This window comes from Lygodium microphyllum, chromosome 17 (genome assembly GCF_053477565.2).
Source record: "Lygodium microphyllum isolate KBCC chromosome 17, Lygodium_microphyllum_v1.1.10, whole genome shotgun sequence".
NCBI lineage: Eukaryota > Viridiplantae > Streptophyta > Polypodiopsida > Schizaeales > Lygodiaceae > Lygodium > Lygodium microphyllum.
In genome coordinates, this window is record NC_141151.1 from 138,749,445 (window position 1) to 138,821,533 (window position 72,089).

The 72,089-nt window shown below is 39.2% G+C and overlaps 1 long non-coding RNA gene and 2 pseudogenes across 1 annotated transcript; 1 reads left to right on the forward strand and 2 right to left on the reverse strand.

The window, feature by feature from the left end:
- Positions 1-7,809: 7,809 nt before the first annotated feature.
- Positions 7,810-15,445, reverse strand: LOC148022408 (uncharacterized). The gene is made up of 3 exons (XR_015694326.1): positions 15,360-15,445; positions 8,506-8,564; positions 7,810-8,115 (listed from the first exon to the last, which is right to left on the reverse strand). It is a non-coding gene; the product is annotated as an uncharacterized LOC148022408 (long non-coding RNA).
- LOC148022409 (glutamate receptor 3.5-like) lies at positions 11,085-12,843 on the reverse strand (annotated as a pseudogene).
- On the forward strand, positions 12,871-14,822 carry LOC148022410 (U-box domain-containing protein 1-like; annotated as a pseudogene).
- Positions 15,446-72,089: the final 56,644 nt, after the last annotated feature.

The window sequence follows — 72,089 nt, forward strand, 5'->3', positions numbered from 1 at the left end:
AAGCATATCCATCAGTAACAAGTGGATTAATCGAGCCTGCTCTGGTCATCATACATATACAATCAATCATGGAGTGATGGAGGTATTATGGCGCTTCTCACAGAATTCTGTAGCCATTTATACCTCCTCTAATCGTCATCTTGTACATTTACACATAGCATGGCAACAGATTGTGCTTCAATAACTGTCCTCGTTACAGGCGCAGGGAAATTATTTCCACATGAACTACTTGCTCTTTCTGATAGCTGAAGTTGCATTCAGCCTGGTCACATACCCTTTTTCTCTGCTTATACTGCTATGATTGGGCTGCTGCTGGTTGCAGTACATGGGCTTTCAAAGTTCTAAATGATCTTTTCCTTGATGATTAGGATTCAAGTGGTGGATTTTTGACATTCCTCGAAGGTGCTGATCTTTTAACCTAATGAAATGTCCTGAATCCGCTTTGTTAAAAGATACGACACAGCTACTCCAGTGCTGGCACAAACTTACCTCCCTCGTTATTTGGACTGAACAGAATACAGTTGTAATTGGAATTAGAAGAAGATTGATGTCTGCCAGGCTTTGAGGAAATGATACGATCTAGATACAAACTGCTTCCTAATACAGACTGCAAAGCTTTCTTCAGACACTGAAAAATAACAGACATATAAGGAAGAATGCTTTGTATCTTTTCTCATCACATCTTCTCCCTTCAAAGTTCTGAACTTAGCACTGATGAAGGTGCTTAAGACATAGTAATAACTATGAATGGGAAGAGATCAAAGACTACAGTAAAAGCACTATAGAGTTTGACAATTTGACTTGTAGTAAACAGAGAGATAGAGCTTTCATTGCATGCCTAGGCCAGAGCAATCTTGCTGTGAGAAAAGACGGATCTTCAACAACTGTGGATTTGAACTTAGACAATAATTAACTGCCTGAATTAAAAGTTCATGTTGTCACAACAGAGCTTTACTAATATTGACCTTCTATCCTGAAATTATTCAAAGTCCTTTGTGGTTGCGACATTGCTTTCACAAACCCTTCGACAACGATATCATCTTTAGTTTTCTAAATTACCTACATTACATTTAATGAGAATATACAACCAGCTTCCTTAATTAATCCGTTAAATCATAAGTTCCTTCACGTAATTTATCTCACAAACACACATAAAAATCAAACAGACCTTGAGTAAAAACAAATTCCTTTATTATGTTGGAAGTTTATTAGAATTTCCATATTTTCGATCCTGTGAAAGATATACAAAATTCCACGAGGGTATTCTGCCCACCAAGATTCCTCCTTTGTAACTAGTATTAGGGTTCTAGGATCCCATCCTCGGTCATAAAGAGGCTCGTCACATTCTAGGAGTAATGCAAAATTTACGATCAGAGTCCCCCCTTGGCATTCACATTTCCTATTACTTGAGACTATCCCTATTGACACAACTTTCTACTATGAAGGCGATCTAAGCGTCTCGAAGCAATAACCATGACCCCCTTGGAGTAGGGTCTCGCTACTAGCTTGGGGGTAGCTTAGTGCGATCTTTCCTTTTATCTTGTTTGTCAATGTTTTTAACTCAGAGATCTAGATTCTAGCAGACATAAACAATCCTTTCAAACATGTAATGAGGCAATGACAATCACACCATCGTGCAATTGACAACTTCACATAGCCAAGGTAGATCTTAGCCTAAAGTAACCTTACCATTTTATGAGTATCGTCTTCCATAAAGAAGTGATGAGTACAATTCTTTCATCTTTGTTAAGCAAGACATGAATTTCCTATTTTAGGACTAACTTACACAACATAAGCGAATTTCTTTACTTGGCACTTAGAAAAATATTACGACAATAACTTAACAAGATGATCTACAAGACTTTTAAATAGACTTTTACTTTTTAAGTGTTAATAAACTCTTTACCATTGTCGCGTTGGACAATAAATATATCGAGTTATTTACTAATCTCAAGTGCACATAAAGTCCTTTACTCATTTTGTGCAATAACCTTCTCTAACTATTTCCATCATGATTCTACGAATTATAATCTCGATTAATCTAACTACAAATCATAGGTAGCAATTAACCATTTATGCGTGTATTAATATGCTCTCTAGATGAAACTGCCATTTCTTATACATGTAAATATGGAAGCTAATAGTTGATGTACTTGATTTTTATATGGATTCTATCCATGTACTCTAGCAAGTAGTTCTTGTACCATTTAATGCAAAAGCTAAGAATTTATGTAAAATTTCGATAAAAATCTGATTATTTTATGTGGCTATATGAAAATAATAGCCTATTTCTGAATTGTGAATAACTTGGTTTTGCATGATGATATTGGAAATTTTTGTCTTTTCTTGCACTTGCATTTTCCATGCTCGTGTTGCATTGGTAGTGGCAACTTTGGCAACCTTGCGTACTCTCGTATCTATGGCAATATCCGTTCTTTGACCGGTTGCGATGGTTCTCATGGTCTTTATACCTCATTTCTTTGGAGCCATCCTTTGCAAGTGTGTTCGAGAGATAGAGAAGGTGGAATGAATTCGGGATGGGAGAGCGTGAGAGAAGATTGCGGAGTTGAAGATCGAGACAGGGAGAGGCTAAGATAATTCTTTTCCTCTCTAACCCTCTCTCTAATTCCCTCTCTCGCAGCCTCTTCGGATCTTCTTTCCTCTCTCTCTCTCTCTAGCTCTCTCCCTCTCTAGCTCCCTCTTGCAACCACTTAGGGGGAGTGGTATCCCTCTACCTCTCTCTCTCTACCTCCCTCTCACAGCCTCTTCGGATTTCTTGTGTCTCCTCCCAAAGTGAGTAGAAGGCAAGCATTTATATAGGCAGAAGGGAGTGCATGTTGTCTCTCCCTTCCCCTCTCTTTCTTCTCTCTTTGTGTAAAGATAACTCCTCCACTTAGAGTGGGGAGCTTCTTTCTCTTTTATTTTATTATTTTTTAATTTTCCTGAAGAAAAAAGGGGTGTCTTGAGGCTATCGACGCCTATTTTTTGTGGTAAAGAAGATATTGATGATCATGATAAAGGAGTTGATGATGCTAAGATGATGATGATAATCACGACGATGAAGATGACGATGATGATGATGACGACGATGATTAGGGGACGTCCAGCCTTGTTTTCGTTGTTTTCGACGGTCAACAACCCCCCTTTTTTTTCTTTTGTAAATGTTAATTTTTAACATTACTTGGTTATTATTATTATTATTTCAAACGTTGGTTTTTAATTAGTAACCTTAATAAATTTTAACTTACTAACTATTAACCTTATTAATGTATAAGCTAACTAACTAACTAACTCATAACTTACCTTACTAACTTATAGACTAACCAACTTTACTAACTTATAGATTGACTAACTAACTTTACTGCTAACTTTTATTTGTATGGAAATATTACTTGTAAGATGGATGTTTTCAGTTAATGGGTGATCTCCATAAAGGGCATGCCAATGAGTTGATAAGCTCATGTGAGTCGAGAGTTCTTTCTTCTATGTAGTCCTTATTTGAAGTGCAGGCTGTGGACTATCATTTAACGTTATATTTGTGGCTAGTTGGTTGCTAGTCAACATTATTCCTCAAGTTTATTAAGATGAGCGCTTATCGATTTGCATGCTGATCTCATTTCCGAGAGACACAATAGACGTATAGAGGCATGATGGATGTCGATTAGATTGTAGCTAATTTGTCACGGTTTCAATTGATGTTCGATCGAAAGGATTTTAGCTTAGCTTAATCTCTACACTAAGGGTAGAGGTGGGATTGTCACACCACCATGTCATGCTAACAAAATTGAAAGGAAATCGAGAGCAATCAACAAATTCCCTTCTCTTGATTAACATAAATTCTAGCTTGAATTAGGTTATACGTTTGAAACAACAGGGCCAACATGCAGTCGAGATAAAAGCGTTAAAGGGCACATGATAGCCTACTCAGCACTAATTTGTGAGCATGCTATAATTTCTGGTGTTTTTTGGCCGTTGCATCAGGAGTGCACCCAGAATTATAGCTTGCTCTCTCGAGCTTCTAGTCATACCAACCAAAGACTACGATAGGCGCAGAGCTGGTCCCATCGTAATAGAAAAAGGTGAGCATGAAGCTATCGAATCCAACCTCTCAATAGAATTGGATGATAGGATTGTCTGCAAATTTTTTGCCAAGCTAAACGTTAGAAAGACTAGTAACATATTGAGTGCAAAGATAATCATGAGTTGCACGCAACAATTCACAAGGCAATACTGCATGTAATCGAGCGTTTCGAGAAGAGATTGAAGAGAGAAGAAGCAAGATGCGATATATCCATTCTCATGAAGGATTGCACCATCTATCGGATCGTGCTGCAAAAGCTAGACCTCATAATCTAGAACCACAGCACATCGAAACATTAAATGCATGAACAAATTATTATGGAATGGAATACTGAGACCTGGGTCGGTGGCAAGGTCAGTTCCTGCCGTAAGATCGAAGTCTTGGATTGGGCTTTGTGGATCGGAGTAGTCTCATTGCATTGTAGCTCTCCAGTTATGGCTCTGAAACACCTCCTGTGGGGTGTCTCCCAACACAGGTTATGGAGTCTCCGTCAGTCCCCAAGACTTGGTGGGCCATCCTGACTCCCCTATCGAAAATGGACACATCACTCTCATAGGTCACCATGGTATTGACAATCATCGCAATCACCTATTGGGCGGACGTGCAATGGATCGTCGCCAGCAGGCCGCATAATAATGTGTCTATGATGTATATATGATCTATCTATGACTTTTACCAGCTCCAGCTTGGTTTGTTGAGCATGAGCACTTCTTTGTATTCAAGGTTTTTTTTTCTGAAGTAATATAATTAGCCACACTTTATTTGCAAAAAAAAAGACATGTAGATAGTAGAAAGTCCACCTCTCGCTATGTGCTCACTTTTGCTGAAGGTGTTGTTTTATTCGTATGTCGAGGTGCAGAAATGCACTGTCCTAATTTCTACTACAGAGGCCAAGTATGTTGCAATCACTGAGGCTTGCAAGGAGGCCAATTGGTTGGATCGTTTGGTTGCTGACCTTGGTATTGCAGATACTATCCCTACACTGCATTCGGATTCTATGAGTGCTATCTAGTTATGGTCTTCTATGCGAAGACAAAACACATTAAGGTGAGGTATCACTTCATTCATGGGGTCGTTGAGAACAAGTCAGTTGATCTTGTCAAGATCTCAACTGACCAGAATCCTATAGTCTTGCTCACGGAAAGCCTCTCTACAGAGCGCTTCGCCTTCCTTAGGAAATTAATGGGCATTGGATAAGATGGCGTCTTTCCTCATCCTCTTGTATCTATGTACATGTTATACTGTCCTTTTTTCTTCTCACTCCTTATTGAGGCAGATTCGCCTTTAAATAGGAGGTTGTTGGGGATAAAGGTGCCTCCCCTAGTGACCCGTGTATTACTACACTGACAATACCTGCACCTGCACACTACAAGTGGTAGACGCCCATCACTGTCACTTCATTCTTTATTCTTTCAATGACATTTGAATAAAGGGAAGGCTGATCACACATTGTGACTGTTAGATCTCCCACATTTGGAGTCTCTCTTTCTTATTCTTGCTCCATCCGTCATATCTCTCACCTTCGTGCTCTCTTTCTCGATCCTTCTAAACTTTCACAAAGTTGCTGAAAAATGCTACACATGGTGACCTTCATAAGAAAAAAGGTCAAATTTCAACATGAACAACCAGCCATTCAACAACCATTAGCCGAAGATTCTATCCCTTTTGATGCTGAAAATGATCAGCAACCTATGATGGTTCTCATCTTTCTAACCCCGAACGTTATCAGCTTGGCAGTACAGTTGCAGCTTCTCACTCGACGATGTGCTCATACATATAGGTACCCTGTTGCTCCTTCTTGGACTAGTAACTGCTGGCGGACGACATGCTATGATACTTTATTTCGCCTTGAACATTGATTCGCTCACAAGATTCCATGATAATTTCGCCTTAATCACGTCATTTATTGCCGGCAAGATCCCATGATAATCTCGCCTGCCGCTCTAGAAACGTCTAGAACTCACCCAGCCGTCCCAGCTTCACATACATACATCCAATGTCATGACGCGGAGCTTGAAACGATGTCGGGGATCCAGAGGCTTTGTAAATATCTTTCTTCTGTCCGTAACGATGTAATATCCTTCCATGATGTCCATCCACGTTTCATAATTTGTCCATTGGTTTTTCCCCTAATTCAACCGTAGTGCGTGCTGATGGGAGATCAGGATCGGTTGTGCTGCGCTTTGTCGTTCTTGCCACGCTTGGGGCCTCCTCACATAGCTTGTCAATGGGTATGTCAACAAATTCCATGGAGAAAGCATTAGCGACTAAAGAGGTATCGGTAGTCTCAAAGTAAAGGGGAAACGGTAATCTCAACTATGTACGTATGCAAGAGGTGGGAGTCTAATTATTGCATAATTGCATCCGTTATTAATTGCATCCATTACGGCATGTATCGGAAAGCCATGCATCCAATAATCCCTTGGGGGTATACCGTCCATAACCATTGCGTTCCATTCGGAAGATCTCACAAATCCTCAGCTGCACACCTCGTTTGTTTCTAGCAGAAACTATTAATTACAATATCAATCACTCTTATTAGCAGCCCTAAGCCATAACATTTACAAAGCCTCTGGATCCCCGACATCGTTTCAAGCTCCGCGTCATGACATTGGATGTATGTATATGAAGCTGGGACGGCTGGGTTAGTTCTAGACGTTTCTAGAGCGGCAGGCGAGATTATACACAAGGAACTTTAAACACTTTTCCATATAGTAAAAAAAGAGAAATTTTCTAGATACTTATCAAAGTATCTAGAAAAAGTCTCAACTAGTAAAAGTGGAACACTTTACAAGTTAGTGATCTAGTAAAATATTTCTATATAGAAAATTTTTAAAATTCCTAGTTGATCTAGTAAAATATTCCTAGATAAGAAAACTAGTTGAAACCATACATATAGTAAAATTTTCCTATAGAAAAAAACTGGTCGGAACCATTAATACAAGCCATTATCACACTAATATATCATGTTAAGAAAACTAATCACAATTTGTTCACAATGTTGTATTGTTAGCAATAGAATTATGATTGAATCCACTAAAAAAGTTGTCTTGAACACTACATTCTCTTTGCTTCACCATGTTCTAGAGCACCTAAGGTAGGTCTAGAGTTGTCATCCTCTTCCGATCTGCTCCACCGTTAAAAAAATTAAGTCTTATTAGCTCTTCCTAAGCCTCCCTTCCTTTTTTTTTGAAATGCAGATCCTTGCTGCTTCACCCACAATGTTGTCCCTAGATGCATTTTGTGTTTACAATTACCAAGGATATCAAAAGGCTTAAACATGCACATAGCAAAAAAAGCTCAAAGCAACAAGAGAAGACCTACCATTTTTAGTAAACTTCCTTCCCTTGATCCTAAAAGCACTGCAATCTCCCATAGCTCCACAACATAGATCTACTCTACTGGTTGTATACTTCAAACCCTATAGTCCTATCCACAACAAGACAAATAATGAAATGATATTTAAATTATTTGCTCATGGAACCATATTGTATCATACTTACTAATGGGGATAAATGTAATGCCCATCCAAATCAATGCATACTCTTGTGAGAATATGCATTGTGGGAATATGCAAAGCTATCTACACTCTCAAACAATAAGATTGACCAAATACATATGCTAGTGTTGAGTTTGCCCACAAGATAGAAATCCAATATATTAAAGTATCATACGAAGTCAAATTTATTTAGCTTACCACTACATGCAAATAGGATATCAAAACCCTCAAGTTACATTCTTCATTTTCAACGTTTTAGCAAGTTGTTAGATAGTGGATGAAACGTACAGATCCATCAAGCTCAAATTCAACCAATCTAACCTTTTATTGGGCTTGCTACAACCAAAGTAGCAAGAGGTGCATCTAATGTAAGAGCACCAAAGTAGCAATAGATGTATCTTCTATGGATTTCCTTCATAAACCTTGTGGTGGTAGTCCAGGGTTTGATATGCTTCCCCTCCTCCAAGCACCTTGTTGGCATTGCCCGTGTCTAGAAGAGATGCTACCATGACCACTCTAACTCCATAGGCAAAAGCTGCTAGATAGAACAAGCCTCTCAATAGTGAGGTTTCAAGTGCGCATAGGCTTCATCTAAAATATTAGACAAATATTCACAAGAAATAAGCCTTGATTTGCTCAAATGCTAGCTAAACATTGATACTATTATTACAAATGATGATGTCAATGAAAAATGTCCTATAAGCAAGCCAAATTCCACAAGAAGTTAGATTGGTCTTAGCAATTGAATATCCAAGGTAAACTAAAGTACCAATCCATAGATAGTCTCAAGAGAACTCAAGTACCAATCCATAGGGGGTGCTTCAAAGGAGAAAGGCATGCACTGTGTTGTTAATTGTTGTCCTAAAAAAAGTTTTGATAGTGATTGTGCATCAAAATTAAGATTTTTGTTGGTGAAAATTGGTACCTGAGCAATGTAGGGATCAATAACTTCAAATGATGTGTTGCTGCTCCCTCAGCCATAACCTGTTTGAAGAGTTAAAATTAGCACCATGTAAAGTTGTAGCTTGCGATCCTTCACATGATGACTGCAAATTTTGGAGTTAGTATACTAATAGCATTATAAAGAAACCAAATTCATTGTTTATACACTCATACAGACAAAGCTTTTAGTTGGTTACACCTTGACACCACCTAATACTACAAAATCATAGAAAAACCTATCAATACTGTTTTACAAAATCATAAGGCAGCCCCTCCCAGCTTGATGTGCCTGTCCTTACTTATCCTTGGCCTTATCCACCCCTCTCCTTCCTAGTGTATAGCTTTCTGTACATGATACATCAGCTCCCTGCCCTGTTATTCCTTCCCGAGCTTTGTCTTAGACTTTCCTACCCATCACTTCAGCCTTTTCTGGAAAAATAAAGTGTGGCTAATTGTATTATTAACAACCATTGAAGAACTACCAAGGGCTCAACAACATAGCTGGAGCTGAAAGCTAGCATCACACATCATGAATACAAGGCCTCCCAAGGCCATTTGGGGGGGTTGGGAAAGAGAAGCCAAGGAGCTAGGCAAACCAGGTATGAAGGAGCAACTGCCTAAGCTCTGTTGATGTCAAGCGTCTCCTTGAAGCTGCTCGCAACCCACAAGCTCTTCTCAAGCTCATATGCTTCCACAAGCTCCAAAATAGTGGGAAAAGACCCTACCAACATGTAGCCAACAAACCATACTCTACACAACATAAAAGATTTCTCAAACCACTTTAGAAGTTTACCACCTAGTATTGAGAGAGGAAAGATATGCTCTAAATTTTCAAACACAATTCAATGCATGATTGGAGCAAACATACTCACTAAAAAAATTCATTAGACCACCCCTAAGCAGGAAAGTACCTGGCAATCCCAACCTAGTTACAAATTGTCTTCATTTGCAATTGCAAGCTAAATGTCTTCTCTCTTCCTTCAAGTAGTTGTGATTTGCCTTCATAAATGGAGCCAATGACCTCTTTCTTTACCTCTTTCAAGTAGACCAACAAAACCACCACTTTTGATGCATGTCTACATTTGACTATAAAACTTGTCCTTGTAAAAATCAACTCAATTTTGCATCTTTTTAAATTTGATCCACTACTAAAAAAACCATGTTGAAGAAAAGGACAAGAAAATTTCTTAAAACTCTCACCTGAGCATTAGCGGTTACTTTCTTTGTGTCATGATCCTTTGGCATTTCATATTTGATCATCTTAAGGTAGCATCCCATAGACATCTTGCAAGCTAGAAACCAAAATTGACCAATAATTAGTGCGCGTGCTTAAACGTTACTGATGATGCCTCTAATGAAAGCCATGCCATAGTGCTTGATGTTGCTTGATGTAGCATTGTACCTTGAACTCATACTATCAAAAGCCTACCTAGATACATTTAATGCATGTGCTGAAGTCATCATAGGTCATCTCTGGTTTTGACCCTTCATGTTGATAGTCAATAGAAGAGTATGATCTAGTCTCCACCAAACGGTCTTGTTCTTGGGCATGATAGCACCATTGTTCTGTGCATCAATGATGCTATCACATAATTTGAGGTTGTGTTTATCTCATCTGATGAAGACCAAGAATATTTTGACAACTACTTCAATAGCATGCCATGGCTTGCTGTGCCATACAGTGATTCGAAAACGAAAAAAGTATTAGCTATATAGACAAACTATATATAGCTAAGAGGCCCTGCCGTCACTGTGGGGCAAGCGACGGTTCCCAAGGAAAGAGAGCTTCCAGATCATGAGTCCACCATGAGCTTAGACAAAGATGCAGATGATTCTGACCAACCACCACCAGATCGCTATCGCAACCGGTCTCTGGATGACCATGATACTTCTTACACATCTCTCCACAAGAAACGCAGCCGCAGTATAGACTACGAGGCTGCGAAGGCTTTCAAGATGGACAGATTCCTCAATGCCACTTGCATCGGTCTGAGTCAAACACTCACTGCTACCATTATCTTCACCGTCCTAGCAACGTTTAAGATAATTCAAGAGCATGTGAGGATGATTCCAGAGGTCTTGGCAGCTTACATTCAAGTCACAGTCTCCATGAACAGGCTTGGTAATTTTCTTAGGGATGATGAGCTGCCTGAAGATGCAGTTCAGAGGTTAAATCTCAGTGTTGCTGAGTTCGCCATCAAAATCACTGATTGTACCATGTCATGGAATCCTGAATCTCCAAAACCTACATTGAGCAACATTAACATTGCATTCAAAGCTGGTGAGAAGATAGCAGTATGTGGGGCTGTTGGCTCAGGAAAGTCTTCTCTACTTTGTGCAATCCTTGGAGAGATTCCGAAGTTGTCTGGAGATGTTCAAGTAGTGGGCACCACTGCTTATGTTGCCCATAATGCCTGGATTCAATGTGGAACAATTCGTGATAACATTCTGTTTGGGAAGCCATATGATAAAGTGCGATATCAGAAAACACTGAAAGCTTGTGCTCTTGAAAAGGACATTCAGAGTTTCTCTTTTGGTGATCTTACAGAGATTGGAGAAAGGGGTCTTAATATGGGTGGGGGTCAAAAGCAGAGAATTCAACTCGCAAGGGCTGTCTACAATGATGCAGATATTTATCTGCTGGATGACTCCTTTAGTGCTGTAGATGCACATATGACAGCTGCTCTATTCAATGATTGTGTAATGGGAGAAATGGTGTTAAATGTCCCATTTTGAAAAGCTATGGATACAAGGACGTCCAAACTTGCATTTCTACTATGACCAGAAGAGGAGACAGACAGCTGTGTTGCATTGTTCCAATGGCCAATCACATTTAATTTCCATCCTACCACATTAACAATCTCAAATTCAGACTGTACAAGGTCACCTTTCACACCTACTTCTATAAGACCTGCAGTTCCAGGAAACTTTGTTTGCAGGATTTTTGTGCATAGCAGTGGTCCTTCACTTAGGATTTTCAGCCTTCCAAGCTCTGAAGTACCCCCTGACTCTGTCCTTAGGATGGTAAAATCTTTGAAAGTGAAATTGAAACCATCATTAAGAAAGCTATTTAAGGCATGAGCAATCATCCAAGTTGCATCATAAGCATACAGACCATATATATGGGGTCCATTAGAATTGTTGCTCCAATTCTTCCACTTGGAAATAAACGATAGGAATTCAGGTGACTCAGAATAATAGGCCCTTGTCCCAATAACACCCTCTAAAGTGTTGAGAGCATCAGTATCAAGCTCTGTAGAACCCAAGGCGCCAGCTATTGAGTCCGTTATAATCCACACATAGCCAGCAGTCATCATACCAAGATATTTGGCCTCAGAAAAGAGCATGAATCCAAGATACTGTGGCATATGAACGACAAAAATCCGTGTCTGCATTGCAGCCAACTCTATGAGAATGCTACCAATACCTGTCCTGTTGATATCTGGAGGAAAATCTTCCTTTTGCACTAGCCTAGCTCCTACAGACCCAAGTGCATCACTCAAAGCTGCAGCTCCATTTGTTCCTAAGTCATCATCTATGTACAAAGCAACCACCTCCCTCCAGCCATAATTTCCCATGAATGCTGCTATTGCTTCCATTTGTACAGAATCTGTATGAGCTATTCGGGAAAAGTATGGATACTGAAACTCTGAAAGAGCTGGATCTGTTGCAGCAAATGACAGCAGAGGGGTTTGTGTGGAACCACCTAAATGTGCAACAAAATGTGAAACTGATGTGGATTATGGGCCAACAACTGCCACCACCTCTTGTTGCAGAAGTTCCATTGCGGCGGCGGCGCCTAAAAAGGCACTGCAATTGGAGTCCAGGATATGAAGGATGATCTTTGATCGGTTCAGCAATCTACTATCCTTGTTGATTTCAGAGACCGCTAGCTCTATTTTGAACTGATTCGTTGCCCTCCACCTGCTGATGACAGTCTACATGTGGTTCTATCTACTAGTTTTTCTCCTAATTCATCATCCTCACCTCAGCTATTACTATTTGAGATCTTTCAAGTCAGCTACAACCAACATGACCTATCGAGCTGCTGCATTTCCACTCCAGGCCTACTGACCACTTATTGCGGACTGCCATGTAGCATCTCAATTGCTGCATTTCAGATCTGCCCTGCTTCATCTGCAAATTGCGGACTGCCCTGCTTCATCTCAATTGCTGCATTTCAGATCTGCCCACTTATTGCGGACTACCCTGCTTCATCTCAATTGCTGCATTTCAGATCTGCCCTGCTTTATCTGACCTGTCGAGCTGCTGCATTTCCACTCCAGGCCTGCTGACCACTTATTGCGGACTTGAGCCTCATCCCAACTGGATGGCAACAGGTCATACCATGGCTAATTTGAACAATCCACAGGCCTTAATCAAGGGCTTGATCACCATGTCTCAGACTGTAGCATCCTTTGGACCATTTACTGTGCACCACCGGCGCAATACATCAATGATGGTGAGAAGGATTAAACTGCTCACCATGCTTTTTGAAGAATTAAGTATTTCCCAGGCTCCCCTGCCTCCATCATCTTTGATATGCCTTAAACAGCTCAGCTTCACCATTAGAACAGCTGAACTCTTACTCAAAGATTGCTTGGAGTGCAACAGCATGTGGCAGATAGTCTACAACGAAGCCATTGTTCATCAACTCAAGAGAATTGCTGAAGCTATGGATCAGGCCTTGGATGTCTTTCCCTTACAGCTCATGGACATACCCGAAGAGCTCCGCGAGCAAATAGAATTGGTTCATGTACAATTGAAGAGAACGAAAATTATCAAGAAGGCAGCTGACGAGAGAGTTTGTTTAGCGCTGCTATCTGCAATTCATGACATCTCGAGGCTATGGAGTTATATCACACCAGATCTTGCCATAAAGAGATCAGGTTATTGGAACAAGAGATACATAACCAAGCATACACAGGCAAACTTGCTACTTTATCAACCATCAGCAAGCTGATCACATTCTTGTGGTATGCCACATGTGTCATCTATGGCCAAGGCAGCCCTAAAAACTGCTACTTAGCTGCCCTTAATCCACACCTAGATAAAATTGCCAATCAAGCTTCTATAGCCAACATTAGTGATGATGACTTAAATTCAAGGGATTTAATTCTACCTGATGAATTTAGGTGCCCAGTCTCTCTTGGACTGATGATTGATCCTGTGGTGGTGGCAACTGGCCATACATATGACCGATGTTCAATAACAAGGTGGATCGAATCAAGCCACTCAACATGCCCCAAAAGTGGGCAAATACTCCTTCATGTCAGCTTGATTCCTAATTATGCATTAAGAAGTTTGATTAGCCAATGGTGTGCACAAAAGAGTCTCTCTCTTGGCAATGAATGTGGTGACAAAATAAATTTGAACTGCCAAGCAACAGATCGTAGCAATGTAACAATGACTCATTCAGCTCTAGAAGATGCTAGGACAACTGCTTCTTTTCTTGTGAGAAAATTAGCTACAGAATCACCTGAAATACAAAGGCAGGTAGCCTATGAAATAAGGTTGCTGGCAAAGAGTAGTGAGCACAACAGGATATGTATAGTAGAGGCGGGTGCTATACCCTTTCTTGTTTCTCTTCTATCCTCCAAAGACCCCCAAACCCAAGAGAATGTGATGACTGCATTGCTCAATGTATCCATCTATGATCACAACAAGGCCTTGATTATGGCTGCAGGTGCTGTGGATGCGATCGTGAGTGTCCTACCAACCGGCCAACACATGGAGTCCAGAGAGAATGCAGTTGCCACACTTTTCAGCCTTTCTCTGGTGAATGAATACAAGGTTGCAATAGGGAACCACCCACATGCTATCTCATCTTTGGTTGATCTACTAAGGCAAGGGAGTCCAAGAGGAAAGAAGGATGCAGCAACAGCCTTATTCAGTCTATCGATATTTGCAGGGAACAAGCCTAAGGTAGTGGTTGCTGGAGGTATCCCAATGCTTGTCAGTCTCTTGACTGATGGCAATGCAGGCTTAACTGATGATGCCCTGGCAGTGTTGGCCATATTAGCACCATGTGCAGAGGGCCTGATGGCTATAAGGAAGACTAGGTCCATACATTTGCTGGTAAAACTGTTAACATTTGGGTCCACCAAAGGGAAGGAGAACTCTACTGCAGTCCTCTTGGCTTTGTGAAAGAATGGAGGAGGAGAAGTTAAAAGATCTGTCTTGATCCTTCCTACTGCTCTCTCCTCTTTGCAAAGGCTAGCATTGGATGGTTCTCCTAGAGCCCAAAGAAAAGAATCCCTGCTTTTGAATATTCTTAGAGAATCTGATATTGAGCAATAAAACACGTAACTGGGAGATAGTACCTGCTCAGATAAGATCATACACAAAACCCAAGTCCTAAATGTAGATTAAAGAGTTCTCTGCCATAAGTAGGTTCCAACCTACTTGTGAAGATCAATGTCTCCTTGACACACTCCATCACTGTGAGTAGGCATTAATTTTGCCTGCATCTTTCATTCATCCTGAATAACAAGCCATTCCTCTAAGCCAACATCATGGATCCTAACCTCATATCTTACCATTTTAAGACATCGCTACTGTCACATGGGCTTTCTCCTGCATTCAATAGGCACATGCTTTCTTGATTTCACTACTTTTTCATTTAGTGTCAATTGCAAGGTCTCAGTGGCGGAATAAATATTCTTTGAGATCTTCAAAGGCTACTTCAGCATTGTGTTGCGCTTGTTAAATGATTCAACAGTTGGAAGCCCTGCGAGTTACCATTAAATTGATCCCTTTTTTGTATTGAAGCATTCAATCTTAAAAGTTACAAAACATAAAGACTATCAAAAGCCATCGTACATGCTCAAAATATACCTGTATATCTTCTGGCTAATAAGGTCTGATGGCTAATAAGAGATAGGGCATTCGATGTGCTGAATTAATTAAGCAAGATAAGCATCGGGTGGACAGTATATCTTCTAGCCCTCAATCTTCTCGTGTGTCTGCCATGATGAGCCCTCTTCATGCCAAGAAACTGCTCCACAGTATTCAAACGACAGTCAACGCTGGACCTATCACAAGGTCGATGGACGCGATAATGGTCTTCATCTACTTCATGTGCAATATTGTTGCATGTAGTGGCAGAGCCCCTGCCCCATTGTTAGCCCTCGATTATGCACAGTCTGAATGAGTGCCCGCACTGTTACGAAAATAAAAAGAGAACTCTATTCTCTCTTTCCTTCTTTTAATGTGAAGGTTAGTATTTTGAGGTTCATGGAAAAATATGCTATTGGGCTCCAAAGCCTAATTCCCACAGGCTTCAAAAATTTGTCTCTCTAAGGAGCTTGTACCCCCAGTCTGAAGACATGCTCTCTCCTCCTCATCTTTCTACATGTTGCAAGCACTTCTCTTACAATCTATCTAGATAGTAGATCATATTTGAGAATTCTTATTGGCCCAAATGGTGCTAATGTTAATGCCCTGATGACATTCCATAGGTTTAATATGTCTTTGTCCAATACACCTTTGTCCCCAAACAATGCCATCTTCATCATAACCTCTACATTAAGGCCTACAATTGTAATCCACCCTGTCACGTTCTTTTAGACAAAGCTTGCTTGCAAGGCAATGCCAGAGAACATGGAGAATTGACTCCCAAGATTGATGGCACATGACACACCATGCATGGATTTTTATAAACTTATTGAGCCTCTCCTTCATGTTTAGCTTCTGCATATACACCTTACATAGAGGGGTGTTCAATTTGTTTATGGAGTACTAGACCACACTTTTCTAGTGCATTTCTGCCATATCTTCCAATGTTCCCTAGGGAAGATGGATCTCCACTCCATCTATTGCTGCTTGAGGAACACATCATTCTTCCTGAATTCCAAATGTTTCTTATGCTTAGCTTGAATCACCTTTTTACCTCTAGCTATGACTTTCCCTTGAATTCCTCTTCGTATGAGTTTAAAATTTCTAACCATCTTCTTAGACTTTTCTTCTCCATGGCTTTGGAATTCTCTATTATCTTTTTTTGGGCCTACCCAATGCTCCTAATGATGATTTTTCCTTAGCATTTAAAATAAAGAAGATAGAGAATAAGGTATTTTGAATTTATTGTTTTGATCCTTTGTACCATTTGACTTCCTTTTCAAGTCGTATATTTCTTGAATATATATTCTTTGAGTCCTTAATATCAAGGTGCTCCTAATTTCCCATCAAGCAAAGTATGTTACAGATGCATGAGGGATGCATGAGGAATACACTCCCAAGTTGAGTCTAATATGCTTCTTGACATGAGAGTCTAGGGCATAGCTACTACTTAAGATGGATGCCTATTGAAACCCAAAACAACTTACTTGTACCAAGCTTCTCAAGAGGATTACCACACAACCTACTTGTACCAAGCTTCTCAAGAGGATAGGTTGAGGAGTGTACTAGATAGCCTACATGAACCAAGCTCAAAGGACTATGCCAGGGGACTATGTTCAGAGGACAATGTGGTGAACAATGCATTACATGAATTTATGCAATGAGGCTAAGTCTCCTCCTAGTGGTCTAGAATTGTACACATGCTTTAGTCATTTACTAGAATTTCTTCAAGCTATTTTGATAGAAAAAGATATAGATAATTGCATGTTAGGCTTTAGATTTGCAAGCATTAATCACTACATAAAGGACGTCATTAAATTTTTTTAGTTGTTATCTTTAAGATAACACACAAATTCAGGTGTATCCACCTATAAGTGGTCTGGATCAACTCAAGCTGGCATTGACCATCCCTCTCTAATTGTTGGCCATTGCCCTAGTTACAATGCAGGAAACAAGAGTCCTACTTCACTTCTAGTGTCTTATATGATAATCTAGGCTATGGATCTTCAATCTTTATTAATCTCATTGGATTCATGATGCCAAAATTAGGCCTTTCCTGTGCATGTATTTTTTATCATTGTTGCATGTCACTTGGCTCACAGCATACATAATGTACAAGATAATCAAATGAATTCCTCCATCATATGCTCAGTAATTAAGTCCCCAACCCAAACACATGCATGTTACTTGGCCTATGATAGATATGAACAATCGTAAAGGAGTGTTATAAACTTACTAGCATATATAGATCCCAACCCAAACACATGCATGCTCTCTTGATAAAGGGCATGCCTAAGCACAAGTTGTTGACACTGGTACCTTTAAATCTCAACAAGTAACCTAACGATCCATTGTTGGTATGTTATTATAAAAGTGTAGTTAACTCATCAATATTCAAGGACTCAAATAATATTCCTAATTATTATCTCGAACATATCTCTTTTAATTTTTTGCATAACATTGATGGCACTCCATCTTTTAATATTTCCCTATTATTCATTTCAAGCTTTAAGTTTTTCCAACCTCACTTATGATTTGAAAAGTTGTGTGAAAGTAATTCACTCAATTCTTATGCAAGAGTTAGAGGCTGTGGGGGAACCAATACAAGTCACAAACTCGGGCCTCCTTACTCCAATGGAGAGGACTAAAAGGGCACTTAGGTAACTTCCAAGTTAGCCCATAAAAACAACTTTACAAAGCAGATGCAAAAACATTCAACTTAATGACTATCACTAAAAGAATATTAAGCTAACTTCCAAGTTATGGAGTTTTTTATCTGTCGAGTGCTTTGCAATTTACCATCTTTTTTGACTGGGTAGATAAGAACTTAAGACCTTATCATATTATTCCAAGCATCCTTCAATTATGGGTTGAATCCTTTCCTTTCTAGAGAGGAGGCGTTGAACCTAAATAGAGACTGGCTTCCATTTCTTTCTCCAACTAAACCGATCCTTCTTAGATGGACTTCCTAGGAACCTCACATTCTGAGAGATCATAGAGAGCCAACTAATTAACATTGTATCTTTGTTTGAGCCTCCATAATCCTGAATAGAAAAATAGTATTGTCAACGAAACATTTGCAAGCAAGCTTTTAAAGGGAAAGCTTTTCTTTCTCCACGGTGAAACAAGAGTTCTACTTCACTTCTACTGTCTTATATGATAATCTAGGCTATGGATCTTCAACCTTCATTAATCTCACTGGATTCATGATGCCAAAATTAGGCCTTTCCTGTGCATGTATTTTTGGTCACTGTTGCATGTTACTTGACTCACAACATACATAATGTACAAGATAATCAAATAAATTCCTCCACCATATGCTCAGTAATTAAGGTATGATGCTAAAAATCTTGAAAACGCCCAAATTCTTTAGAATCAAGCAACTACAGCTCTAATTTTGCTACTTGGAAGCCTAGATCCCTTAGCAAATTTGCTAACTCATTCAATCTTAGGTAAATAAGCTTGCTTTTGCTCACATTAGTCACAACCCCAGATAGCTCTAGAAAACTTTCATACACTTTCATCAAATACATCTACTAGTTGCCTCTCTACTTGCACATTGGTAAGTTATTGTTGGCAAAGAATTGCGAGACCAAGTGTCTTCTTAATGGTATAGGAAGCCCCTTGCTTACTCCATGTTGCACCTTCAAATCCAAATTCCTAAGCAAAGGGTTGGTGATTATGGTAGCGAAGAGTAATGGGACAATGGGACACCCTTTGGCATCGACATCTTTACCTCAAATGAACCTAAGCATAGACCATTTACAAATACATTCCAAAGAGGATGAAACATCCCTACATAAATTCCACTATTCCTCCTCTATCATCTATCATAGTGATGAACTCTTGTTGCTTCTTTTGCTTCATCAATTCATAAAATTAATTGGTTGAAGAACCAATCCCATAAGATACCATTTCCCTTAGACTAAATTTTGGCAACTTCACCTTTATGTTTTTGCAAATCCTCCATGTAATGCTCCACTTCTTTGAGAATTTGATAAAACATCCCATTACTAGAACACTTAGAAAGAGTCATAATAATATACTCACTGCATTGCTAACTACTAACATGCAACCCTCTTTGAAGTCAATCTTGATCTTTGCCATACATATTGGTAATCTCAGTTATGATAGCAATGGATCTCATCTAGTTCTACGTTGGATTAGACATTGGATTGTTGGTTTGTTTCCAAGCATCCTTCAGCTATAAGTTGAATCCTTCCCTTTTTAGAAAGGAGATGTTGAAAGAGAGGGGATTCCATTTCTTTCTCCTACTAAACACATCCTTCTTGGATGGAATTCCTAAGCACCTCACATTCTAAGAGATCATAGTGAGCCAACTAATTAACATTATATCTTTGTTCGAACCTCCATAATCCAAAATAGCAAATTAGCCTCAACAAAACATTTGCAAGAAGCTTTTAAAGGGAAATTTTTTATTTCTTACCTCCATTAGAGTTCAAAGAATTTGGTGGTTGAAATTATTTGTTTCCATCCCGCTTTAACTTCAGCATCTCTAGACTGATAATTAGGTTTCTCCTTAGGTTTCTCCTTAGGTTCCTCCTTTTGAGGCTTGTTTGTTTCCTTGAATTTACCCTTCTCAACCTATGTTTTTTCCTTTTTGCTTCTTTTGAAGTTCTTCCTTATCTCCACTATTTTTTCCTTTGCTTCTTCTTATCTCAAGGCATTCCATTGCAAAGCACCCATCTTCTTTGCATTTAAAGCATGTATCCAAGAAGAGGGAGAATTTGACATTGACCAACAACTCAATCCCATTAGGATCAAAAATCTGGAGCATGTCAAGGATCTTCTTCCTCTTATCCCAAAGTACAAGAGGTCACTTGCTCCACTAGTTGATATTATTGTAAGAACATAGAGCACTTCTACTAGCACATTACTTCTCCATCTAGCAAAGTAGGAAGTCCATGAAAACTAGCCCATATTGGACATTCAATTTGCAAGACCTCCTCAGGAATAAAATCAGGATGCCATGGAAGCATGTAATTAAGGCTCACTTTAAGCCAAACAAGTGAACCCAAAACCCAATCTCTTTTTCATTTAGATGAAAGCAAGACCCAAAAGAAGTCTAATGGCAAGCAAAACAATGTGAGCACCACTTTGATCCATAGGTGAGCCAAAACAATCTAGCAAACTCATCCTCAAGGGGGACCTTCCCTTAAAATACATGTACATGTTGCATAGAGAATACTTAGCATTGCTTTGCCGAATGCATGGCAACAAGGATGCCACTCATGCACATAGCACTTGGTCCCCAAATTCTATTGTGACTCTCTTTTAATTCTCATTGAAACATTTTTTGTCACCCCACATCTTCTTCTCTAGCTCTTCCATGTTTATGCTAGCAACGACAATGTTAGCATAATCCATCTCCATCCCATTGTCTTGCTTCTATTGCTTTATGTTCGTGCTATGTGTTCCATCATCTCTTACTCCTTGTTCACCCCCTGAATATGCTACATGCATGAAAGTGAGAGTATATGCCACATGTTGGTAGGAAATGTTGCTTTTTTAATGAACTTAATACAACTACCCTAGTTAATAGACCATGTGCCATGACTATCTATTGAGAGCTCCCCTCTTCAATTTTCATCATACTCAAGAGGTTCTATGTCTTTCATTTAAGGAAAAGGCTATTACAATTTGAACTGTTTCTATTTTGCTAATGGATGGATATGCTCCTTGTTTGTAAGGGGCTCAAATAACTTTTGATAACTATTTGTGCTTGTATGGATGCTAGGTATATCCCACACTTCAGGGGGATTTGAGGGGAATTTCAAGATTTAGAGCCATGGCATTGAGTTGAATTGAATGATATTTTTCTTTGTTTTAATGTGACAAGGAAATATTTATATTGTTAAAAATGATATTTTATTTATGGATGTGTAAACTATTTGTGCTATGTGAGTAAGAATTAAAAGTTATCAAAATGCACAAATGTATCTTATAGCACATGTACATTTTGGATGCATACAGACATATCCATTACAAGTGTGTATCGACATTGTCTTATTTGAGATTGACTACATGGTTGATGGTTAGGCCTATCAATTGTGATGTATATTACTTAACATGACTATATAAGCATAACTATGTTAGATATTCTATACAAATTTGCTTTGATTTACTATGCATGCACATTATCCTATTATCCATAGCTTCATAATTTTATCCAATAAACATGGCTATATTAGGTGATATATAGAAATTTGCCTTACTTTACCATATAGACACTTATTTTACTAGTTATAGCTTCACATCTATCCAGTAAAATTAAAAACCTAGTTCCAATTTAAAAAACCCTAGTTACTAACTAGAAAAAAATGTGTATTTACTAGTTATAAGGCTATTTACCATCTAGTTTAGTGTCTAAAGTTCCTTGTGTATATATCATGGGACCTTGCCGGCGATAAATGACGTGATTAAGGGAAATTATCATGGGATCTTGCCGGCGATAAATGACGTGATTAAGGCGAAATTATCATGGAATCTTGTGAGCGAATCAATGTTCAAGGCGAAATAAAGTATCATAGCATGTCGTCCGCCAGCAGTTACTAGTCCAAGAAGGAGCAGCACGGTATCTATATGTATGAGCACATCGTCGAGTGAGAAGCTGCAACTGTACTGCCAAGCTGATAACGTTCGGGGTTAGAAAGATGAGGACCATCAAATGCGTTATTTTAAGCACCAGCACATTATTATGCGGCCTGCTGGCGATGATCCATTGCACGTCCGCCCAGCAGGTGATTGCGACTTTCGACAGGGGAGTCGGGACGGCCCACCAAGTCTTGGGGACTGACGGGGACTCCATAACCCAAGTGCTGGGAGACACCCCACAGGAGGTGTTTCAGAGCCATAACTGGAGAGCTACAATGCAACGAGACTACTCCGATCCACAAAGCCCAATCCAAGACTTCGACCTTACGGATTCCATTCCATAATAATTTGTTCACGTATTTAATGTTTCGACGTGCCGTGGTTCTGGATTATGAGGTCTATCTTTGGCAGCACGATCCGATAGATGGTGCAATCCTTCATGAGAATGGCTATATCGCGTCTTGCTTCTTCTCTCTTCAATCTCTTCTCGAAACGCTCGATTACATGCAGTATTGCCTTGTGAATTACTGCGTGCAACTCATGATTATCTTTGCACCTCGATCTGTTACTAGTCTTTCTAACGTTTAGCTTGGCAAAACAATTGCAGGCAATCCTATCATCCAATTCTATTGGGAGGTTGGATTCGATAGCATTCTCTATGCTAGCTTTATCATGCATTATATGAATTGAAGCAAGCCTCTCGTGCTTGGTATATTAAGATTGATCAATTCCTCACATCTAAAGGTTTTGTTACGTGTTTTGCTGACCCAAATCTTTATATCAAAAGGGAGGACAAATGTTTTATTATTTTTGCTCTATATGTTGATGATACTATTCTTGTGTCAAATAATATTACTTTCTTGGATGCTATGAAGAAGCTTTTACCGAGTGCATTTGAAATGGTGGATCTTGGTGAGATATATTCTTGACTGGGTATTCAAGTTCAACGACACCGACAACAAGGCATTCTTCTTCTTCGCCAGACAAAGTTTATTAATGATATTGTTGAAAAGTTTGGGTTGACAAATGTGCACTCTGCCAGCACTCCCATTTTTTCAAGCTCTACCAAGGGTACATCTACAACACGCAATGAAGAATCAGCCATTCATCAACCTTTTGCTAATCTTTTTGGTTGTCTTCAATTTATTGGTTTAAACACAAGAACACATATTTTATTTGCAGCTAACTTTTTGGGACAATATCTTTCTTCCCCTTCCACTATTCATTGGAGTGCTGCAAAACGTATTCTTAAGTACCTCAAGGGTACTAAGGAGTTTGGCCTTATTTATCATCGTCGAGAAGATTCTTCTTTATCTTCTCAACTTCTCTTGACCTTATTGGATATACATATGCTGATTGGGCAAGCTCACATTTATCCATGCGATCTACAAGTGGGAATTGTTTCTTTATAAATGGATGTTTGGTTTCTTGGTCCAGCAAGAAACAAGGATGTGTTGCGGTTTCTAAAACTAAGGCTGAAAATATTGCTGTATCATTAGCAGCTCGTGAGCTAGTTTGGCTTCGACAACTACTTGCAGATTTGGGACATCCTTCATCATCTAGTACACCTCTTCGATGCGACAACCAAAGTGCTATTAGTCTTACCAAAGACTATATACAACATAGTAAATCAAAGCATATTGCTATTCATTATCATTATGTTCGACATGAAGTCCAGAAAGGTTCCATTATGGTGGAGCATTGTCCTAGTGATTAAATGGTTGCAGACATCTTCACAAAAGCTCTTAGTGAAGCTCACTTTAGTTCATTAAGACATGCACTTGGTATTGTTCTAAGTTCTTGTCTCACTGATTGAGGCATGTATCATTGTATTCAAGAAAACTTTATAGTAAATCATTTTTGTATTGTAGGTATGTGTAGGGGCTCGGGTTTTTCCCTTGTTCTCCCCAAGGGTTTTTTCACTCACAGCCAGAGACCTTTGTTTGAGTGGGGATGTTACAACTATATATATCATCTCTCACTTGACTTGGGTCTCACCTATATATACTAACTCTACATCAATATAAATCATTCTTTGGGAGCATGTCTTGTGTATCTCTCTCGTACTCTCTCTCTCTCTTAACAGAAAGATCATCATTCTATGTGGCATGTTATCTTCTCTGCATGATCATGAGCAGTATATCCAACTATCAGAAAAAGCACCAAGGCTGCATGGGCAAAGAACTTAAAGGAGGCAAGTTAAACCTGAAGAAGGAAGCCGTGAAGTAGCAGATCGAAGAAGGAACATGAAGTATGATTGAACTCATGACCTGTAGTAGTGCTAGAGTGACTATCACCTGAATCTTCACAGACTAAAGGAATGATATCAGCCTTTGCTTAAGGATCAAGCATAAAACTGGTAGAGTTGTAGCACTATAACTTAAGTATAAAAGACAATTTTGACACGAGCATTCGAATGAAAAGCCTAGACAATTTCCAAAAATGCCATGATGGTTTCTTGCCCTTCTTCCTCCTCTCCAAGCTCCCCACATGTTTGAATGACAATTCCAAGTGATTACTGGTTTGGATTGGCATCGTTCTTAACAAGCTTCTCCACTTGTTTACAAAGCTTAGGAACCATTTCTGATTAAGCTTCCAAGGATCTTTACTCGGTATCTGAAATTTTAAAAGAACATGAAGACGACATGAGACCATATCAAGACCAAGGCTTTAGCAAGTTCATATCTTTCACCAAAGCATTAAAACAAGGATGCTTCATCATTATATTGATCGTCCAATCAACGCATGGCAATTTACTCCCACATACTCATCACAAGTCATCTTACAAATGTGTCATTCTTTATCCATACCTTCTTTATAATATCACTTTACTTCTACATTTTAGTGCTTATACTTTGAAGTGGTTCTCTTACCTTAGAAAACTGTTTCTTGTTCTCAAATACCAAGCAAGTTTGAATGATTACATGGCTTCTTCCAATTTACTTTGATCACTAATTTGCCTTAAGTTGAGTTTTCTTCATTATCCTTTCCTCCCATCTTGCTAAGCGTCCCTGTGGCAAGTGACTTCACGAACCCTACGCGAACTCCGTGTGACACCACTAGTACTCCTTGTCTTGTAAGCTCTACCAAAAACTCACTTTTTGCAGAATGATGGGCAATTAGCATTATATCAACCTTTTGCTAATCTTGTTGTATGTCTTGAATTTGCTGGCTTGAATTCTTGCCCTAACATTCTTTTTGCTATAAATTTTATTAGACAACATCTTAGTTCTACATGCCTTAAACATTGAACTACAGCTAAACAAGTTTTGAAATATTTAAAATGCAATAGGCCTTTGATATGAAACCCACACTAACAAAGGGTTAAGGAGGGAATAAAGGATGAAAATGTGTGTGTGTGTGTATGTGTGTGTCTGCACTTGCACCTGTGTGTGTATGTGTATATATGTATGTATATATTTCATAAGGATTATAAGATAATAAAGAAAAAGACAATGGATAGGGAGAAAATAGGTTGCACTACCATCATCAAGAAAAACAATGTAAGAGAGGGAGATCAACTACATTTCCTCTACACAATAGAGAGAGAGAGAGAGAGAGAGAGAGAGAGATAGAGAGAGAGAGAGAGAGAGAGAGAGAGAGAGAGAGAGAGAGAGAGAGAGAGAGATTTTGAATCTATTGCCATGCGATGGCTAAGAGAAATCAGTCCCTACCTGGTAAGATTAGGGTGATTTCTCTCTAAGACGTGCAAACACCATGATACCACAAATTGTGGCAAGATGGGGAGAAAGCGAGATTATAGGAAGGGGAAGAAGAAGCCATGGGGCTATTATTCTTTTGTAGATAATATCTATCTTGAGAGAAGTGAGGAAGGAGAAGATAATGAGAGAAAGAGAGGAGGAGGATAAGAAGGATACATAGAGAGAGAGAGAGAGAGAGAGGAGTGAAGAAAAGAGATAGAGAGATGGAGAGAGTACTAGAGAGAAAGAGAGAGATGAGGGCCAAGAACTTTGGTCTAGCACAAGTAGAAGGAAAAGAGGATTCTAATTCCTCCCTCACCATCACTATTCCGCAAGCTTCAACCTCCATGATCTCCTCCTTCTTTAAGCCATTCTGATTAACAAAAACTAAAATGATTCTACATTTCCCTTATTTATATATAGATATTATCTTTTTACTCTCCTAGGATCATCCTTGCTGATTTCATTCCTCTTCCAAGGCCATCTTTCAATGTCCTTTTGAGGCCATCCTAGTGCACATGTTTTTCCTACTCCCGTTGTCTTTTTCTCCATATCCATCGCTCATAATTTGTATCTATTCACTTGATAATTGAACCCTCATTAGGCTTTATAATACCTTTTGCTATTCTCTTAAAATTTGTATATTTTTAGACCTCAATATTCATCATGGAATCGAACATTTGATATTAGAATGGGCATCATTCTCTTACACAAATTCATCAACACCATTTACTAGATCTCATTATGTTGGGATAAGATTTGAGAAGTGTTTGCAGATTAACAAATACTAGGGAAAATCTGTAAAAGCTTAGCATCGCCAAAAAAAAAAGAAGTTTAGTTTGGCCTCTTTTTGCACTATTGTTAGTATTCCATGAGCTACTTTGTCCTTTTGTAAAACGAATTTGACATCAATCTATTGTGAAAATAATAGTTATTAGTCCTTCTATGTCAAATTTTTAAGATTAATCTATTCTGTGGATAAGAGTCCTCACAATCTCCTTTGTCCTATGCTATATAGTAAATGCTAGTTTTGTGCATAGTTTTATATACAGAGATAACTTTTGCATCAAGTACAATCAATGGTTATGGCTATCAACAATGATATATTCTACATGTTGGCTATTGAGGACAAGTTGGATGGACTATCCAATATAGGCTTATATGATACATCTTGTATTGATTACAAATGGTCCTTGGAAAATCTTACATGCAATTGAAAGATGTCCTAATGGTGTTTTTAAAGCTATAAGTGCATATAATAGAAACATATGCTATTGAGGATGCTGCAAGTTCTAGTTTTGCTCCATTTAATACTAGAGCACTACCACACCCATTCATGAGCAGATTTGTTAGAATGGAAAATATATAGAGGATCATAGTTTAATGATTTCATTATTGTTATTTATACCATGATCCCACATATTTAGTCATGTAAGATAGCTAATAATGCTTGGGATACACTTGCACGTTTGTATCAAGGAAAAAATGAGGCCCATATGGTTGCCTACATAAGTAGTTAGATAGCAAGCATATGGATGAAGGTAAGTCCATAAAACGTTTTTTAGAAAACATCAAAGGTCTTAGGGAGTAATTTATTGCTCCAAATGAGATTTTGCCAAATAGTTCACTTGTGCAAACCATTGTCAATGGTGTTCTTGGTCCTTAAATTTTTTTTCAATGGTGTTCTTGTCAAAGGTCTTAGGGAGTAATTTATTGCTACAAATGAGATTTTGCCAAATAGTTCACCTGTGCAAACCATTGTCAATGGTGTTCTTGGTCCTTAAATTTTTTTTCATCTAGTCATCATTTGATAATAAAAGGCCATTAGAAGGCTTTTTCATTTGATGACTTGGTTTCTAGTTTGCTTTGAAAATAATAGTCTTGGTAAAACAAGTCCATTATGTGTGTTGTAGACCAAGCTTTTCTAGCTACTTAGAAAGGTGAAGGAAAAACTTTCTTTTCTACTAGTAAGTGGAAATCAACAAATGTTGTTCGAACAAAGAAGCCTAATAAGGATGAGAAGAAAAAAGAGAGTTAGATGTTTTGCAGGTACTACAAGGCAAAATATCATTTCATTAAGGATTAATATCCTAAATGGGCTATAAAACAGGCCAAGAAGAAAGAACCTACTATAGCTACTATAGATACCTCTCCTTCCAAGTTTGAGTTTGCAAATATTGTGCAGATATAGATTTTATATTTAGCATACAACATACATTGTCATGCTGCTATGGGGCAGGGTGAGAAAAACCTTGGAGTGCATCATCATATGGCTTTCGTATTAACTTAGAGAGTGAATGTCATATTAGTCATTACTGTTAGTGTGCATAGTATGGATGGTTCAAAAATATGAGATTCTTGGATAACTTTAGCACGTTTTTTATATTTAGGTTCCTCCCACCAACATTCACCGAAGGTGGAACAACAACTCACCTCAACTCTTATGGGCTAGGATGTGGAGAATGAAAGCACAAAATTTCTAGTGGCTTCGTCAAGCCTCTTGAATAGTGTTTCATTTTAAAATTTCATGATCTATATATAGTAAGAGGGGTTGGTCAAAGGTAACATGAAAAGGTGGACTGTCCTTAAAATGACATAAAGACCTAACAAGAAATATATTATGGACTTACAAGTGAGAAGGTAGATCTAACATAAACATGTGGTCATTGTTGGAGCTATATATAGCTCACCCTATCTAGACTACGTCTCACCTATATATGTGTAGATTGTGATCAATATGAAATGGTCTTTGGGAGTGTACATGGTGTGTCTCTTCTCTCTCTACATCTCAACATGGTATGAGAGCTATCACTATGGACTACAACTAATTCCTTGAAGAAGACAATCAAGAAGTATACCTATATAGTATCTCTTCAATTCTTGATTCATGTTCTTTTCATGCATAAATTTGATGTATTGTGTATGTGATGAGCATCTTATGTTATGAATTTACTTGGACACCCTAAAAGTTTCTATTTGGAAAACTCTTAAGAAAACGCCTTTCTCAAGAAAACTAGATTTTTTAAATGTGCTAGGACTCACAAGCTTTCTTCCTAGAAAATCTTTCTCAATTTGGATTTCTATGTCAAAAGTTATGTCATTTCAGGTAAACTAGACTTGAAAGAGGAAAACAAACAGGACAATAGCTAGTTAGAAAGGTATAGGACAAACTTTCTTTTCTACTAGTAGGTAGCAATCTACAAATGTTGTTCAAACAAATAAGGCTAATAAGGTTGAGAAGAAAAAAGAGAGTCTGATATTTTGCAAGTACTACAAGGCAAAATATCATTTCATTAAGGACTATCCTAAACAAGTCATAAAAGAGGCCAAGAAGAAAGAGCCTACTATAGCTATCGTAGATACCTCTTCTTCTAAGTTAGAATTTGCAAATATTGTGCAGATATAGATTTTATATTTAGTGTACAATATATTTTGTCGTGCTGCTATGTAGACAGAGTGAGAAAAACCCTAGAGTGTATCATCATCTAGCTTTTGTATTAATCTAGAGAGTCAATGTCATATTAGTTATTAGTGTTAGTGCCCATAGTATGGATGGTTAAAAAATACGAGATTGTTGCATAATTTTAGCCCCCTTTTTTATATTTGGGATATTGTTTCTTGTAAATATCCTAAAAAGGCATAGAAAACTTCTAGAATAGGGTGACAGGCAGTAAGCAAGTTGCTTTTTAGCCTGTTTTGGAAAATGTCATTAAAAAAAGGACTCCCGAATTCGTGTTATGCACGATCGCAATTTTCTGGTAGAAAACAACACTCTAGACAAGAAGAGGGGAGAAAGAGCAATCCACAAGAATTTCGATCACGTGTCCTAGGGTTTTATCACCTTTTGGAACCAGGAGAAGCATCGAAGTTGTCGTCTGAGTAGCACAATAGAAGCAAGTATTCCATGCAAGTTTTTGGGTATAACAAGGTGGTCCAAGAGATCTAATGCTTGGACATTACTTCCAACTAGTGGTACACATTGTCTAGATAATCTAAGAACCATTTTTCTTGGAGTTTAGCCATCAAATGATAAGCTTATGACTGTTGAAATAATGAGGAATACACAGGATTGAAGTGTATTTGGAGTCACATACAAGGATTTTGTTTACATTCTCAAGTTCTATCAATACATAGTGCTGCCAAGAGAAGTACTTGGGCTTCTTCTACCAAGAAATCATCTAAATATATTGCCATTTGGATTGTTTGGACTCTTTTTCTTGAATGTATATTAGAATATACATGTAACACATGCAGAGTCTCAATCATTGAGCTTTTTCTTTATCTTTTGTAAAGTCTTTGGCAGACTTGGCAGAAGGTTTTATAATTGATTTATGCTATATGGACATGTCTTGAAGAGAATTTGATTTCTAGCATGCTTAGGATTCATTTGAATCTCATACCTATTCTTTTTCTTCTCTTCTATCTCCTATTCTGTAATTTCTTCTTTCTTTGATCCTCGGTGGATACAACCTTTTGACTAAAACCCCTATGACATTGGTTTATCTCATTAAAACAAAAAAGTTCCCAAGTTTGCGCCATGTGCAATTGCAGTTTTTAGGCAGCAACCCGAGGGAGTCCATTAGGGTTTACCGTATGGTACCATGTGAGTGTAAGGGAGGGGGGTTATTTAAGGGAAGGAAGGAACACTTTATAAGATAAGGTCCAATAAATAGGGGGTACATAAGGGGTATTTTCATATATTTCTTGCATGCAGGTGACGTCTCCTTATTACTACTAGTGAGTCCCCCATGGGCAGCAAACAACACTTTGGACCAGAAGAGGGGAGAAGGAGCGATCCACGAGAATTTTGAGCGGGTATCCTAAGGTTTTACCACCCTCATGAAGCCAACTGAATCATCAGATTTTTTGTCTGAGCAGTAGAGTTGAAGCTAGTATTTGTTGCAAGTTTTTGGATATAATAGGGTCCTGTAGGAGATCCAATGCTTGGAGATTACTTCCAAGTAGTAATATATATTGTTTAGATAATCCAGGAATCATTTCTCTTGGAGTTTAGCCATCAAAGAATCAGCTTATGACTACTGTAATAACCATGAATACACAGGGGTAAAGTGTATTTGGAATCCCATATAAGAGTTTTGTTTACCTTCTGAGATTTTATCAATACATAGTGCTCCCTGGAGAAGTTATTGGGCTTCTCCTAACAAGAAATCATCTAAAACTATTGACATTTGGATTGTTTGGACTCTTTCTCTTGGATGTATAATATAATTTATATGTTAGACATGTAGATTTTGAATCATTGAGCTTTGTCTTTATCTTATGTAAAGGCTTTGGTAGACTTGACTGAAGGTTTTATAATTGATTCATGATGTATGGACATGTCTTGAAGAGAAATTCATTTCCAACATTCTTGAGATGCATTTAAATCTTGTGCCTATTCTTTTTCTTTTCTTTTATCTCCAATTCTCTACTTCCTTCTCTCTGTGATCTCCAATGGATATGACCTTTCTTCTAAAACCCATTCGACAATGTGTATTTTTTCATTTCATGATTCTTGCATGTCTATTGTGGATTTGGATGTATGGTACTTTGATAGTAGTAGAGTGAATCATATTACTGCTCTACATAGTATGTTGACTTCCCTTGAGCCTATCGTAAGGCCCATACTATGGAATTTGTCGATAACTTCTTTTATCATATTAAAGAAGTTATAAATTTATCATTGATTATCATTAATAAAACTAAATTTACACCTCAACCAATTGATCACGCTCATGATAATACCCTTGTAACTGAAGGACCTATCTTCTTTAAAGAATGGCAATAATGACTGGGTAAGACGTGACAATGCAGCTTGTCGATATATTATTTCTAGTCTTTAAGAATCTCTTATGCTTGATGTATGTAATCTTTCAACCTCAGAAGCTATGTGGGAGTATTTGATAGAAAATTTTAAGAAAAAATCTATTACAAAAATACTTTATCTTTGTAGTCAACTCATTGAGTTACAATACAATATCAGAACTTCTATGACAACACATATCGAATAATTCAAGAACATTATCAATCAGCTTCCTTGTTGGTGCTGGTGATGCCGTTCCACAAAAGCAATTGGTAACATAGCTTCTTGACACTGTAAAGGATCCTACTTATAATAATATTGTTACCAAATTATCTAACAAAGATGGGATCAATTTTGATCAAGCTTGTATATCTTTGATTGAATATTCACAACGACATGGACAACAACACACAAACCAAGAAATAGTTATGATCTCACAAGAGGATACACAATCAGAACCAAGAGACCAAGCTTTACTTGCTCAAAGGTGTCCCTTTCCATGATTTACATGTAGGAGTTGTAGTGGTGGTAACTTCTCTTGTCTCAAGTTTCCTAATAGACATTATTCTTATTGTAATAGAAATGGTCATACTATAGATGATTGCTGGGCAAAATAATGTGATGAAGAACATGGTATTACAAACAAACAACCATGTTTATTTAGAAATTATTCTCCTATGACTACTGCAAAAAGAGTGATCATCCAACCCATCTATGTTTCAAGAGGCATTTTGATTCAGATCGTAATAGAGCATATGTTGCTATAGAATATGGCACCATCACTTTGTTCACTTTGATTTTTCTGAGCTCGTCGATATTTATTGGCATGACCTTATTTTTGAACTTTTGGATGTATTGCTTATATTTATGTACCCAAAGAGACTCACGAAAAACTTGATCCTCGTGATTTGAAAGTTATTTTCATTGGAGATTCAAAATTTTCTAAAGTGATACACGTTTTATGACCCATCCTCCAAGAAGGTAATCATAAATCGGGATGCTATTTTCAATGAACAACTTATGGATAGCACTTGGTCTCAAGAGGATGCTGGGAGAACTTGGTCACTAGAGGACATTGATGATACAAAGTCATTTCTCATTGCTTTTTCTTTTCTATACAATGATGAACCTCCTTCATAGGTTAATATTGACTCTTCAAATCAGGATTGACAACCTCAACCTATTTGCTGATGATGACCTGGCGTTGATCTTTATGTTAATCTTCTAATTGATAATAAGCATGGTACTTGCCATGTTTATGATGCTGATATTCTTGAGAATCCTCTCAATATTTGTAAAGACCCTATCTCTTATAGTGATGCCATGTCATCCCCACAAAAGGAGCAATGGAAGAAGGCCATGGAAGTTGAGTATGAATCTATTCTCTCTAAAGGTACATGGGTTCTAACTCACTTATCACCTCGACAAATTGCTATTAAATGCAAGTGGGTTTATAAGACTAAAACAAAAGCAGATGGAACACTTGAAAAATTCAAAAGCAAGGCTAGTTGCCAAAGGTTTCTCACAAATTACAGGAGTTGATTATCAAGAAAATTTCTCACCTATTGTTTGTATTACCAGTATTCGAGTCTTGTTAGTTTTTGCACTTAAGTTTAATTTGGAGGTTCCCCAAATGGATCCAAGAACTACTTTTCTTAATTGTGATTTAAAGAAAGAGATATACATGGAGCAACTACAGGGATTTGTAGTCAAATATAAGGAAAATATTTCTTACAGACTTCATTGGGCACTCGATGGTCTCAAAAAATCTTCATGAGCTTGGTATCAAAAGATTGATCTCTTCCTTACAAAAGAAGGTTTTATCATTTTTTTCATTAGATCCTTACTTATATTTTAAGCGTTGTAATGATAGTTTTGTTATTCTTGCTCTATATGTGGATGATACCATACTTGTTTCTAATAATCTAAACTTCCTTCAACAAGTAAAGAAGGTTTTATCTTTTGCATTTGACATGGTGGATCTTGGATACATTCATTCGTGTCTTGGTATTCAAATTCAACACTATCGAGAAAATGGTGTTTTATCACTGTGTCAAACAATGTTCGTTGAAGATATTATTTAGAAGTTTGGTCTGGGTTTCGCACATCCTACTAGTACTCCTTGTCTTATAAGCTCTATCAAAAACTCTCACTTTCTGCAGAATGATGGACAATTAGCATTACATCAACCTTATGCTAAAATCTCATTGGATGTTTTCAATTTGTTGCCTTACATTCTTGCCCTGGAATTCTTTTTATTGCAAATTTTCTTGGGAAACATCTTAGTTCTCTATGCCTTAAACATTGGATTGCAACTAAACAAGTTTTGAAGTATTTGAAAGGCAGTAAAGATTTTGGGTTGGTTTATTAGTGCCAACAAAACACTGATTCTCTACATTCACTTCACTTTTTAGGTTATATAAATGGGTTATACATATGAAAATTGGTAAAGCTCTCACTTATCTATGCGTTCTACAAGTGAAATTTGTTTCTTTACTGATGGATGTCTTGTTTCTTGGACTAGCAAGAAACATTGTCGTATTGCTGCGCATTCGAGGTGTGAAATCCACCCAAAAGTTGTGTGTGGGAGTTGATATTTTGTACATACCTAGTTCTTATGTTTGCATCTTTATTCTGCGTGGTAATATAGTAAGGAGGGGTTAGAATAAGATCTTTTTTGTTGGCAGTGCATTGGTTTGTATGTATGCCATGTGTGGTTTATTTGCAGAAGCAGAGGCTACTTTCAAAGAGTTGCATCACCATGATACAGTATCTTGGAACGCAATGCTTTTAGCCTGTGTAGATTATAACAAAGTAGAAAAGGTCTTGCAGTTTTACAAGCAAATGGAGGTTGAAGAGCAAATTCTCTGGATATTGGTCGTATATTATATTCTGATGCTATGGAAGCCTACCAGAAGCAAAACATGTGTTTGTAGAGTGAACTGGTCGTGATGAGGTGTCATGGACAGCATTGCTTTCAGCATATGTTAAGCAGGGTAAATGTAACAATGCTTTAAAATTGTACAAGCAAATGCAAGAGGAAAGGGTTTGGCCAGTTCAGCTGGAGTTAATGATTGTTCCTACTCTTCAAGCATGTGGCCTCCTTGTGGATTCAGATGAAGCCCCTATTTATGGAAAACAATCAAGCCAAATTATGGCTTTAGGAATTGGTGAAGGATTGCATGCTGATGCTTTAAGAAGGGGTCGGAAAAGAGGATAAAAGCAAACAGGTTGAAAAAGGCGGTATAGTGTGTTCAAATTATAAAATAAAATAAAATAAACGACATATCGGGAGAGGAGGCGCGAGATAATTGGAATCTACCAGGAGAGAGCAGAAAAGCAGGGGAAGGAAAAGAAATCAGGGGAGCTTCGGTGAGCTTTGGAAGACAAGACAGAGGAAAAGATGTTCTGAACTTAGATGAAATAATCAGAGATATTGAAGATGAGGAAGACAATAAGCATGAAAAGTGGGTGCGTCGAACTATTGCAAAGCAGGAGAAATGTCCCCAAGGGCCTCCCCGATTGGGAAAGCGCAGATTTCAACCAGATCTAGTGCAAGTCCTATTATTAGAGGAAGTAATAGGATCACTCCGAAAATTGAAGGGATGCTATGGATGTATACTTCTTGCAAGTCCATGAACAAGGTGATGAAACTGAGATTGAAGACAACCATAGTCGGGAGTCAAGGCCAATCAAGGTGAAGAAGCTAACCAGGGTAGACTTAAACAAGAAAAATCGGAGGAAGAGCGACAGAGGAGGAACACAAGGAGAACAAGGGGGGAAGGAAAGCTTTTGAGGAAGGATGCATGCAGGTGAATATATGCAGGATGGTTGTGGGTGTGCTTTTTGAAGAAGTGCTGATTGAGCGGGACAGCTAGCGTTGTTATCATCATCAAGGGGAGCACGTGTTTTCAGGTCGTTGATTGTCGGGCTGTGACTATAGAGCCATGATTTTCATGGAGTTGGTTTGCGTACTATAATTGGAGGGCTCTCTTTGACCTGCGGCAATTGACAAATGGAGTATTGAAGAACTCTTTGATATTGGAGAGAACGGGGGCAGAGCAATAGGGAGAACGGTACTGGACTGCGATGAGAAAAAGGTGCAGAAGGAGGAAGCAGTAGAATTTGGCTACTTGTTATGCCTTATTGGAAATTGTCATGGATGTGATTGTTGAAGAAACGGATAGATAGGCCTTTCTTCTGATTTGTGCAGATTGTGTAAGAATGAATTTAATGAGAGGGACAACTGTAAGAATCAAAGTTCACTTTTTGCTCTTGCGTTTTTGCATACAGATGAGACAAGATTTTTAAGGTTTCCAGAAAAAAGGAAAATAAAATAATTAGCAGCAATTGCATCAACAACAGTTGTCTCAGCAAAGGCAACTATATTCGGAGTAGGACAATGCAATCAGCGCGACTAAGGCGATTGAAGCAGTTGAGAATGAGAAGAAGCTATTTGATGGCCGTAATGTTTCCGCATATTTGAAGACATATGAGATCAAGATGGGGTTTTTTGGAGTTCCAGCTGGACTTATGAGTAAGTATTTCCTTCATCTTGTCACACCCGCCTTGAGGGCAAAAGTGACTGATCTTTTTATTCAAAATTCTCATTGGCAAGATTTTAAGAAAGCCCTGAAAGAAGATTATTTCCTTGAGGACGTTGGGATGGCTACACGGCGATCATTCCAAGAATGGGTCTATATGCCAAACAAAGGTCAAGCTGCTTCAGAGTTGATTCAAGAATTTGAAGAGAGGTATAGTCAGCTTGATGCCATTGAACAAAGAGCATTGGATGTTGAGAAAGTTGAGCTTTTCTTGCAAGCTGTAGATCCTGCTCTTTAGGAAGAATTGGGAAAGCTTCTTGAGGATCGCACGAAGCCTATGGGACTTAAAACGGATTGGCAAGATGCCCAGGAAGCAGTCTCGGCTTTGACCAAGAGAAGGATATGGAAGACCCGCCTACAGAATGGTTCTATGATGCCGACACCGTCTTCTGCTCCTATGCCTGCTTCTATCCCTATTATTTCTTCTCCTCCTCAGCTAGTTTCTTGGCCTTTGCCAGTGCCTACTGTTTCTACTCCTCCTATTCCTCCTGCTCCAAGACCGATGCCGGCTCCTTCTACTCCAAAACCATCCACTCCATTGGTTCCTACCTCTCTTGATGACATAATCAAAGGCATAACGGATTTGACACTGGAGTCAGTTAAAGCGGAGTTGGTGGGAAAATTGAAAGAGCAGTTTGCTTCCACTACGCCTACTATTTCTTCTGGTGCTCCTACTGCACCTAGGAGTGCTCCTAGTGCACCTAGGAGAGATCGAAGATGTATTTGGTGCGATAGTACGGACCATCAGCATTGCAGGGATTGCGAATCTTTTAAGGATGCAAGGAGGAAGAATTTGGTATTTTGGGGACAAGATGGTAAGATTTGGTTGACTAAAACAGGAGCTCCGCTTGCTACCAACTTTGGGAAAGGCGGAATGAAGAAGTTAGTGGATGACATGGCTGCGCGTACTTCTTATGTGACAGCTAGAGGAGATGCTTCTGCATATGGAGTCCATATTGAGAAAGGATCAGAGAATCAGTCAGCATTATGGACTTATGCTATGGAGACAACAAACAAGGGAAAAATTCAGCAAACTGTTTTGACTAGTGTAGGCTCTAGCATCAGATCTGAGATAGGTTGGGATTCGCCTGTTGACAGGTACTCTATTTATGCCTACTTGGCTAAGTCTCAGGGAGCAGATGCACTTGTTGAGGAGAAGCGTAAGAGGGATGAAGAAAATCCAAGTGTAGCTAAAAAGACTAGAGGGGGTGAGTTTGTTACTCCACCTACTGCAGGACCGTCTTTGAGACCAGGGTCAGAACGACAGATGGAAGATGCTTAAAAGAGAGAAAAGAGGCAAGAGCCTAGAGAATGAAAGCAGCCAGGGTTTAGATTGATGTCTAATACTGAGACATCTACAGACATGAAGAAAATCTTTAATGATAAGATACTTGGCAGTGAGGCGACTTTTACTATTTCTGAGGTTTTGGGCATCTCGAAAAGAGAGTTTCAAGATCAGTTTCAAGAGGTCCTGAAGAGGAAAAGGCATGCATTTCCTACTATTGATACACAGGGAGTTTTGATTGGGGAGTTGGATGAGGATGAGGATGAGGTTATGGTTGAGAATGCTTCTATTTTTCCACAGATAGAGAAGAGGGTTCAACCTATGCATTATGTTGAAACTGATGAGCCTGTCTTGATACCGCGTAGTCACTTTTCGCGGAGTCATTGGGCTAGGGCAACTACAGAAATGATGGTAAAAATTGGAGAGAAACAGGTGCCTTATGTTGCTTTGGTGGATCATGGTTCAGAGATTAATCTCATAGTTCATGGAGTTTATGAAAGTAACAGATGGCCTATGGATGTAGAGCATGGGTGGCATATGAGAGCCGCCAATAACACTGTAGGTGATTTATATGTTGCCTATCTCAGTGTTAGGGTTTCTATTGGAGATGTAGAGGAGGATTTCCATTTCTTTGTGCAGGATTCATACTCTTATCCCATAATTCTTAGACAGCCATTCATCACAGAGATGCGCATGGAAACGAAGGTAATGGATGATGGATCTGCTTATGCACGGATTCGCAGTAAAGATGGCATGACAGCAGTTCAGTTTATGACTGTGTGTGTGAACCATGTTAGAAACAGGGATACTCTTAGAGATGCACCTTTGCCCACTGTGAGGGATTCGGGTTTTCATTAGGTACCGCCGTTTCGCGAGACGACGGTGGTATAGAGCAGAGGAGATTGGAGTTCTCGCCTCCTGGCAATAGTGTTTTCTCCTCCAGTTTTGTTGGGATTTCAGCAAACAGTTCAATGAGCTATCAGAAGACTTCTAAGTTTCCTAGAGCTGCCAGGCAGTACATATGCAGGAAGGAGAAAATTTTGAAAAATGCAGGAATTTTAGAGGATGATGAGCATATAGATGGCATGTATGAGAGTATGATTTGTGCAGATACGATGACAGAGATGGAAGATATGCTGAAAACTAATATGCAGAGTTTTCATAGTAATGTATTAGTGCAATCCCTGGACATGTTTCATGAAATTGTAGATTTTGTGTCACAGATTGAGTCAGAGGCTGAGGTGGCTTAGCAAAAAGTGTTGAGTGCTGAAGAAATTTAGCAAACAGAGTTTCCAGCTGATTATGATCAGCTTACAGAGACACAGAGGGCTGAAAACTTTCAACCAACAGAGTTTAGTGCTGAAATATTTCAGCATCCAGAGTTTAGGGCTGTTCCTATGCAGTCCATAGAGCAGAGGGTTGAGGATATTCAGCCACCACTGAAGTGCAGAATTGCTGATTTACAGCAAGATTGGAGTAATGCAGAAGAGCATAATGAAGCCAGGGTTAACACGAAATACAAGACTGTGGATAAGAAGGTGAAGCCGGTTTAGCTGTACCGCTTCCACCTGTGACAGTGATCAACAAATAGAGAGGGCTGCCAAACAGCCAATTTTGAGGAATCCGAAGCATATAGGCCATAAATTTTCAGTAGAGACTCTTGCTGAATTGAAAATTGGAAATGGTGATTTCTTGCTACCCACAGAGAGGCAATGCTTTCAGGAAATGCTTGAGCGACATGGAAGGGGGTTTGCTTTTTTCCCGCATGAGATTGGATGTGTGAATTCGGATATTGTTGCTCCTATGGTCATTTTTACTATTCCTCATATTCCATGGAACCTCCGACCTATCCCAGTGCCTAAGGCACACCTGCCAAAGTTGATTGACTTGTTGAATGAGAAAATCAGGATGGGAATCTTAGAGCCTTCATCTGCACCATACTCAAACAGGTGGTTTACGGTTCCAAAGAAGAATGGTACTCTCCGATTTATATAGGACATGCAGCCAGTAAACAGAGTTACTATCAGGAATGTTGGTATAGGTCCAGTTGTGGATGAGTTTGCAGAAGCATTTGCTGGACGTGCCATCTATTCTTTAGGTGATTTGTATTTGGGATATGATCAGTTTCAGCTGGCTTTGGAAAGCAGGGACATAACCACTATGAGAACTCCTATTGAGCTTGTCAGGATGTGTACCTTGCCTCAAGGTGCCACAAATTCTATTGCGCATATGATGAATGCCATGCATAAGGTCCTTCGTGATTATATACCTCAGCTTACCATGCCTTTCTTGGATGATGTGCCCATTAAGGGGTGTGCAGAAGAAGAGAAGAATGAGAGTCTAAATAAGCAGGGATGCAGATACTTTGTGGGTGATCATATTTCAGCTTGTGAGAAGATTCTGGCCATGTTAGAAGAAGTGAACTTGACACTATCAGGGCAAAAATCTGTTTTTGGAGTAAATGAGGTTGTCATTGTTGGACATATGTGTGGATATTATGGCACGAAACCCTCACCTGATAAGGTGGATGCTATAGGCAAGATTACGGAGTATTGTTCTACCACTTTGGAGGTTCGGAGATTCATTGGAGCTTGTGTGTTTTATATGATTTGGATACCTCATTTTGCACACATAGCAGATTGTTTATATCAGCTGCTTTGAAAGGGGCAGAAATTCTATTGGGATGAGAGCCACACTAGAGCCATGAGGAAATTGAAGAAGTTATTGCAGATTGCTACTGCTCTCAGGAAAACAGATTATAATTGTGGAAGGCCTATTGTATTGACAGTTGATACTAGTCCAATTGGCATAGGTTGGGCTGTGGGTCAAGATGATGCAGATGGAAACAGATATGCTATTCGGTTTGGGGCGAAAGTCCTAAACGAGAGACAGAGAAGATATCCACAAATCAAGAGGGAGCGGAAATAGGAAAATCACTTCATGCTGATGCCAAGAGGCAGGGTTTCACTTCAGATGCTTTTGTTGGCAATGCTCTCATACATGTGTATGGCAAGTGTGAAGGGCTCGCAGAAGTAGAGAATATGTTTATTGGGCTATTAGAGCATGATACTCTATCTTGGCGGTTGATGCTTTCAGCATACGTTCAGCATAGTGAGGGAGACAAGGCTCTGCAGTTTTTTTCTAAAATGCAAGATGAACAAGATATGATCATAATTTACTCTTGGAAAGCACTCTCATACGTGCATATGGGAGTTGTGGAAGCATGGAAGATGCACTGGTGGTGTTTTGTATGATTCCTCAGTATGATCTTGTTTCATGTAATGCACTCCTTTCTGGTTATGGACAGGAAGGAAATATTGCAGCATGCCTGCAAGTATTTGAGGAAATGCAACCAGCATGGATTATGGGTTAGCTCCCAGTTTGAAACACTATTTGGTTATCTTAGATATTTTGGGGGTGTGAGAAAGAAAAAGCAAGGAGGACTATTTTTGAAAGAGGAGTTTTGGAGGCAAAAGCCAGCGAAGAAGAAGGCTCGAGGGGGCAGACGAGGTTAAGGGCGAGAACTGTAGGGGGATCCTGCTCTACAAAATCTGAGTTCGATGCTTAAGTATACTCTACATGGTCTTCACACCATGGCCGCTGTTTAAAGCAGCTATCGCTGCCAAAAGAAGGCCAAAACAATAGTACAAAACCTTTGCTTATCCTGGCGCAAGACAGAATTGAAAGACCAGACCCACTGAAGAACTTTGAGACTTATCATAAAGGCTCGGACATTAAGAACGAGCTTTATTGGGCTTCAGCTGGGTTTACTGGTGGCCCTGGTTTTGTTCTAGCAGCAGTATGGCTGATACTTGGATTAGGCTACTTGCTAATCCTCTCTTGTTGTTGCTGCTGCTGTAGTGAAAACTTGAAAGGGTCCCACCGAGGGGGGTAATCTAGTGCCTTTGATCCTCCTATTAATCTTCACGGGTGCTACTGTGGCTGGGTGTATTCTGGTGTACATTTGGACAAGGAGGTTCTCATGATGAGCTTTCAGATACCCTAAGCTATGTGGTTGAAGAATCTGATATTATAGTTATCCAGTTGAGGAATGTGTCCACTGCTCTCACATAGGCTCAAACGATTAATGCACTAAATTTTGCTATTCCAAATTCAGAAAAGGCACAGATTCAGCAATTAAATTTACAACTGATCATTGCTGCAATCAGACAAGCGCTCCTCACAGCTTTTATATGTATTCGCATCCCTACTGCTGGAGATTTCTACCCTACAGTTGTTCACTTCTGCAACCAGAAAAGCCATTCTTCAATAAGAGGAAACGTGGATACCTGAAGCTTCCATGAACGTGCTGAAAAAGACCAATCTACCCTTCATCGATGATATGCTTCTGAATTACTATGGCTATCATTTGATGATGTTTCCTGCATTCATTTCAGTTCAAAGAACCTCAACATTACTGGAAATCCACCTTGACAAGATGTGTATGCAGTCACAAAGCTAGAAGAAACATGCTATTTTGTCCTTTTGGAATCATGAACTGATTTCTATTGTTCGTCTGACAAAAATCTATGACACTTCTCCAACCAGTTTAAAAACAAACACTACTCCTGAAAAATTTATTCTTGTCTGAATGAAGAAGAAGAGCCAACCTTCTATACTGTTTATTTTTACAAGGATTTCATCAGCTCTATGTCATACTAATGAACCTTGGTTCCATTGATCTTTTTCTGAGCTGCAATAAGGACATTTACAACAGTAAACATCTGTGCAAGATTATTGAATCCTGGGAACAGCTGCTGTGCTTTCTGAAGAAACTTGAGGACACCACTATAACCATGGGCTGCAAGCTTCCTCTCTGCAATATCCCGTGTTTCCACTACTAATAGTTGTGTTCATTCAAGAATTACAGCAAAATTTCAGCATCATAGCTTTTCTGGAGCACAGTACAACAAAGAAAAGGAGGAGACTTGCTGAAGGATTGTTTAAATGAAGGACTGTTAACACTGACAGGACTGCAATTCTTTACTAAAAGAAAATTACACAAAGATACTACTTTTGATTACTCTGTGTTAACAACAGTAGACAGCAGTAAATAAGAATAATTCAGCTTGATTGATCTTCCATCTCAAAATTTATCAAGGTCTTCTGTAGACATGAGTTTGCTTTCAAAGACCCTTCGACAACCGGGGGGGGATAAAAAGGGGCATAGGGGGGGGTGTGTTAAGAAGGAATATGAGGTGGGTGAAAGGGGGCTTAATTAGCCCCCCTTAAGAAGCTTCTTCTAGGAAGCTTCTATGCTTCACATGGTAGGAGGGGGGCGTTTTAAGCCGTGTTGGCGACGGCAGCCAGTGCTGTAAATCGGGTCGACGGTGTATGCGGCGGCAGTCTCAGCAAGCTTTCTCCTCATCCTCAACAAGCTCCCTCCTCGTCCGCCTTTGTGCAGCGTCCTCCTTCTTCTTTTTTTTCCTCTCCCACTCCCCCTTGGTTGGGGGGTTTTTATAGGGAGAGGGAAGGAATTCCTCCCTCCCCTCGTGTCACCCTGCATGAACTTGAGGACAAGCAAGCTCCAACGAGGAGCTTGCTGTCCTTACTAAATCCCTCACCCCCCTCCAGCACGAACCGCCGTCGACAGTGTAAAAAAAAACATTTTTCATGAAAATAATTGATATATTACATGTAGTACTTGAAAAACATCCGACTCTCTTTTTTCTTCTCATCCTTATTAGCCTTCTTTGTTTGAACAACATTTCTAGATTTCTACCTACTAGTAGAAAAGAAAGTTTGTCCTTTACCTTTCTAACTAGCTATTGTCGTGTTTGTTTTCCTCTTTCAAGTCCAGTTTACCTGAAATGATATAACTTTTGACACAGAACTCCAAATTGAGCAAGATTTTCCAGGAAGAAAGCTTGTGAGCCCTAGCACATTAAAAAATTTTGGTTTTCTTGAGAAAGGCATTTTCTTAAGAGTTTTCCAAATAGAAACTTTTAGGGTGTCCAAGTAAGGCATATCTACAATTCAACATGTCTACAATCTAAATTATGATTGAGTGATTCAGTTCTTTTATGCTTAAGATTCATAACATAAGATGCTCATCACATACACAAAACATAAAATTTACGCATGAGAAGAACATGAATCAAGAATTGAAGAGATACTATATAGGTATACTTTTTGATTATCTTCTTCAAGGAATTGGTTGTAGTCCATCATGATAGCTCTCATACCATGTTGAGATGTAGAGAGAGAAGAGACACACCATGTACACTCCCAAAGACCATTTCATATTGATCAAAATCTACATATATATAGGTGAGACCTAGTCTAGATAGGGTGAGCTATATATAGCTCCAACAATGACCACGTGTTTATGTTAGATCTACCTTCTCACTTGTAAGTCCGTATTATATTTCCTGTTAGGTCTTTATGACATTTTAAGGACAACCTACCTTTTCATGTTACCTTTGACCGACCCCTCTTATTATATATAGATCATGACATTTTAAAATCAAACAGTATTCAATAGGCTTGATGAAGCCACTAGAAAGTTTGTGCTTTCATTCTCCACATCCTAGCTCATAAGATTAGGTGAGCTGTTGTTCCACCTTCGATGAATGTTGGTGGGAGGAACCTAAATATAAAAACTGGGCTAAAGTTATCCAAGAATCTCATATTGTTGAGCCATCCATACTATGCACACTAACACTAATGACTAATATGACATTGACTCTCTAAGTTAATACGAAAGCCATATGATGATGCACTCCAAGGTTTTTCTCACCCTGCCCCATAGCGGCACGACAACATATATTGTATGCTAAATATAAAATCTATATCTGCACAATATTTGCAAATTCAAACTTGGAAGGAGAGGTATCTATGGTAGCTATAGTAGGTTCTTTCTTCTTGGCCTGTTTTATAGCCCATTTAGGATAATCCTTAATGAAATGATATTTTACATTGTAGTACCTGCAAAACATCTGACTCTCTTTTTTCCTCTCATCCTTATTAGGCTTCTTTGTTCGAACAACATTTGTTGATTTCCACTTACTAGTAGAAAAGAAAGTTTTTCCTTCACCTTTCTAAGTAGCTAGAAAAGCTTGGTCTACAACACATATAATGGACTTGTTTTACCAAGACTATTATTTTCAAAGCAAACTAATATCAATAATAAAAAGAGATCCATCATGAACACGAAGTATCCTTTCCAAAGAGATAGAACAACTCACACAATTTTCTTCTTCAGTAGTGTTATCATGTGTAGTAGCATATGCTATATTACGATCTGAATGAAAATGCCTCTTGAAACATAGATGGGTTGGATGATCACTCTTTTTGTAGTAGTCATCACAAGGAGAATAATCTTTCCATAACCATCGTTGTTTATTTTAAATACTATGTTTTTCATCATATTTTTTTGCCCAGCAATCTATAGTGTGAGCATTTCTATTGCAATAAGAATAATGCCTATTAGGAAACTTGAGACGAGAGAAGTTACGACCATGACGAATCCTACATGTAAATCATGCAAAGGGACACCTTCGAGAAAGAAAAGCTTGGTCACTTGGTTCTGATTATGTATCCTCTTGTGAGATCATAACTATTTCTTGATTTCTATATTGTCGTTCATGTCGTTGTGAATATTCAATCAAACATATATGATCTTGTTCAAAATTGATCCCATCTTTGTTAGATAATATGGTAACAATATTATTATAAGTAGGATCCTTTACAATGTCAAGAATCTATATTACCAATTGCTTTTGTGAAATGGCATCACTAGCACCAGCAAGCAAGTTGATTGATAATGTTCTCGAATGATTTGATATATGTTGTCATAGAAGTTCCGATATTGTATTGTAACTCGGTGAGCTGACTACAAAGATAAAGTATTTTTGTCATAGATTTCTTCTTAAAATTTTCTATCAAATACTCCCATATAGCTTGAGAGGTTGAAAGATTACGTACATCAAGCATAAGAGATTCTTGAAGACTAGAAGGAATATACCGACAAGCTGCTTTGTCGTGTCTTACCCACTCATTATAAGGAGTTTTCCATTCTTTAAAGATAGGTCCTTTAGTTACAAGTGTATTATCATGAGCTTGATCAATTGGTTAAGGCATACATTCATAATTACCAAGAACAATATCATGCAAGTCATCGCCTTCAAGAATTAGCAACATATTTATTGTCCATCCAAGGAATCCTTGTCCTTGAAACTGAGGGACGAAAGGTTGTCTAGAAGGAAATCCGTTGATGATTATAGAATTTGATATAGTTGGATGAGAGAATATGTACAATATGAGATCACAGAATCTGCACACCATATATGAAATGGTGACAAAAGTGCAACACAACAAGTCATACACAGAAGCTATGCTATAAAAAAATACGTTTATTTCAAAAAGCATACTCCAAAAGAAAGAGAGTCAAGATAGACGAAATGTGGGCAAGAATAAAGTGACCCCAAATAGATGAAATGTATACAAGAATAAATCGACCTAACATAGACGAGAAAGATGAACAATGATCAAAACGTTATCCCTTTACTTTTTGTCCAAGAATAGATTATGATTTTGCTAGTTTTGGCCGAAAATCAAGAGTGAGTAATCATGACAAAACATGTGTCATAGAAATGTGCACAAAAAGCTTTTGTCCTGTTCATTTTCCTATTTCAAGTCCAATTTACCTGAACTGACATAAGTTTTGATATAGAACTCCAAATTGAGCAACATTTGCTAGGAAGAAAGCTTGTGAATCCTAGCACATCACAAAAACTGGTTTTCTTGAGAAAGGCATTTTCTTAAGAGCTTTTCAAATACAAACTTTTAGGGTGTCCAAGCAAGGCATATCTAGAATTCAACATATCTACAATCTAAATGATGATCGAGTGAAGTTATTTTATTCTTAAAACTCGTAACATAAGATGTTCATCACATACACAATACATCAAATGTACGCATGAAAAGAACATGAATCAAGAATTGAAGAGATACTATATAGGTATACTTCCGGATTGTCTTCTTCAAGGAATTGGTTGAAGTCCACCGTGATAGCTCTGATACCATGTTGAGATATATAGAGAGAGAATATATGTAGAGATGCAAGAGAGAGAAAAGACACACCATATACACTCCCAAAGACTATTTCACATTGATCACAATCTACATATATAGGTGAGCTATATATAGCTTTAACAATGACCACATGTTTATGTTAGATCTACCTTCTCATTTGTAAGTCCATAATATATTTCTTGTTAGGTCTTTATGGAATCTTATAGACATTCCATCTTTTCATGTTGCCTTTGACCAACCCCTCTTATTATATATAGATCATCACATTTTAAAATCAAACACTATTCAAGAGGCTTGACAAAGCCACGAGAAAGTTTGTGCTTCCATTCTCGACATCCTAGCCCATAAGAGTTGAGGTGAGTTGTTATTCCACCTTCGGTGAATGTTGATTGGAGGAACCTATGTAAGGAGATGAGTATGGTAAACGGGTCTCCCTTGTGTGTGCGGTTAAAGTAATGAGCACCTAAATGATTATCCTTTGATACCACGACACAATTTTTAAGGTGATGAGAGGCTTGGATAGTTCTCAATTGAGCAAAAGGTTTAATGTGTATGCTTGCATTTTTGAGATGTGATCAAGCCTCATTAGCATGTAAGATGGATGTTTTTAGTTAATGGGTGATCTCCATAAAGGGCATGTCACAATGAGTTGATATTAAGCTTATTTGAAGTGTAGGCTGTGGACTATCGTTTAGCTCTATATTTGTTGTTAGTTGGTTGCTAGTCAACATTATTCCTCTAGTTTATTAAGATGAGCGCTTATCGATTCACATGTTGATCTCTATTTCCGAGAGACACAATAGACGTATAGAGGCATGATGGATTTTGATTAGATTGTAGCTAATTTGTCACTGTTTCAATTGACGTTCGATCGAAAGGATTTTAGCTTAGCTTAATCTCTACACGAAGGGTAGAGGTGGGATTGTCACATCACCATGTCCTGTTAACAAAATTGAAAGGAAATCGGGAGCAATCAACAAATGCCCTTCTTTTGATCAACATAAAATCTAGCTTGAATTACGTTATACGTTTGAAACAGCAGGGCCAACATGCAGTCGAGATAAAAGCGTTGAAGGTCACATGAAAGCCCGCTCATAACTAATTTGTGAGCACGCTATTTCTGATGTTATTTGGCCATCGTATCAAGAGCACGCTGTCAGAAAGTTTATTGTTCATAATATAAATCATAGAATTCTTATGAACATAGAAGAACTTTACTAGGATTTATATGAGGAATTTTCATACATAACTCAGTCATTGTTACCCAACAACCAAGTTAGATATCACTCAGTTTCATAAGTGCTTTTGTATCTGTCATACAATTTTCAATTGTACCATGTATATTGATAAAAAATTAAGTCTATGGGAACCCACAACTTGATCAACTGGAAGTAATTGACAGTTTGCAGGCTAAGTCACATTGGTTCAAGAGGAAAATTTGGTTAGAAATCAAGAAAAGTGCTAAAAGTCCACTAGGTTCATGTGGGACCTGAAATAATGGACTAAAATGACTTGTAAGTGACGTAAGTGGTCAAAATGATAAGTGGGAACTGAGCAGGATGTAGCCCGCATTTTTCGGCGCAAAAAAGGGCCTGCATATCTGTGGCAGATGGAGAATGAGCTGTGGGCTATGGTGCATGCTCCAAAGCATGCAATCTCAAGGCTAATTGGAATTGAAGAAGGAGATACAAACAAGGAAGGTGAGAGCTCTTCTTACCCATCCATTTGATATGACAAAAATGAATGGTATGACAGTTGATAAAAGGGGGAAAACCTAAGAAAAAGTATTCAGCCTGCTCTTATGTACGTCTTCTCTCATTCTTTTACCTTATTCATGGTCCAATGAAGCCCGTCTTGTACCCAAGTACTTGAGTGACTTTGGGACAAGCAAAGGGGAGGATTCTGAAGGTGTATGGTCTATTATGGACTAAAAAAACCAGTCATAAATAGGGCAGCCCACTATTCTTGTCCATTTTGATGAGTAAATAAGTGATCTATGTGGTTGTAATAGAGGAAATTGACCTCTTAACATCAGGGCTTTTGTTATGAATGATTAGAGGATCTTATTCTTTGGATTATGTACACTTTTGAAGCTTGATTATGGGCTGAAAATTACTGTTTTAAAATAGGGCTGAAGTTAAATTTATGCTTTATCAATGCATTTCATGAGCTTTTGATCTATGTCTTGAATGTGCTTGAGTCTACCATCAAAATACTTGTTTCTTGGAGTTGTTATCCATCCATGTTCATGAAATGAAAACCATTTGAGCTTGCATTTGGAATATGCATTTGGATTTAATTTGAGATTATCCCTAATGTAATGGCTTATTATTCCCATATGCATTTGATGTGATCAAGACAAAGTCTTTCATTCCATTCATGTATGCTAAATAAACAGAAAAAGCTTGATATCTTCTTCATTTCTAAAACCCAAATCTTATCAAACACCAATCTTTTCTCCTTCTCCAAACCTTGAATCCAACACTCCTCCTCTGTTCTAAACCCCACTAGTAGACCTTCAACCCCCAACACGACAAAAATGGTGAACCCGATGTGAAGGTCAGCCGCTGCGGAAGAGGAAGTACAATGGGAGAATCATTGAGTTCGGGAGGAGATTCCATCCAACAGTTGGTTCGTCTGATGCAAGAAAGCCAACAACAGCAATTGCAATTTCAGCAAGCAGTTGCAACTGCAACAACAGTGGAGACAAGAAGAAGAGTGGAATGATACTGTTGCCATTAAAGCTTTAGAAGCAGTTGGGAAAGAGCTCAAGCAATTTAATGGGCAAAATATGTCCTCTTTTATCCTCCTCTATACTGACAAGATGGTCTTGTTTGGAGTTCCTCATCATGCTTCGAGCTGATACTTTGCCCATTTGGCCATGCATGGCCTCCAAGACCAAATTCATGGTCTTTTCTAAAAAGACACGGGATGGTCCGCATTCAAGAAGGCTCTTCGAGAAGAATTTTTTCTTGAAGATTCTGGCCTCATGACGAAGAAAGTCTTCACTAAATGGGTCGAAAGGCCCAATAAGGGACTAACCGCCACTACTCTTCATCGCGAATTTGAAAGCAAATTTGCTCAACTAGATCCCGATGATCAGTAGGGTATGGAAAGACAGAAGATTGAATTATTTCTAAAGGCTGCGGATCCTTTTCTTTAAGAGAAGCTAACAGATCCGCTTGAAGATCCTGACTCTGAGACAGGATTGAAGACTGCTTGGAGTGATGTCACTGAAGCAGTGAATATGATTTCTCAAAGAGAGCGAATGCGCCTAAGATGGGGATCTATCTCTGCACCAACTGAATCTATGAAGGAGCGTATTCCTGTATCTCGACCTCCTCTCTCTATGGCCGAGCAACCAAGAAATCCTGTTGTTCTACCTCCAAAGAAGGATGTCATGGACGAGCTAATTAAGAGCATGCGGGATCTCCATCTTAATCTAACAGAGATTAATTCCAAGGTGGAAAGGCTTGATGTGAAAGTGGAAGAAAGAGGACGGACAACTGCCCACGAACAACTGCCCAAAGACCCGTACAATAAGGCTTCAAAAGATGTTGTATCTGGTGCGATAGCCTACAGCATGATAAGAGGGAGTGCGGTGCATTCCGTGAAGCTGAAGCACAAAAATTAGTCTTTTGGAAGGATGGTAAAATTCATGAAACCGAAAGCGGGCTTCCTCTTGAGCCAAATTTTGGTAACGATGACATGAAGAGACTGGAGGATTTGGCAACAAGAGCAGCCTATGCAGTTGTTGATGCAGAATCCTATGGGGTTGCAAATTGAACTAACTAATGAAATTGTTAAAGCATGTAAAACTGATGCAAAATCTAAAGTGTGGATGTAGGCCTTAGATCGCATGGAGCAAGGCAAGGCAACCAAAGATGATTTAACTACTGCCAGTCAATGCATCCGAGGAAGAACCGGATGGACCGAGCAAGTTGATTTTATCATGAAGCTATGATAGAAGAAAAGAGAAGAAGAGATGAAGATGTTTCCAGTCCCTCCTCTTCGGGGCCAACTACCCTCAAGAAAAGAAGATGGAAGAAAAAAGAAAAGGCAAACATCCCAGCTACAAGTTGCAATCTGACATAGAGACTGCAACGGATCTCAAGCAGATCCTAGAAGAAAGGATTCTTGGAAGTAGAATTGAATTTACATTAGGTGAAATTCTCAGAATTGCAAAACGAGAATTTCATGATATAATAATTGATGTAATTAAACGGAAAAGACAATATGTTGGTGAGGAAACTAAAGAATCTGTGCATGCTTTTTTGCAAGCACTTCATGTGTATTTGCAGGATGAAGAGAAGCTGAAAACTCAAGGGATTCAATTGGAAGCAATCAAAGAATTTATTGCAGTCATAGAAGCCAATGATGAAGACATCTATGCAACAAAAATTGAAGCTATTGCAAAAAATGTTATGGTGGGATCTTCTCAATCCAAAGTGCAGCCCATGCATAAGAAAGTAGCTCATCTTCACAACATGCAAGAAGAAAATGATGCTCATTTTATTCCTAGTAGTCACTACTCCCGTACCCATTGGGCAAGGGCGACCACGTAAACCGTTGTCAAGATTGGAGAAAAAGAGACTCCATGCATTGCCCTTAGAGACCATGGCTCGGAAATCAATGTCATGTCAAGAAGTCTCTACGAGAATGGCGAATGGCCCATAGATGTGGACCTAGGATGGCGCATGATAGCAGCCAATAACCCCTCTGGCGATCTCTATGCGGCATGCCCTTATGTATAAGTTACAATTGGTAATGTAAAAGATGAATTTCATTTCTTTGTTCAAGATTCCTGCAGCTATCCTATCATTCTTGGTCAACCTTTTATTTCTGAGTCTCATTTGGAGACAAAGGCCCTTGATGATGACTCATCATATGCTCGGATAAGAAGTAAGGATAGTGACAAAGCTGTCCAATTTTTGACTGTATGTGTAAATCATCACCGGAATAGAGATCGATTGAAAGATCATACTGTACCTCCTAATGCCCAAGAATTTAAGGATTTTTGGATAGCACTGTTATAAGTGGAGGCTATGGCGGTGCTTCATGTCATAAAAATTTGCCTCCACATGTAAAAGGGGCTATGCCAAAAGTTGACTTGCAGGTTTTTACGACCAATAGTGTGGGTTGTTATAAACAGTTTTCAGCCATGAATAGGGCTAAAAACAAGCATTTATGTCATGTGGAATGAGAGCAAATTGATGTTTTGACTAAAAATAAAAAAATTTCAGGGCTATTTCATGGGTTGATTTATAATGATACATTGGCTAAAATATATGCAGCTATTCATGTAGAAAATCAAGCTGGAAATCAGTCCATACAAGTATGCGCATTGGATATTTATGACATTATTCAAGAATTTGCAGATCAAGAAGCTTTTGGACAGCCAAACAAGGATGAGGTAAGAGTAGAAACAAAGTATCAGATAGTTGACAAGAAGGTCAAGCCAGTGGCTACTCCTCTATCTCCCGAAAGTGAAGGACTGGTAGAAAGGGCATCCAAATAGCCAAGCCTTCGTGATCCCAAAGATATTGGTCACCAATTTACAGCTGAAAGTTTACAAGAGCTGAAAATTGGAGAAGACTCTTTTCTCTTGTCAGCTGAAAAGAAAATCTTCATGCAGATGTTAAAGAAACATGGAAAAGCTTTTTCGTTTTAGCCACATGAAATTGGCTATGTGGATCCAAGTGTTGTGGCACCAATGATGATTTTCACGGTCCTACACGTTCCTTGGAATCTTAAACCAATTCCAGTACCAAGGGCTCATTTTCCTAAGTTACTGGAGCTTTTAAATGAAAATATAAAAATGCAAATATTGGAGCCATCTTTAGCTCCATATTCCAACCGATGATTTACCGTGCCTAAGAAGAATGGATCTTTGTGATTCATTCAAGATTTACAGCCTGTCAATAAAGTGACTATCAAGTCGCCAGCATGCAGAGGCGTGACGTATCCAGATGGCAACCATGGGATCGTCGCATTATGGATCGGGTGGCAGGGAGTCATGGGAGGCTGAGTTTGTAAGTATTATTTGATTTCTTTTTTAAAATTAAATTTTGTAATTTTTTTCAATTCATTATGTAGTGTGTTCTAATATGTTGTATGTTAAAATTGTTTTGTAGTATCATATCGTTGGTAGGATGCCTACTCCTAGAGAGGTAGACTACCATCGAGGTCATAACCGAGCATCCACTTTGCAACATTTCTATGAGGAGGGACTCATCATGGAGAAGCAATATAATAGTGCCATGAGGATTCCACAACCAAAAGAGGTATGTTTTATTTTTTACATGAAAAGTATAGGTAACCCTTAATTGTTTGTAATTTATTGTTTGTAATGGTATTTATATACCTTAATCCTTTGTGTAGGCGTACCCTGATGCAGTTGAGGATAGCGAAGGGAGGACTAACAGTAGTGGTGGCGGCAGCAGTGGTGGTAGCGACGATGATGCCTCGTCTCAGGAGATGTACAGGAGCCCCGTGCGTGCATACCTCCCCTTGGCTTGTAGTTTTCATTTTTTATATGTATTACTTTCAGCTAGTGCTTGCGACCATGACCATGCTTGAGGTCACAAGCACTAGAACTCGTAATGTAAAGACGTTTCATCTATATATATGAAATTTCGTGTTCTACATACATTGTTTTGTTTTCAGTACAAACATCTTCGAAATATATACAAATGTTTCAGCACCGTACGCTCATTATGTGTTATTATGAATATATGGACTTTGGCTCTCCACATTCTTTCACTTTCAATATAATAATCTTTCTCTGTTTTCCCTAAGCATACAATTTGATGTTGATGGGGGGGAAAGAATGAGAGAGCATATGGCTTGCAATGCTCTCTGGTTTTTTTTTTCATACCTTTGTTTTGTGCGTCTATCAGCACGTCTAAATTGCATGAAAAATGCACGTCTATTATCGTCACAAAATTGCACAGTACACGCTTTCTTAGATGCGTAGTTACATGTGTGTATAGATGCAGAATATGAATATATGTACTTTTTTTATAAATATGATTATATATTTACAAAGTGCGTTAATAGGCACGTCTATATACACGTCTAGTTTTCCCTATAAGCGCACTTGTAGATGCGAAATTTTAGTCGACGCGCCAATAGACGCGGTAATAAATGCACCCGTCATTTTTAAACACAGTTCAAATATTGCATCTACAAGCGCGTTGTCATGCTACTGCGCATCCGAGTCGTATACACCTCCATTTTTTTTTGTTGTGCATTTGTGTTATTTTCTGTGTGTGATTCATTGTGTGTGTGATGCATTACGATAATCCGCATCCAATGTATATATTCCCTTAGTGCATGTGTATAATTCTGTTTGGATGCATGATGTGTGTGTGTTAGAAAAATATGAATAACTGATGCCAAAGGACATTATCAAGCTGATAATTTTAATGATGAACTCCAAGAAAAGTGCAGGCACCGATGGAATACTTTGCCATTCAATCTTCAAGGCTGAAGTTGCAGTTGTGTGTGGATCACCCATTACAAAGCTGTATTTTAATGGGGCAATTGATGATTCCAAAGATACCTTAAAAGAAAGGCTCAAAGGTGGATGGTGCTGTGGAAAAAGTAGTAAAAGGGGTCTTGAAGGTTAGCCTACAAAAAGAAATGAAAGAGATCGTAAAGAAAAGTGGCAATGCAACAACAAGAAGTTGTTGAGTCATGAAACTGGTGCTGGATCTTCAGATCTAAAACCATGCACTGATTCCCATTTGGATTTCTCAATGAGCAAACTGGCAGAATGGAAGATTATTGAAAAAGCTAAAGGTGTAAAAGGTTATTCAAGGAGGAAGAGGGAAAACCTATATTTGGGTTTTAAACTGCTTTTGGAGGGAGAAAAGCAGGCTGTTTTGGGAGTGGCCAGAATTAACGGGTTAAGGGGCAGCAGGCGCAACGGAGACATCAGCAGGATTAGTGGGAGCATCATCCGGAACACCATAAGCGTTTCCACGTTCAAAATGAGTTCAAAGATCATAAACATCAGTCACACATCCAGGGTCTTCAGTACGGGCACACGTGGTGGAACATCTTCATCCACAACATGATTTACCGTAAGTAAAGAAGCCATAGCATGTTTGTAACAGATGGCATGAGTACCATTTTGAGCACTAGAGGCGTCAAACTCATCATAAGCAAGAATAAGATTTGCGATATATTCATGGGACGAGCAGCATGGTCTTCGGCATGACGGACTGCAGAAATGTCATGACGATCCTCGCTAGCATGACAGGGTGCAGCATGCTTGATCCCCAGTATCTCTGAAAAGAACAAGGTAAAAGGTAGAGTTGCATGGGTAGAGTCTCCTTGGCTGCTTGAAGAGGATCGTCACGTTATGACGGAGAGAAGAGGCCAACAGAGACGAAAAGTGCTCGAATAGAAGTTATATTCAACAATCCAAATCGACTGGCTAAAATCCTGAATGGGCCAGAGTTGTGTGTGAAGGGGGCAATTCAATGAACAGGGGATAGTAATGGATTGCTTCTGGTCAAGGAAGAGACAGCCATCGCTGTAATAGTGATGCACGAGATGAAGAAGGCGCAACGTTTTGAACGATCAACAGGGCTGCTCAATTCTATTGGACTTATCCGAGGATGTCGTAAAGCTTAAAGCTTTGCTTAGCCAGGCCAAAATAGCTTCACGTCCAAATCCTACACTCAGCAGAGATTCAAAGCTTAGAAAGAACTTGTGCTGTGACTTCATCTAATCACTCAACACCTGTACCCCTTCTTAAGGTTCCATCAACACCGAAAATTCGATACACAACCTTGTCTAGTTTCAACTGAGATTAAGACGCTGAGACAGTGAAGCTATAAATTTTCCTTGAAAGAGCTTCCCAGGAAAATGTTATCACAGATTTCAAGTCTACTTCTTTTGATGTCAAGATTCATGTTGTGTCTGGCAAAAATTATCGGTGTCCTGAGAAGTGTACTACTGTTGTTAAGTCCAATCGAATCATAATTACACTCAAGAAGACTGACAAGGGCAATTGGCCTGATCTGCACTTCAAGGAAGATAAGCTGAAGCTTAAATTGGAAGCTGACAAGGATACCATGACTGGACTGATGGACATGATAAAGAACATGTATGAAGAAGATGATGAAGATATGTAAAGAACTATTGCGAAAGCATGAACAGAGGCATAAACTGGGAAGAAACCTGATCTTGGAAGACTTGAATGGGGAATCTCTTGTGAAGGCTATCACTAGTCTACTTTAGCAACTGATTCTTTTCTCTCTACCTCTTCCATATGCCAAGGCTAGTGCATCACTCTTGGAACTTGTTTAAAACAAGTCAACAAGATCACTGCCTGTATCCTCTGTCCTACTCAATGTTCTGGAAGACCCCAAGATGAAGTTCAGACAAGGCAAGTTATGACTTGGAGCTGCAATTTGCTCATGGCTGGACATGGTTAACTCTAAGTTTCCACCAAGAGCCATCTAAGTTTCCACCAAGAGCAATCATCTTCGTTTGCACTGAGATATATATATAACCTTAACCCATTTCCACTGCTATTGTCCTCTCTTGTGGCAATCTCTTGCTGAAATTTGTATGCTGAGAACAGTCTTGAACTGGTGCTGAATGTTGAGTAGACTTTTGGGTTGGACCTCATGTAATTTACTTGGCAGGGAATATAGTGAACTTTGGCATCAAAAATTCGATTTCTTCTTGTTAGCCTCTTCTCTTGTTGCAACTTGAACTCTGTGTTCAGCAGCCTTTACAAGAAATCTACGACATTTCTGGTGAACCCGATGTGAAAGTGCTGCGTCATTTTTTTCAGCAAGATGGGAGACTCGCAAGAAGAGATGACAGATGATAATGTCATGAAGAACCTGTTTCAGTCATTTCCCATGTATATGCAGCAGCAAGCTCATGCAAAACGAGACAGTGATGCTATGGATGCCTTGAAAGCTATCCAACAGGAGATGAAGCAGTTTAATGGCCAGCAAGTGTCAACTTACCTGCATTTGTATGAAGAAAAGATGAAGTTTTTTGGGGTTTCTCAAGATGTTTGGAGCCGCTACTTCTTGCGGATCGTGGTGCGCGCTCTTGAAGGTCGAATTGCAGAAATTCAAGAGGCACATGCAGGTTGGGCTGAATTTAAAAAGGCATTAAAAGATGAATATTTCCTGGAGGATACAGGTCTTATGAATCGCAGGAATTTTTTAGCATGGGTTTCTATGCCTAATAAGGGACTTTCTCTTACCGCTCTTCTGCGAGAGTTTGAAAGCCGTTATGATCAGTTTTACAAGCTGCAGATGCTGATTTACAGGAAAAGTTGGATGATCTTTTGGAAGATCAAGCTACTGATTCAGGTTTAAAGACTGAGTGGAGACATGTCATTGATGCTGTGAATGCTCTTGTTAAGAAGCATCGCAGGAGAGTAAGATTGCATCGTAATACATGATCAGTTCCTGAAAAATCCTTGGAGACTTCTTCTTCTACCCCTGCTGCAACTTCTTTGCCTAAGCCTACTCCTCTTGCTGTGAATCCACCAGTTCCTGCTGCTCCAGTGCCCTTATCTGTAGATGATGTTATTAAAGGCTTGGCGGATTTGACGATTGAAGCAGTCAAAGCTGAAGTTGGTAAGTTAAAGGAGCAACTTATGTCAGTACCTGCTGTAGCACCTGCTCCAGCGACTGCTTTTCTAGCTGGTCAAAGAAAAGGGCGACGATGTATTTGGTGTGATAGTACAGAGCACCAACATTGCAGAGATTGTGATGCTTTTCAGGAAGCACGTAAGAAGAATGTAGTGTTCTGGGGACAAGATGGGAAGATATGGCTGACAGAGACTGGCGCTCCTCTTGACACAAATTTCGGTAAGGGAGGTATGAAGAAGCTTGTTGATGATATGGCTGCGCAATCAGCTTATGTGAGTGTTAGAGAAGATGCTTCAGCTTTTGGAGTCCAGCTTGAGCAGAAATCTGATGGAGACTCTGCTTTATGGTCCTCTGCCTTGGAGATAGCGAGAAGAGGGAAAGTTCAGGCATCTACTATGACTTGTGTGGGCTCTAGCATCCGAGGAGAAACAGGATGGGATTCTCCTGTTGATAGGTATTCTATTTTTGCTTATATGGCTAAAACGCAGGGTTTAGATGCCATGGTTGAGGAAAAGAGAAGAAGAGATGAGGAGGGTCCTAGCTCCTCCAAAAAGACTAGAGGGGGTGACTTTGTTTCACCACCTGTTACAGCTCCACCTATGTCAAATTCTCCAGCTCAAACAGGTTCTGATCAACCAATGGGAGACAAGCAGAAAGAAAAGAGGCAACCAAGAAAAGAGCCAGGATTCAAGCTTTTGTCAGATCTTGAAATGCAAACGGATATGAGTAAGATTTTTCATGAAAGAATTTTGAATAGTGAAGTTACTTTTACTGTTGGAGAAGCTCTTGGGATTGCTAGAAGAGAAATACAGGATCAGATGCAGGATCTTTTGCGGAGGAAACGACATGCGATGGAAGGACCTGCTTTACAGGGATTGTGGCATGGAGGTCTTGGGGAAGAGCATGATGATGCAGTGATGGTTGAGAATGCTTCTGTTAATCCGCAATTGGAGAAAATAGTTCAGCCTATGCAGTATGAAGATGATGATACCCCTATCCTCATTCCTCGCAGCCATTTTTCACGAAGTCATTAGGCTAGAGCAACCACTGAGACAGTGGTAAGGATTGGAGAGAAACAAATTCCATTGATTGCTTTAGTTGATCATGGTTCTGAGATTAATCTTATTGCTCGAGGTGTTTATGAGAGTGGCAAGTGGCCTATGGATGCAGAGCATGGCTGGCGCATGAGAGCCGCCAATAATACTTCTGGTGATATGTATGCTGCTTGTCCGAGTATCAGAATTTCTATTGGTAATGTTGAAGAGGATTATCATTGGTTTGTTCAGGATTCATGCTCTTATCCGATTATTCTTGGACAGCCTTTCATTACAGAAGCAAGAATGGAAACGAAAGTAATGGATGACGGGTCAGCTTATGCGTGGATACGCAGTAAAGATGGTATGCGAGCTGTTCAGTTTATGACTATTGGGGTAAATCATCCGAGAAACAGGGACTCCTTGCGTGAGGCACCACTACCTGCGAAGGAGTTGTATTTTCATTAGGTACCGCTGTCTTGCGAGACGCCAGTGGTACGGAGCGGAGAAAAGAGGAGATCTCGCCTCCTGGCAGCCAGTCTTTCTCCAATAATTTTGTTGGTTTTTCTTCAGATAGTTCAGTGAGTTATCAGAAAGTTTCAGATTTGCCTAGAGCTGCCAAGCAGTACATTGGCCGTAAGGAGAAAGAATTGAAGAATGTAGGTATTTTGCAAGCACAAGAGTATGTAGATGGATTGTATGAAGGAATGTCTTATGCAGATACATTGTTTGAGATGAGAGCAATGCTGAAAACTGATGTATGTAAGGGTTCAAAGATCATACCTGTGCAAACCTTGGATATGTTTCAGGAAATTTCTGATTTTATGCTGAAAACAGAGTTAGAGGCTGAGAAAACTCAGCAAACTGAATTTATGGCTGATCTTGATCAGCTAACAGAATTGCAGAGGGCTGAATCCATTCAGACAACAGAGTTGAATGCAGAAAAATTTCTGCATACAGAGTTTCAGGATGCATCTATGCAGTCCATAGAGCCGAGGGCTGAATCCATTCAGCCAACATAGTTGAATGCAAAAAAATTTCTGCATACAAAGTTTCAGGCTGCACCCATGCAGTCCATAGAGCGAAAGGCTGAAATTTTTCAGCCAACAGAGTTGAAAGTTGCTGAAAATTTGCAGAAATTGCAGCAAAGAAAAGAGTGCTTGAATGATGCCAAGGTTGACACAAAATATAAAACAGTTGATAAGAAGGTTAAGCCGGTTGCAGGCCCGCTTCCTTCTGATAGTGATGAACAGATTGAAAAAGCTATGAAGCAGCCTATGTTGAGGGACCCTGCAAATATTGGACATAAGTTTACAGCTGAAACTCTTGCAGAATTGAAGATTGGAAATTATGAATTTTTGCTTCCAGTGGAAAAAGAATGTTTTAGAGAGATGCTTGGACGTCATGGTAAGGCATTTTCTTTCTTTCCACATGAAATTGGCTGCATTAGTCCCGAATTGGTTGCACCCATGGTCATCTTCACTGTTCCTCATGTACCATGGAATATACGTCCGATACATGTGCCTAAAGCACACTTGCCAAAGCTGATAGAGTTGGTGAATGAGAAGATTAAAATGGGGATTTTGGAACCCTCTTCTGCACCCTATTCTAATAGGTGGTTTACTGTACCAAAGAAGAATGGTACTTTGAGATTTATTTAGGATATGCGGCCCGTGAACAAAGTGACAATCAGGAATGTGGGAACAGGTCCAGTTGTGGATGAATTTGCTGAGGCTTTTGCAGGACGAGCCATCTATTCTCTAGGTGACTTGTATTCAGGTTATGATCAGTTTCAGCCTGCCTTGGAAAGCAGGGATATTACTACTATGCGGATACCTATTGGTCTTGTGAGGATGTGTACCTTGCCTCAAGGTGCCACAAACTCAGTTGCTCATATGATGAATGCTAGGCATAGAGTTCTACGAGACTATATTCCACAGTATACCATGCCTTTTTTAGATGATGTGCCTATTAAGGGTTGTGCAGAAGAAGAAAAGAATGAAAGTCTTGATTTGCGTGGATGTAGACAGTTTGTGGCTGACCACTTGATTGCTTGTGAGCAAATATTGACACGATTAGAGGAGGTAAATTTGACACTTTCAGGGCTGAAATCTGTCTTTGGTGTTAACGAAGTCATCATAGTTGGGCATATGGTTGGATATTATGGCAGGAAGCCTTCTCCTGCAAAGGTGGATGCCATAAACAGGATTGCAGAGTATTGCTCGACTACTTCAGAGGTGCGGAGATTTGTGGGAGCTTGTGTATTTTACATGATTTGGATTCCTCATTTTGCTCATATAGCAGATGTTCTCTATCAGCTGCTTCGAAAGGGGCAGAAATTTCATTGGGATGAGAAGCATTCAAAAGCCATGCGTAAGCTCAAGAAGCTGTTGCAATCAGCTCCTAGTCTACGCAAAGCGGATTATCAGTGTGGACGGCCGATCATGTTGACAGTTGATACTAGCCCTATTGGCATAGGTTGGGCTGTGGGACAGGATGATGTTGATGGAAATAGGTATGCTATTCGCTTTGGAGCTAAAGTTCTTAATGAGCGACAGAGGAGATATCCGCAGATCAAAAGAGAGTTGTGGGGAGTAGTCACTGCACTGAAGTGTGACAAAGGGTATTTTATTGGAGCTTCAGTTATTGTGGAAACAGATTGTTTGCCTTTGCTTGGCATGATTACTAGTTGCTCGACTCCACATATAGTGATGCTTCGGTGGATTGCTTATATCAAATCATTGAATCCAGAATTTTGACACATAGCAGGGAAAGATAATCCAGTTTGCTGACATGCTATCTAGAGCGAGATATGAGGATGAGGAGTTAATGCTTGCAGAAGATGATGAGACAGAGTTTGCTGCTTCTGTCCTTGTTCATGATTGTCATGTATCTACAGTTGAAGCCTTTATTAAAGAACTTTATGTTGACGAGTGGCTGCAAATTGGATAGTATCTAAGTTCATTGACTCGAAGAGCTGATTGGACAGATGATGAATTCAAGAAAATCAGAAGGAAGGCTTATGGGTATTTCTTGAAAGATGGTTTTCTTTGGAAGCATCCAAAGAAGAGAGGAGGCTTGCCCTTGAGAGTAGTTTGTGATGTAGCGATGCAGATACAGATTATGCGAGAGTTTCATGAGAGCTCATGGGATGGACATAGAGGTGTGTGGGCTACTTATGAGAAAATCAAAGAAAGATACTGGTGAAAAGGGATGTATAAAGATGTTTCTCATTTTGTGGAGACTTGGAAGGACTGCCAACTTTACTCTTTAGTGCGACATCGTGATGAGTTGCATCCGACTTATCCACTATGTATGCATTATAAGTGGGTGGTAGACTTGGTTACTTTGCCAGTGGGACTTTGGCAGATGAGATATCTTGTCTTGGCTAGAGAGGATCTTACAAACTATGTTGAAGGCAGATCTTTGTGAACAAAGACCACCTCTACAGTATGTAAATTCTTGTTGGAAGAAATATTTTACAGGTATGGATGTATAGGTAAGATTACAGCTGATCGTGGAGAGCTAGATGCAGATGAAGCTAGAGAATTCTTCTCACTGCTTGGGATTAAATTGGCTCTTACTACTACCTATAATCCAGAGGGAAATGGCAAGAGTAAAAGAGGACATCCGCCAATAGTTAAAGCATTGGCAAAAGCTTGTAGAGGTCGGATTGGGGATTGGCCGAGATTACTACCTTTTGCATTGTGGGCTGATCGCTCTACACATAGTGTGACTACTGGATACATGCCTGCAGAGTTGATGTATGGGCAAAAACCTATCATGCCTACAGAAATTTGTGCTCTCACTTGGAGTGTTCTTCCGTGGCATGAGAATTTATCAAGGGAAGAGCTTCTAGCTCTTCGGATTCGTCAACTAGAGAGAAGGACAGAAGATGTGCAGCTAGCAGTTGATCGTTTGAAGGCAGCCCGTCTCAGAAACAAGGACAGGTTTGATTTAAGGCATCGCTTGAGGCCTAGAGCCATAAAAGAAGGAGATTGGATTCTAGTTTATGACAGTAGTCTAGAAAATCAGCATAGTAGCATGAGAAAAATGGTTCAAAGATGGTTTGGACCGTATGAAGTGAAATAGGTTTTTGACAATGGTACCTATGAGTTGGTTGAATTAGATGGAACAGTATTGAAGGTGCCCATTGCTGGAAAACGAGTCAAGATTTTCAAGAGAAGAGAAGATGAAGAATATGCACTTGAAACGTTGACAGAAGAAGAGCAGGTAGAAGAAAGACAAGCAGAAAGAGCTGAGAACATAGATGATGAAGTTGATGGAGAAACAGGTCTACTAGAAACAGATGATGGACTCGACCTGTTTGTGGATTTGAATGATCCTGGATAGTTGGAACATCCGGAGGATGCGCAGGTTTAGAGGGGGTGGATGTCGTGCTGCTGTGCATCCGAGTCGTATACACCTCCATTTTTTTTTTGTGCATTTGTGTTATTTTCTGTGTGTGATTCATTGTGTGTGTGATGCATTACGATAATCCGCATCCAATGTATATATTCCCTTAGTGCATGTGTATGATTTTGTTTGGATGCATGATGTGTGTGTGTTAGAAAAATATGAATAACTGATGCCAAAGGACATTATCAAGCTGATAATTTTAATGATGAACTCCAAGAAAAGTGCAGGCACCGATGGAATACTTTGCCATTCAATCTTCAAGGCTGAAGTTGCAGTTGTGCGTGGATCACCCATCACAAAGCTGTATTTTAATGGGGCAATTGATGATTCCAAAGATACCTTAAAAGAAAGGCTCAAAGGTGGATGGTGCTGTGGAAAAAGTAGTAAAAGGGGTCTTGAAGGTTAGACTACAAAAAGAAATGAAAGAGATCGTAAAGAAAAGTGGCAATGCAACAGCAAGAAGTTGTTGAGTCATGAAACTATGCTGGATCTTCAGATCTAAAACCATGCACTGATTCCCATTTGGGTTTCTCAACGAGCAAACTGGCAGAATGGAAGATTATTGAAAAAGCTAAAGGTGTAAAAGGTTATTCAAGGAGGAAGAGGGAAAACCTATATTTGGGTTTTAAACTACTTTTGGAGGGAGAAAAGCAGGCTGTTTTGGGAATGGCCAGAATTAACGGGTTAAGGGGCAGCAGGCGCAACGGAGACATCAGCAGGATTAGTGGGAGCATCATCCGGAACACCATAAGCGTTTCCACGTTCAAAATGAGTTCAAAGATCATAAACATCAGTCACACATCCAGGGTCTTCAGTACGGGCACACGTGGTGGAACATCTTCATCCACAACATGATTCACCGTAAGTAAAGGAGCCATAGCATGTTTGTAACAGATGGCATGAGTACCATTTTGAGCACTAGAGGCATCAAACTCATCATAAGCAAGAATAAGATTTGCGATATATTCATGGGACGAGCAGCATGGTCTTCGGCATGACGGACTGCAGAAATGTCATAACGATCCTCGCTAGCATGACAGGGTGCAGCATGCTTGATCCCCAGTATCTCTGAAAAGAACAAGGTAGAAGGTAGAGTTGCATGGGCAGAGTCTCCTTGGCTGCTTGAAGAGGATCGTCACGTTATGACGGAGAGAAGAGGCCAACAGAGACGAAAAGTGCTCGAATAGAAGTTATATTCAACAATCCAAATCGACTGGCTAAAATCCTGAATGGGCCAGAGTTGTGTGTGAAGGGGGCAATTCGATAAACAGGGGACAGTAATGGATTGCTTCTGGTCAAGGAAGAGACAGCCGTCACTGTAATAGTGATGCACGAGATGAAGAAGGCGCAACGTTCTGAACGATCAACAGGGCTGCTCAATTCTATTGGACTTATCCGAGGATGTCGTAAAGCTTAAAGCTTTGCTTAGCCATGCCAAAACAGCTTCACGTCCAAATCCTACACTCAGCAGAGATTCAAAGCTTAGAAAGAACTTGTGCTGCGACTTCATCTAATCACTCAACACCTGTACCCCTTCTTAAGGTTCCATCAACACCGGAAATTCGATACACAACCTTGTCTAGTTTCAGCTGAGATTAAGACGCTGAGACAGTGAAGCTATAGATTTTCCTTGAAAGAGCTTCCCAGGAAAATGTTATCACAGATTTCAAGTCTACTTCTTTTGATGTCAAGATTCATGTTGTGTCTGGCAAAAATTATCGGTGTCCTGAGAAGTGTACTACTGTTGTTAAGTCCAATCGAATCATAATTACACTCAAGAAGACTGACAAGGGCAATTGGCCTGATCTGCACTTCAAGGAAGATAAGCTGAAGCTTAAATTGGAAGCTGACAAGGATCCCATGACTGGACTGATGGACATGATAAAGAACATGTATGAAGAAGATGATGAAGATATGTAAAGAACTATTGCGAAAGCATGAACAGAGGCATAAACTGGGAAGAAACCTGATCTTGGAAGACTTGAATGGGGAATCTCTTGTGAAGGCTATCACTAGTCTACTTTAGCAACTGATTCTTTTCTCTTTGCCTCTTCCATATGCCAAGGCTGGTGCATCACTCGTGGAACTTGTTTAAAACAAGTAAACAAGATCACTGCCTGTATCCTCTGTCCTACTCAATGTTCTGGAAGACCCCAAGATGAAGTTCAGACAAGGCAAGTTATGACTTGGAGCTGCAATTTGCTCATGGCAGGACATGGTTAACTCTAAGTTTCCACCAAGAGCCATCATCTTCGTTTGCACTGAGATATATATATAACCTTAACCCATTTCCCTCTTCAGTCTTAATTCTGTTGAAGGTGTTGCCTTCTTTGCTGTCCACTGCTATTGTCTTCTCTTATGGCAATCTCTTGCTGAAATTTGTATGCTGAGAACAGTCTTGAACTGGTGCTGAATGTTGAGTAGATTTTTGGGTTGGACCTCATGTAATTTACTTGGTAGGGAATATAGTGAACTTTGGCATCAAAAATTCGATTTCTTCTTGTTAGCCTCTTCTCTTGTTGCAACTTGAACTCTGTGTTTAGCAGCCTTTACAAGAAATCTACGACAACGTCTATGGAGCCTTTTTGTTGTAGTGATAGGTAGAAATTAACCATTTATGTGTGTATTAATATGCTCTCTAATTGAAACTGTTATGTTTCTATACGTGTAAATATGGAAGCTAATATTTGATGTACTTGATTTTTATATGGATGCTATCCATGTACTCTAGCAAGTAGTTCTTGTACCATTTAATGAAAAAGCTAACATTTTATATAAAATTTTGATAAAAACCTGATTATTTTATGTGGCGATATGAAAATAATAGCCTATTTCTGAATTGTAAATAACCTGGTTTGGCATGACGATATTGGAAATTTTGTCTTTGCTTGCACTTGCATTTTTCATGCTTAATGTTGCATTGGTAGTGGCAACTTCGGTAACCTCGCGTACTTCCGTATCTATGGCAATATCCGTTCTTTGACCGATTGTGATGGTTCTCATGGTCTTTGTGCCTCGTTGCTTTGGAGCCATCCTTTGCAAGAGTGTTCGACAGATAGAGAAGGTGGAATGAATTCAGGATGTGAGAGCATGAGAGAAGATTGCGGAGTTAAAGACCGAGACAGGGAGAGGTTGAGTCAAGTCTTTTCCTCTCTAACCCTCTCTCTAATTCCCTCTCTCGCAGCCTCTCTGGATCATCTTCACTCTCTCTCTCTCTCTAGCTCTCTCGCTCTCTAGCTCCCTCTTGCAACCACTTGGGGGGAGTGGTATCCTTCTACCTCTCTCTCTACATCCCTCTCGCAGTCTCTTGGGATCTCCTTGCATCTCCTCCCAAACTGAGTAGAGGGAAAGCATTTATATAGGCAAAAGGGAGTACATGTTGCCTCTCCCTTGCCCTCTCTTTCTGCTCTCTTTGTGTAAAGACAACTCCTCCACTTAGAGTGGGGAGCTTCTTTCTCTTTTATTTAATTATTTTTTAAATTTTTTGAAGAAAAAAGGGGTGTCTTGAGGCGATCGATGCCTATTTTTTGTGGTAAAGAAGATATTGATGATCACGATAAAGGAGATGATGATGTTGAGATGATGATGATGATGACGACACACGAAGATGACGATGATGATGATGATGACGATGACTAGGGGACGGCCTTCTTTTCGACGGTCGATAGCCCCGGACTTCTTTTCGACGGTCGATAGCCCCCCTTTTTTCGTTTCTAAATGTTAATTTCTAACGTTACTTATAAGTTATTATTATTATTTTTTTAAACATTAGTTTTTAGTTAGTAATCTTACTAATTTTTAACATACTAACTATTAACCTTATTAATGTATAAGCTAACTAACTAACTAACTCATAACTCACCTTACTAACTTATAGACTAACCAACTTTACTAACTGATAGATTGACTGACTAACTTTACTGCTAACTTTTATTTGTATGGAAATATTACTTGTAAGATGGATGTTTTCAGTTAATGGGTGATCTCCATAAAGGGCATGTCAATGAATAGATAAGCTCATGTGAGTCAACAGTTATTTCTTCTTCTGTGTAGTCCTTATTTGAAGTGTAGGCTGTGGACTATCACTCAACTCTATATTTGTGGCTAGCTAGTGGCTAGTCAACATTATTCCTCTAGTGTATTGAGATGAGCGCTTATCGATTCGCATGCTGATCTCTATTTCCGAGAGACACAATAGACGTATAGAGGCATGATGGATGTCGATTAGATTGTAGCTAATTTGTCACGGTTTCAATTGACGTTCGATCGAAAGGATTTTAGCTTAGCTTAATCTCTACACTAAGGGTAGAGGTGGGATTGTCACACCACCATGTCCTGCTAACAAAATTGAAAGGAAATCGGGAGCAATCAACAAATTCCCTTCTCTTGATTAACATAAATTCTAGCCCGCTCATCACTAATTTGTGAGCACGCTATTTCTGGTGTTATTCGGCCGTCGCATCAGGAGCGCGCCCAGAATTATAGCTTGCTCTCTCCAGCTTCTAGCCATACCAACCAAAGACTACGGTAGGCGCGGAGCTGGTCCCATCGTTATAGAAAAAGGTGAGCGTGAAGCTATCGAATCCAACCTCCCAATAGAATTGGATGATAGGATTGCCTGCAATTGTTTTGCCAAGCTAAACGTTAGAAAGACTAGTAACAGATCGAGTGCAAAGATAATCATGAGTTGCACGCAGCAATTCACAAGGCAATACTGCATGTAATCGAGCGTTTCGAGAAGAGATTGAAGAGAGAAGACGCAAGACGCGATATAGCCATTCTCATGAAGGATTGCACCATCTATCGGATCGTGCTGACCTCATAATCCAGAACCACGGCACGTCGAAACATTAAATGCATGAACAAATTATTATGGAATGGAATACTGAGACCTGGCATGGGTCGGTGGCAGGGTCAGTTCCATCCGTAAGGTCGAAGTCTTGGATTGGGCTTTGTGGATTGGAGTAGTCTCGTTGCATTGTAGCTCTCCAATTATGGCTCTGAAACACCTCCTGTGGGGTGTCTCCCAGCACTTGGGTTATGGAGTCCCCGTCAGTCCCCAAGACTTGGTGGGCCGTCCCGACTCCCCTGTCGAAAATGGACACATCACTCTCATAGGTCACCATGGTATTGACAATCGTCGCAATCACCTGCTGGGCGGACGTGCAATGGATCATCGCCAGCAGGCCGCATAATAATGTGCTGGTGCTTATAATAACGCATTTGATGGTCCTCATCTTTCTAACCCCGAACGTTATCAGCTTGGCAGTACAGTTGCAGCTTCTCACTCGACGATGTGCTCATACATATAGGTACCGTGCTGCTCCTTCTTGGACTAGTAACTGCTGGCGGACGACATGCTATGATACTTTATTTCGCCTTGAACATTGATTCGCTCACAAGATTCCATGATAATTTTGTCTTAATCACGTCATTTATCGCCGGCAAGATCCCATGATAATCTCGCCTGCCGCTCTAGAAACGTCTAGAACTCACCCAGCCGTCCCAGCTTCACATACATACATCCAATGTCATGACGCGGAGCTTGAAACGATGTCGGGGATCATCCAGAGGCTTTGTAAATATCTTTCTTCTGTCCGTAACGATGTAATATCCTTTCATGATGTCCATCCACGTTTCATAATTTGTCCATTGGTTTTTCCCCTAATTCAACCGTAGTGCGTGCTGATGGGAGATCAGGATCGGTTGTGCTGCGCTTTGTCGTTCTTGCCACGCTTGGGGCCTCCTCACATAGCTTGTCAATGGGTATGTCAACAAATTCCATGGAGAAAGCATTAGCGACGAAAGAGGTATCGGTAGTCTCAAAGTAAAGGGGAAATGGTAATCTCAACTATGTACGTATGCAAGAGGTGGGAGTCTAATTATTGCATTGCATCCATAACTGCATGTATCGGAAAGCCATGCATCCAATAATCCCTTGGGGGTATACCGTCCATAACCATTGCGTTCCATTCGGAAGATCTCACAAATCCTCAGCTGCACACCTCGTTTGTTTCTAGCAAAAACTATTAATTACAATATCAATCACTCTTATTCGCAGCCCTAAGCCTTAAACACCAAACCCAAACCTCCTGCTCGAGAGGTAAATGGTGTACGTTTGCTGCCTAAGGACGTCGTCTCTTTTGCGTTGGCAAGTGGTTCAGAAGTACACCGGTTTAGAAGTGCATAAGATAAGAAATGGTACTTATGTTCTTTATGAAGTAGACATGACACACATACAAGAAGGGATGAGGTAGTTAGATCAAGGAGAACACTAAAACTGGTTGTGCCTTTTATAGAATGTGGAATACATAACAATCGGACCTCATCTAAGAACACTGGTGAATAATGACTAATGTAAAGATACATGAAGCTTAAAGGATATGGGTTGTCACACACAAATTAGCCCTCACCTCTGCTTGTTTGATGCTAGAGAAATGTAATCATGAATCTTGCATCATTCCCCTCTAAGGTGAGTTCTTGGGTGAGAAAGAGGTGCATAACCATCTAGACTTAGTATGGCTGAGCATCTTAGAGACAGTGAAAATTTTACGTAACACTCAATAGTTCTATGAATGGCACCTCCCAGGATTGAGAACGTAATGCACATTGATCAAAGCTCAAAATATAACACCAATAATACAACAACTGATGCGTATGTGCTTAAACAATACATCGTTCTCTAATTTTTTTGAAATATATACCCATGACATGGAAAATATAACAAAATAATACCATAAATAACAGGTCGAGTAATGAAAAGTATCAAGACATTAGATCAATGGTTGAGATACAAAGCTGTGGAAAGAACTCAAATTGCATATTTGGGCAAAATATTGGATCTCAAGCAAAATGTGAAGGATATTGGATGAGCATTGAGGATCTTTGAAAGAAATTATGGAGCCATACTATGCGAATTCATGACCTCAGGATGAAGTAGGGGACCTCAAGGTTAAACTCGTGCACTTCTATATGAACAAATCAAAAATCAAGGTGACATTTACTCACTCTAGGTGAAAATTTCTTCACTCTCAACGTAGCATAATCTATCTCAATGTAGCCATCCATCTCAAGAGACTTTGAGCACCAAGCTTTTCTCAAAGTGCCTTCATCTCATAGCTTTCAATGAATAATCACGAGGTTGATCTCAAGGAATCACGTTAAATCATGCTCACAACTAGTAAGGGGGAAAGACTCCACACGTTTTCTTGCATTCTTCAGTAATTGACATGTGTATTGCATCATCACCTTCATCAATATCCAATCCATAAAACTCAAACAAGAATCAAATTAAGAGTCATCATCAACCTCAGCTTTCTAAATCCTCTAGCAAGAGATGAGCATCATGGGATTCTTTATTTCCATTGTCATACAACCTTACATACTATGATCTACGACTCCATTCAATATATTTCCAAATAAAACAACATGGAAATCCACTTCTTTAAGGAAGGTAGTTGAATAGACGATGACTACCGTCAAAGATTTCATGGATCCTCATCAACTCTGCCTTAATACTTGAAATTGGTTTTTTCAACGATTTTTTTTTTTTTGCATGAAGCCTTAGAGGATGCATCACCACCTTGGCACTCATGTTTTTGTACACACCTACATGTATCTAAAATGGAGGGACTACTCTTAATTGCCATCATAGTCCACAATCTATGTAAACAAACCTACAAAGAGTCATCATGTTGCATGATAGCAATTTCAAAGAGTACTCTTCAAGGGAAGTGGTTTTTCATTTTGTAAGTTTACATAATAGCTACATCCTTGTTGCTCCAAAACAAATAAAAGACAATCATCTAGACACACTATGTTTAATTTTGAATCAATGGCATCAAAATATAATGAAAGAGGCCAAGCTAGATTCTGAAAACAAACTTGCGTCTATGGAGGAACATCTTTACTCTACACTCCACCATCTAGCAAGGGAAATGCATCGTTTACTCTGTATTTCTTTGAAATAAATTGTTGATTCACATTGTTGAGTGTCAATCTAGAAAAATGAGAAAACAAGCATATCCAATAGATTCCACAATGGACTTTCCACTCACCATTGACGTAACATAACTATGGCTTATGATCCCAATGATCAAATTATGAAACTTCAAATGTACGTTTAATTTGCTAAGAATCATTATGTCACTCACTAAGACAAGCAAATTATATGGTTTACTAGGGGTTAAAGGATGTACTCAGTGTTGACATGAATTGTGCATGCCCTTGATATGACTATGTTAAGCATGATCTAGAGGATGGCCCACCTTCACATCCTCTTCCCTTGACACTAAGTTTGGAATCCTTCGATCTTTAGTTTCACCACACATGGAGTTCTAATAGATAGAACCACATTGGCTTTATCATGGTGAATTATATCTTTCACATCCCCTTTATTAAAATTCAAAGATCACATATCGTAATCTTCTTCTAATACTATAAGGGATTAGGCATGCAGATAGGTGCATTGATGCATTTTTGAACAAAAGATCGAGGGTGCATCTATTATTGTGCTAATATCCACATCTCCAGAGCCATGTCCTAATTTGCATGTATTGTTGAAAAATACATGCAAGTGATAACACATATATACATGCACTACGTATGTAATTGTCACAAAAATTTAAATGGTTCCTTTATTGCAATACCTTTACAATTTTTACATGTATTTTCATGGAAAAATAAGTGCACCTAGTGCGAAAAAGGAAACAAGTTAGAAACCTATGGCTACAATACACCCAAGGTTTTTTCTTTTTGGCACTTTCTTACTAATTGGGCATCTTATACAAAAGCTAAAGCCATATTTCATTTTAAAAAACAAAAAATAATAGAATTTGAGATAGTAAAATGTTCAATGAGAATGTGAAAATAGAAAGAGAAGGAAAAATTTTGGCTATATTGCTATAAGTATATAAAGCAGCATAAGCCACGTTTCCTAACTATTAGTACGGAGCAACCTATGTACATAAATCATCTTCATTGTGCTCCTTACTATGCTTTGCATTGCTTCCTACTTGGCTCCCTTCCTCTCCTTTCAATTCATTGTGTTGTTGCTCTTATAGATGTCAAAGAATTAAACTTAGAAATGACTAAAATGATCCATTTCAAAATTTAAAAGAAAAAAAGTGAACACATTCTACTAATAGTAATTTCTCACTAGTCCTACTTCATGATGATGCCCTTTCCATATAAGTGGGATTTCAATCCATTATGGTAAATTGCAAAGTAAAGAACCCATCAATAATTACAAATTTAAGAACCAAAAAACATAAGATGAAATGTAAATACTTAAAAACTTCGCATCTGCGCCCTTTGAGATATCCGAACCTCATAGTCCCCAAAATGTAAATACTTAAAAACTTTGCATCCGCCTTTGAGATATCCGCACCTCATAGTCCCCAAAATATGATGATCGAGATTGCTCCATTTGGATTGATCGCTCCTACCTCTATTCTAAGTTGAAAATTCTACACTCCACCTTGCTTCATACTTCAACCCACATTGCCATGTGCAAAAATTGGCATAGGTATAGCACAAAAGCCTTTTTATAGCCCTCTTCTTTTTTTGTACTGCTCTAAATTTAACAATGCCCTGTTATT